The 70,993-nt window shown below is 39.5% G+C and overlaps 9 protein-coding genes across 9 annotated transcripts in view; 6 read left to right on the top strand and 3 right to left on the bottom strand.

Moving 5' to 3' along the window:
* LOC149584004 (uncharacterized) overlaps positions 1–211 on the top strand; it is a 3,292-nt gene extending 3,081 nt beyond the window's left edge. The window contains exon 6 of the mRNA XM_089863980.1: positions 1–211. This exon is cut by the window's left edge and continues 273 nt beyond it. Coding sequence (XP_089720106.1) covers positions 1–211 — 211 coding nt within the window.
* A 1,127-nt stretch (positions 212–1,338) lies between these two features.
* Positions 1,339–1,800, top strand: LOC149584003 (uncharacterized). Its single transcript, XM_089863979.1, has one exon. It carries the CDS (start codon positions 1,339–1,341, stop codon positions 1,798–1,800), a length of 462 nt encoding a protein of 153 aa, XP_089720105.1.
* Positions 1,801–8,921: 7,121 nt separating this feature from the next.
* Positions 8,922–12,941, bottom strand: LOC149584002 (sentrin-specific protease 1-like). Its single transcript, XM_089863978.1, has 5 exons — positions 12,842–12,941; positions 9,532–9,587; positions 9,303–9,461; positions 9,124–9,219; positions 8,922–9,059 (listed from the first exon to the last, which is right to left on the bottom strand). The coding sequence occupies exons 1-5, from the start codon at positions 12,939–12,941 to the stop codon at positions 8,922–8,924; spliced, it is 549 nt and encodes a 182-aa protein (XP_089720104.1).
* An 11,998-nt stretch (positions 12,942–24,939) lies between these two features.
* LOC149584001 (uncharacterized) lies at positions 24,940–28,231 on the top strand. The gene is made up of 6 exons (XM_089863977.1): positions 24,940–25,077; positions 25,207–25,445; positions 25,511–26,285; positions 26,524–26,829; positions 26,879–27,459; positions 27,748–28,231. Exons 1-6 carry the CDS (start codon positions 24,940–24,942, stop codon positions 28,229–28,231), a joined length of 2,523 nt encoding a protein of 840 aa, XP_089720103.1.
* A 1,127-nt stretch (positions 28,232–29,358) lies between these two features.
* Positions 29,359–29,820, top strand: LOC149584000 (uncharacterized). The gene has a single exon (XM_089863976.1). It carries the CDS (start codon positions 29,359–29,361, stop codon positions 29,818–29,820), a length of 462 nt encoding a protein of 153 aa, XP_089720102.1.
* A 7,120-nt stretch (positions 29,821–36,940) lies between these two features.
* Positions 36,941–40,960, bottom strand: LOC149583999 (sentrin-specific protease 1-like). The gene is made up of 5 exons (XM_089863975.1): positions 40,861–40,960; positions 37,551–37,606; positions 37,322–37,480; positions 37,143–37,238; positions 36,941–37,078 (listed from the first exon to the last, which is right to left on the bottom strand). Exons 1-5 carry the CDS (start codon positions 40,958–40,960, stop codon positions 36,941–36,943), a joined length of 549 nt encoding a protein of 182 aa, XP_089720101.1.
* Positions 40,961–52,958: 11,998 nt separating this feature from the next.
* LOC149583998 (uncharacterized) lies at positions 52,959–56,250 on the top strand. The gene is made up of 6 exons (XM_089863974.1): positions 52,959–53,096; positions 53,226–53,464; positions 53,530–54,304; positions 54,543–54,848; positions 54,898–55,478; positions 55,767–56,250. Exons 1-6 carry the CDS (start codon positions 52,959–52,961, stop codon positions 56,248–56,250), a joined length of 2,523 nt encoding a protein of 840 aa, XP_089720100.1.
* A 1,127-nt stretch (positions 56,251–57,377) lies between these two features.
* LOC149583997 (uncharacterized) lies at positions 57,378–57,839 on the top strand. The gene has a single exon (XM_089863973.1). It carries the CDS (start codon positions 57,378–57,380, stop codon positions 57,837–57,839), a length of 462 nt encoding a protein of 153 aa, XP_089720099.1.
* Positions 57,840–64,960: 7,121 nt separating this feature from the next.
* LOC149583996 (sentrin-specific protease 1-like) lies at positions 64,961–68,980 on the bottom strand. The gene is made up of 5 exons (XM_089863972.1): positions 68,881–68,980; positions 65,571–65,626; positions 65,342–65,500; positions 65,163–65,258; positions 64,961–65,098 (listed from the first exon to the last, which is right to left on the bottom strand). The coding sequence occupies exons 1-5, from the start codon at positions 68,978–68,980 to the stop codon at positions 64,961–64,963; spliced, it is 549 nt and encodes a 182-aa protein (XP_089720098.1).
* Between the last annotated feature and the right edge of the window lie 2,013 nt (positions 68,981–70,993).

Genomic DNA, 70,993 nt, shown 5'->3' with positions numbered 1-70,993 from the left:
GGAACCAGTTGTCTGGAACCACGTGAAAGGGACTGAGAATCCGGCGGATCTGCCAACAAGGGGCATGAACGTCGAAGAGCTGCTAACAAGCTACATGTGGTGGCGAGGCCCAGAGTGGTTGAAACTTAAAGAAAATCAATGGCCAACCGGAAGGAATAGGGCACCAACGGTCGAAGAGATTGAAACGGAAATGAGACCAAAATATCAGTAAGTGGTTCAAGCAAGCTGCGCTGCATTACCTAAAAACGAATCCATAATAGATCTGGCTCGTTTCAGTAAATTGAGAAGGGCAAAGCGAGTAATGGTATGGATCCTGAGATGGATATGGAATGGAAAAAATCTTGGGAACAAGAAAGTTGGTCCACTTACGGCAGAGGAAATGGATAAGGCCGAAAGGGGTTTGGTTATGCAGGCGCGAGCCGAAGACTTTTCTGAAGAACTGGAAAAATTAAGGAAAGGGCAGGGCGTGGGTACAAGCTCGAAACTTTGGACTTTAAACCCCATCTTAGATATTGATGTGACTATTTGTTTAGGAGGAACACTAAACAAATCGAACTTCAGTAATAGTCAAAAGCATACTTACATTCGATCAGGAAAGAATAGACTTTCAGAACTACTGCTCATGTTTCATCATTCCCGACTAATGCACTCTGGGCTACGAGAAACAATGGGAATCACAGAGGATGCTAAGAAGAGGGCACATCTCCTGACATGTGTAGGATCCACGGTCTACACAACCTTGCGGAGCATACTGAACCCAATCAAACCATCCGCAAAAAGCTACAAGGACATCGTCGACACTCTCACCAAGTTCTATAACCCTGTTCCATTGGATATGGCCGAAAGAGTAAAGTTTTACAACCGGTCACGTCACCCTGGAGAATCAATCGCCAACTACATCGCCGAACTCCGGAAGATGAGCGAATTCTGCAAATTCACGGACCTGGAGAGCATGAACAGAGATCGCCTCATTTTCGGTATCAACAATCAACAAATTTACGATCACTTAATCACCATTAAGGACGTCACCTTGGAAACTGCTACAACCATGGCTCTCACCATGGAAACGGCAGCAAGAAACTCCAAAGAACTGAAACTCATCTCCAACGGAACCAGTTCGAACGTAATCAACGCCATACACAACGGCAAGCGTAACCACAGATCAAGGTCATCGAACAGGAAACCACATGTAGTCACGTTTTAATGACCTGTCTTGCCTGATTACACAACCTAACCAAGGCAACACACAAACATAACAACTTGCTTCCATCTGTCGTGCGACATGCTCTTGTCCCTTTATTCACTGACGACACTAAGTTATCCAATCGCATTCGTAATATGGCTGATTGTCACCTCTTACGAGACGATTTGGAAGCTGTTGCGAATTGGGCACTTGAACATGATATGCGGTTCAATGCCAATAAGTGTGCGGTTCTTCATCTTGGTCGTCATAACCCGAACAACGTATACCTCATTTATGGTACCCCGATACGTTCGCTAGCGACGGAAGAGGATCTCGGGGTTCTTTTTGACACTAAGTTGAAATTTTCAAGCCAATCCAACAAAGTCTGTAAGCGTCTCAAATCCACCACTGGATTGGTTCGGCGAAATTTTCACCATCGATCGGAGAAACCTATTCGTGGGTTGTATAACTCTCTAGTTCTACCGATAATCGACGAAGCATCGCCGATATGGGCGCCATCTCTCTTAGGTGATGCCAAGATGATGCAAAAGGCTCAAAATGCTTTTTCGAAGCTTCCGCAACGCCTATCAAGACTTCCTGCACCCGATCGTCTTTAAGACATCGCGTTAACAACATTTGCCTCTTACACGACTTTTTCCACGGCCGCCTCGATTTAGAAACTAGTGACTTTTTCACAAAATCCGCCACCATCACCCGTGGTCACGCCCTTAAATTAGTCAAGCCTCTTGTAAAATCTAATTTTCGCCTAAATCATGCCACTTTCACTGCAATTCATGACTGGAAAAATCTACCATCTAATTTAATTCAAATTGAAAATCGTCATACTGTTGAATCCGGCGATCCACAACAAGCCTGGTCGTTTAGACTTAAATAATAATTGAATTAATGGTTTTCCCAGGACCTTTTTTCCCATAGAAGCATAAGCTATGGGTTTTTTTATGGTCCGAATTTAGCTTAGTTTAGATACAGTTTAGTTAAGATTTGGTTAAGGTTTATTTATAGTGATACTTATGTTTGATATGTTTTATATGTAAAGACTTAAGAATAACATTGTACACTAAACAAAAATAAGAACTGTCGTATAGCACGGCTTGTAATTGCTAAGAAATACTGTACTATTGTAAAGGCTATAGTAATACATTTGAAGGGTTCGACGGATGGTTTTTGTTACTAGGATGTTAAAAGGCCCTCTTGCCCTGTAAAGTCATAAAACTTAGGGATGACGAATTTTGGGGAGCGCTTGGTAACAATAATAGGGGTAAAAACTTGAACTTTGTGTAAAACCTAGCAAAAAGCAAAGCATGAGTAGATCGCTTTGGAATCTTGGTGAAGAAGGAGCGATTGTTACCATCGGACAATGTAGAACGCAAACCGACTCTGCCGAGAGAGGTTGTAAAAGAAAGTCTTAGAAACTTTAGATAAACAGACGTGTTTTTAAGGAAAATTAATGTAAAGAAATGTTGATTTGAGTATGATTTAATAAGAAAATATAGTAATTAAAGAAATTATTGATGATTGCATTTGGAGCTTTATCGTTATTAAAATAATGACACACAAATAAGTTAGGGATTTAGATCGGTGTTTCAGTCCGCCGATGTGATATCAGGAGGGTATCACAAGCTCTTATGTTGGGATGGAAGTCGCAACATAAAATTCAGCCTTTTAGACATATTACACCAGTCAAATAGGATTCAATTGCAAAGTGATATCGTAAATCAGTGCAGCAGTGGCAGTAGAATAAATACATTTGTTTGCCAGTTTCCAAGGTCGAAGGAAACTGGTGATGATAGGTTACGCCTTGCAAATCTTCAGCAAACACAGTTACCAAGTTATGATGAAATAACTCAACAAGTAATGAAGGCACAAGAAGAAGCGTTAAGTGATGCATTGAATTTGACACTTTAAGCATATTTGACTGTCAGCTGCCATCGCCTAAAGGACACAATATTAGAGGACCAATTTGAGCAAGATTTGGAAGTTACAGATGATGAAGGTGATTTTGAAGAGAAAATAGAACAAGGTCTGAATGAGATACAAGCCTAGAATGACGATTGTAAAGATGATATTGAAGAAGACCTTACATTAATGTATTCTATGGGAGGTTCGAACTTAAAAGATTATTCTTATGAATATAAGTAAGCATGGGCGAATACCAGTTTTTGACTGTCGAGACGAATATCGAATAGTGAAAAATTTTCTTATCGAATACCGAGACGAATAGTTGTTTGGGAACCGAATATCGAATAATTAGGCTTAACTTAAAATTGCCCTTATCGAATAGTTATCGAATAGTCAGAAATAGAAGGATAAATTAAAATGCGATAGTTATTGATGCATTAAATCATGTTTGACACTGTTAATAGACATAATGGCTGAAGCGAGAAGAGTAGAAGGGTATGCCTTTGAACCAGAATATACTGAGGCTGAAATTCTACAACGCAGGGCTGCTGCTGCCGAAAGGAATGCTGATGTAAATCAACCGAACATCGACATTATACAGTTAACTGAAAACTGCTCCTGTGATGGAGGCTGTACAAATATTGCTTTAGAAACTGAAGATACTTTGGGAGAAGAAATACAAAAATATATATGTACCGCTGATACTCTAACACTAATTTATCTTTTAATAAGGGTCGAACCTGGTCTCATTAGTTTTTAATTTTAATTTAATCAAAAGCTTTTTAAGCACAATGCGAACGTACTATAGCTTTACCCATTTAATTTAATATTTACCCTAGACAACTTAATTAATAATCTTTAGATAAAAGTATTTAATTTTAATTTTAGTATAAAGTAGTAAAGATTAGAAATATGTTCCATATATTACTACATACTAGGTTATTAAGTAAATATATATCCTTACACCTTCATTGAAATTATAGCAATATTATATTACAAGATGATTGAGCACATATACAGGCCTGTACCCTTGGGTACTCTTTAAAAAATAAGAATTATAATGGTTACGATGCATTTTGGTACAAATATTGTGGTCGTTATTAAAATATCGCTAACATTGGGTTGACTAAAAATATAATTTTTCATAAGTGATGTACGATTATAGTTAAAATACGTTAATAATACTATAAATGATGCTTTAAATATTAATCAAAAGACTGATTCAGCTATCGAAATGTACACAAGTAACTCATGTGGAAAAAAACCAATGATGCTAATTAATATAACCGTAGGGGGTAAATTATATTCTGGTAGAATTCTAACTTTATTCTGAGAGAGCGGTTGCTCTCTTAGATAAGACCTCATACTGCGTTTAATGTATAAGGGTGGTTTTTTGATTCGATGTAACTTTTTTCCTATCATGGTTACTGCTTTGAAAAAATTCCACTGAACTAAAATTCGGACCCTTAATATGTGGTTAAAATTTCAAAGAGATCCCTCCATTAGTTTTTATTATAGAAAATAAAGTTGCTAAGGGTGGTTTTCATTTCAATAAAAACATTCAGACATTTTGGCAAAAAAAAGGGAAATTTTCCCATAGGAATAACATGGGAAATGTTTGCTGTGATAGCCAAATGGTCTCGACCATTTTTTGAAGACTGTTTATTCGATAGGTCTGAAAATGGTTTTAAATGAAAGGTTGAACATTAAACTGGTGCCTTTCGAAGTTTTTTTGAAAACAATTAATATTAAGTATTACTTTTTGTACTTTTAAGCACATACTTAAACTTACGACCTTTTATTCTGTTGGACTTACGTGGTATAATCCTAGCAAAAATCATAGAGAAACGTACTGTTGGACTTACGCTGTTTTACCGCTAATAGAGCGAAGTTTTTTGTTTACTAAATGCGTCGTCCACTCTGTTTATGGGCGAGCTTAAGGCCAATTTTTTTCACTTTTCATCTAAAAGAAGGGGTTAATTAGTCCCAATTTTATTTTATTCTCGTAAGTTAAACTTCATTATAATTTAATACAAAAGAATTTAAAGTTAAGATTTAGCCGATAATTTTTAAATTCACTGATTTCACTAAGCCTCGGTGAAAAGTTCAAGACAGGCTGATTGTACTATTGCAGACTAGAGACCAATTGGCCGTGTTGCGTTCGTTTTAAGGTGTTTCACCTGGTGCCATTGGCCAACGATAGCCGCTAATTAGGTAATTTGTTTAAATTAAATCAATTTTTGTTGTTTATAGTAGATCAATGCAAACTACGCACAAGGGTTCGTTCCCTAGTTTCTCGACTGGTGCCGTCAGGCAACGGTTACCGCTACGAAGATACGTTTTTTACTGGTAAAATAAATGATAGATTCAATAACACTATCACTAAACCCTGTCACCAAATCAACCAATATTTTTAATTCAGGTCCTTCCAATCATTTGTACTAGGTAACAATTCAATTATTAATTATTTGGGCTCATTCTAACGTTACCTAAGAAAACAATAAACAATGGCCAGATTACCAACGATAAACGCTACAGAGATTAAATCTGGTGCATGCGGTCAACGGTAACCACTGCGCAGATCATTTTGTTTGTTTAAATTAGTGGTAAAATAAATGATAGATTAAATCACACGATCACTAAACGCTGCTGACAAACCAGTTTTTTATCCCGGCTCTTGCAATCATTTTTATTAGGTAACAGTTACGTTTTTAATTACTATTTATAACCGCTATTTAGAATAAACCTTTTTGTTTAAATTAGATACATTTTTGATGTGTAAAGTAGATTAATTCAAACTACGCAGAAGGGTTCATTCCCTTGTTTCTAGACAAGGGTTACCGCTACGAAGAGACGTTTTTGCTGGCAAAATAAATGATAGATTCAATCACACTATCACTAATTCCTGTCATAAAATCAATATTTTTAATTCAGCCTCTTCCAAGCGCGAAATTACAAATTAAAGGGATGTACAGTGTGTTAATTAGTTAATATAAATTTTGGATAAATATGTTACACACTATCATTAGTAATTTCTGAAGAGAGGAAAAACGGTTGAAATTAATATTTTTTAAATTTAAAAAGCAAATTTGGCTCAGAAAAAAACCCAGCGCCAGAAGCCTGTCTTATAAAATTTTCACAAGATGATTCGTTCAAGAATGTCTAGAATTAAGTCGCATAGAAGTAATAAATATTTCACCTAAGTCAACTGACTTGGCCAGGCAGGGCATAGCACCACTCGATCCATGCTCACGGACAATGCTCTGCATCTTGCGTAGTGTTACGCGTGATCTAGTGGGCTATGGGCAGGGTAAACAAATACGGGGCTGCCAGGCTGTCTCTTACACAATAATGATACAGGGCAAATGACCAGTTTAAAAATAAAACCACGGGACCACTAAGAAAATGCTAGGGTAACCAGAGTCCAGACATTAACTCAAAAAGTTTAATTGTCCAATTCCCAAGTTTAGCAGACGACGTGGTCAAATATTATTATATAGCGCGAGCAGCTTGCGTCCATGAGCGCGGATCGAGTGGGCTATGCTTGCAGGAAGAAACTTTGTCTCAGTTACACCAAAGAGAATATAGGGGAGGAGTTGAAGATCCCCCGCTCCACAAGGCTAAATTACATTGTTGCCCCTAAATTATACTAGTGGTACGAGGGAGTTTCCGGCTCAGTCGCGCCACCTACGATACCGTTAAATGTCTCAAACGGAAATGCCTCAAAGAAAAAGAGCAACAAGATTTTCCCCTCTTTCCACTCCTTCCCTATATTCTCTTTGGTTACACCTTGTGTTGGAAACCCCCATACCTATAGCGTTGCCTGTGTACCCCCACCTACGGCACCGTAGTCCTCCCAGCATCCTCAGCGGTTAGGTAGGGTCGTACACTCGTACTGGATGAAATTGTAAAGGGCGCCCCCTCTATCTTAAAATTAGAAGCTAGCTCTCTTACAAATAAAATGGCGCTACGCGGCAGCACTTAGCAATCGCCTACCGAAGGGTGGGGGCGTGCGCGAGGTACATTGGGAGAGACACGGTGCCGTAGGTCGCCCATCATCATTTGCAATCCATCTCAATTCCCTTATCCCTGGTTACACTGCTACAACGAAAACCAAATACCAGCAACATAAGTCCAAGCCAATCATCTGAAAGACTCAAAACGATGACTCTGATTCTTCTGAATTTGAAATATCAGTAGAAATGATTCTAGATAATCCTCAGAGTTATTTTAAATATTTTAATGCTCAAAGCCAGGGGATAAGGAAAGGCCAAAATAATTTTATTATGAAAATTTGATGTTTTCAGTGATAAATTAATCTCATTGGTGATAACTGATTAACTGGTACCTGAAAGCATTAGTAACTAACTAGCAATATTAGGTCCCTTATGCTTACGCTCCCCTATATTTATGTTTGTGCTTAGTGCAGATTTTAAAAATGCAACAGTTTCTTAACAATCTTAATTAAAATGAAGACTGAAGGAACAGATATTAATAAAAAATGTCTTCGTGGACAAAGACTAGAAAAAGTAAATGATAAGAGAACAAAATGGAATGACCGAAGTAACAGATATTAAACTTTTTCTTTAAAGACATGATTATAAAACATCAGTTATTTGAAAAAAAATGCTTATCTTCGTTTTTTTCACCAAAATTACATTTGCCCAAAAATTTTGTATCATTAAATTTTCCATTCTTTTCAAAATGGTTCGTGTCAAAGATTTACTATATAACAGAAACATGCGACATCGTTTATATTTACAGCTAGATTTCCAGTGTAGACCATGATAGAAACAGTTCCTCGTTAGTGATATTTAAAAGGATTGCAGCTTTTAATTTGAACTACAATGCGTTTTAATACTGGAAACTAAGCCCAATAGTGAAATAAATACGCAGCCCACCATTTGTCGGTGTCCATTTACGTGTTTCGTGTTATACGTTTGCTCTACAATGTGTTCCTCATAGCGAGTTGAAGTCATACCAAACTAATTCAATCACAACTTTTAAAACAGTTCTCACGCACTCAATAATATACCAAAGGTTTTTTGTTAATAATGTCTTTTATCCAGATTTTAATGATTCATTTATAAAACATTTTAAATCATCGACCCAAAAAATGGGACCCAAATTGAATCGTGGTCGAATAAATGCAGGCGCAAAACCAAAGCACCCTAAAGCGACGTTTAAAATGTCAATCATGATGAAAGATAAAATTTCTTCCTTCGGTTGAATTTAGTCGTTTTAAACAACGTTTTGCCTTATAGTTCGAAAAGAGAAACCTTTAAAAATAACCTATATCCATACTCGGATATTTATTCTAATCCTTTTCATTCGAAAACTGTTAATACCACAAAGGATATATAGAATGAATAATCTGTCTTTCGAAAACAATGCAAATATAATTTTGGTGAAAAAAACGAAGATAAGTATTTTTTTTTCAAATAATTGATGTTTTATAATCATGTCTTTAAAGAAAAAGTTTCATATCTGTTGCTTCGGTCATTCCATTTTGTTTTCTTATCATTTACTTTTTCAAGTCTTTGTCCACGAAGACATTTTTTATTAATTTTAAGTGGGGCAATATCTTGGATTTCTAATTGGACTTTATTTAGGATAGTTTCAATACGGGTTTGGTTATTTTCTATTTGGTCAACTTTCTTTTGGGTATTGGATAAGTCAGTACGAATTGATTTTAGATCGCATTGCATGTCATCTAATTTGCCAGAGATGGTTTTAAGTTCATTAAAAATTACGCTTGTGTCATCATTGGGCATTTTCGGGTGTGGACTTGAGTTAGAGTTAGTTTTCTGGCGGGTTCTCATGTATGCTTATCAGAAATACTGTGCGCGGCCGGGCAGAGTTCGCTTAAACTACAGTAAGAGGAAAAAAGGTAATACAGAAGTTTTGAGATTATTATTTCATAGACCATTCGTCGTCGGATGTCTGGCATGTTGCTCTGCAAAGTAAAATATGTTATTAACTTAATATTTAAATTTGGTAGATAAAACTTTAATATTTACTTGTGTAAAAGTTATTTTAGCATTTCGGGTAATATATTCCGCAAATATGCAAGTAAACATTACGCAATCACCGTCATTGATCTGTTGTGGAATATTCTAGAAATAACAGGGAGTTGATCAACATTAATTGCAAAGTTAAATAACAATAAATATATAAAAATAATAAAATAATGTAATACTTTAACTGTTTCTAGTTTCCAATCATTCATATCAAATTCAATTTTGCGTTTATCCCTGCTTTCCTTTGCCAAATAATCCTTTAACGAGTTCAAACACGCATTATTACTTCCTCCTATAGAGTCATAGTATTGGATTTTTTGGTGACGAAAATCGATCACCTAAAATAAAAATGAAAGACAGTGCAAAGTCTATCTCGCGTGAATCCAGTGGGAGAAGAAATTCTCCCACCGCCGCGGTTTTTACTAAACCGCCGGGGAGAGGGGCAAAATCAAAGGTTGCGACACCTAAATCAAGAAATAACAACAGACCAAAGACTCCTACACAGTTTAAGCTAGAGCAAAACGACTTAAGTCGTGTAGAGTGCTATAAATGCGGACTCTTAGGGCATTATGCCACAACCTGTCCGGACAAACAAGAAGTCGCACAAAGACAGGCTTCGGAAAACGCGAAAGCGGGAAGACAAAAAGGGGATCGTCTTCCCGTCGCGCGAAGAAAGTAAAGCCCCCTATGGAAGTCGGCTCTATGGATGTGCGTCGCTGTGAGATTGATCCTCCCGTAGCCATAGAAGCCGTGTATTCGCTTGGGACTTTCGCGACTAGACTAGATTCAGGCGCTGATGCGTGTTTTATCAGCTTATATCAGTGGCGTAATTTAGTCAGAACTTTGAAACCAGACTTAGTACTTCCGGAAGAAGAAGAGACTCAATGTATAGTGTTAGGCGATGGACGTTATACCTTCACAAAGGGACGCGCGCGAATAGACTTCCGCTTAGGACAGTTGAAACTAAAGCAGGAGTTTCACGTAGTTCCCTCACTGCCAAACGATTTTATTTTGGGGGAAAATTTCCTGTATAAACATCGTGCCATTTTGGACTTTGGTATAAAAACTTGTGAGATTGACGGAACAAGGTTTCCATTCGTGCTTAATCTCCCTGGGTTAAAGACACCGACCCCTCAAATTATAGAGGATATTGAACAAGCTGTCGCGTCGCCTACACTTAGTCCCAAACAGAAGGAAGACTTAAAAACTTTATTATTACGATTTCCAAAACTATTTTCGGAAAAAGCGGGTCGACCTAACTTAGTATATCACGAGATTCACACTACCACCGATGTTCCCGTTAGTCAACGCGCGTATCGTATTAGCGACGAGAAAAAACGGATAATTGAAGATCATCTTCACGAAATGATCCGCGACGGTATCGTGAAGCCATCCGTTAGTCCTTACGCGTCGCCAGTAATACTTGTCCACCAGAAATGCGGAAAGATACGTTTCTGCGTCGACTATCGCGCGTTAAATAAAGTGACCGTGAAAGATCCATATCCGCTTCCCAGAATAGAAGAACTATTAGGAAATATTTGTGCCCAAAGTTCATCACAGCACTAGACTTAAAGAGCGGCTATTGGCAGATAGATCTCCATCCGCAAGCGAAAGCGAAGACCGCTTTTATCACGCACGCGGGGAAGTACGAGTTCGAAGTACTTCCGTTCGGTCTATGCAATGCGCCGTCGTCGTTTCAACGACTTATCGATGAAGTCTTCAGGGATGGACATCACTTTTCCATCTGTGTCTATCTGGATGACACCGTCATTCCATCCAGTACTTGGGCTGACCATTTGCAAGCCTTGGAATATGTCTTTCACCGACTGTCTGAAGCGGGACTTACGCTTCAGACGAAGAAATGTCGCTTTGCGCAAAGCGAAGCGACCGTGTTAGGGCATATAGTTAATGAACGAGAGATTCACATTGATCCCTCCAAGACTAGGGCTATAGTAGACTTTCCCGTCCCAAAGAACGTGAAAGAAATCCAAAGATTTCTGGGCATGGCGAGATTGCACTCACGATTCATCCCGCAGTATTCCAAGATCGTTGCCCCGTTAAATCACCTCAAGAAGAAAGACGTTCCGTTCCAGTGGAAGAAAGAACAGCAGGAAGCGTTCCAGGCCATCAAGGATGCGATCTGCATGGCGCCTCCTTTAGCGGCTTACAACCCTAAGTTGCCGTGTATCCTGACAACGGATGCTAGCGACGCCGGACTTGGAGCTTTCCTGTCACAAATCCAAAATGACGTTAAGGTACCTATTGCCTATGCCAGTAAACAGCTGACCGACGTCCAGAGAAGATATACCACTACGGAAAAGGAATGTCTTGCCATCTATTGGGGAGTTGGAAAGTTCCGGCCATACTTGGAGAATATCCCGTTCACCGTGATCACGGATCACAAGGCACTAAAGTGGTTATTCACCTTGAAAGAACCAAATTCTTGACTTGTTCGTTGGACAATGTACTTGCAAACGTATGACTTTAAGATCATACACAAGAAGGAAGTTGAGAACAAGGTTGCGGACGCATTATCAAGAGCGCCTGTCTCTCTATTAGCCATGTCTTTGGACGACATGACTTCACCGTCCTCGTCAGAAGATTACAGTCCAGCGGAATCCTCTTCAATGACGTCGACTACGTCCTCAACCAGCAGCGGATTAGCTCCTCTCGCCAATCACGCATTGTACCACTCTTTCTCACTAGAAGTACGAAAGGCCCAACAAGATGAACAAGCCACCCATGACATCATAGTCTAGTTATCAGGAGATAATCCTCAACGACATCGGTACTACGAACTGAAGAACGATGTCTTGTATCGAAAGGCCTATGGTAGTCAACCAGCGAAAATGTATTTGCCACAGCGGTTCCTACGGGACGCCATCCGCTTATTTCACGACCACCCTCTATCTGGACATCGAGGTCGAGATCGTACCTTCGATAAGGTTCGGGCCAGATACTGGTGGCCATCATTCCGGCAGGACGTTACCGAGTACGTCCGCGGATGTCCTTTGTGTCAAATGCACAAGGCCCGCAATAGAAAACGTCCAGCACTCATGCAGCCTACGGCCATTACAGAGCCATTTGATTTTGATGAGACCTCTACCAAGAAGCCGTCACCATCACAAATACTACCTGGTATTTACGGACTATGCCACTAAACTTGTCGAACTGTACCCGATGAAGAACATCACCGCCAGAACATGTGCGAAGAAACTCGTCTCCGTGATAGTTTGCTACGGATGTCCGAAAGCCATCGTAAGCGACAACGGGACACAATTTGTTTCTCAACTTTGGAAGGACATTCTCAAGATGTTCAAAGTCAAACCACGATACATCACTCCGTATCAATCTCAGAGAAACATCGTGGTGCGCACAAACAGAGTTCTGGGAGAAATCATTTCGACGTTCGTTGGTCGAGATCACCGAAGATGGGACGAGAACTTACCATTTATTCAATTCGCCATCAACTCGACTACACATACCCAGGGTTGGCAGGATTTTGCCAGGGGTGGAAAAAACCGCGGTTTTTATCTGGTAGAATCTGGGTGGCAAAATCTAGTTTTTTCCGCGGTTTTTTACACTTGCTAATGTTTTTTCTGTTTTAGTTAAATTATTCGTTACTATTGGTCGAAATTGAAAAGGATAGCCATCTCATAATATGTTCTATTGTCGGTTCTTTTTTTGTACTAAAATTATTCCAAGAAATGAAAAATACCACATTCCCAATAGACCCAACCAATTTTTCTAACGGCTCTGATCTCGTTCGCGGGTTTTGATTCTGGAAAGAGATAGCCCGATTGGCTTGATTTTGCCATGCGCAGAACCAGTTTTACCCCATGAGTCAGACTCTAATCCAATCAGAAAAATAAGAGATTTATTTTCGTCACTCAACGACAGATGGTACTACAGCCAACTTCGTTAGTCACGTGATCCTATCCCTAAAATTCGCTAAAAGCATAGCCAGTCTAGAGTCTACAAGGCCCCTTTTTTCCACAACCCCTTCTTTAAAATCAATGAATAGACCACCCAAAAATCCGAAATTATTGTGAAAATTATTCGAAAGGAAGCGTTAGAATCACATTTTACACCACGCGATCACACGTGTATAATCTGACTAGTTTTCAAAACCAACCAAATTGAAAAGAGGAGGAAGGAAATTGGACGCAATTTGGAATGATTTTGATAGAATCCATATTGATTGCAAAGTCAAAGCAAAATGTAAAAAATGCGGATACATTTTAAGTAATAAGGCGGACAGGATGAAAAATCATTTATCGAAGCTCTGCTCAAAAGAGTCAAAACGGAATGAACTCTAGGCTCAAGATAAACCCAATGATGACGTCGTCATGGTAAATAATGCTAGTCAAAACGGAATGAACTCTAGGCTCAAGATAAACCCAATGATGACGTCGTCATGGTAAATAATGCAAGTGAAGAAGACCAAGGCAATGCGGATTCAGCACACTTAACTGGAGAAAAACGAAAACGCGTAATTTCGTATTAGATAACTATGTGGTTACTACAAACCTTTCGCAAAAAGAACAATTGGATAAATTAGTGTCTGAATTTTTTTATTCGTCAAATATACCCTTTTCTGTTGTGGAAAATATTAACTTTGTGAAAATGGTTAACGCTTTACGTCCTGGATATGTTCCACCAAACCGAAAAGCCTTAGCTGGCAAACTGTTAGATGATTCCTATCAGAAAATGCAAGAAGAAATGAAATACGCCATTAAAGGGAAAGAAGGAACCTTGATGGTGGACGGATGGAGCAACGTTCATAATGATCCAATTACTGTGGCCTGCATTCAAGTTGAAGGTAAACCATACTTCATGGAATCTCTTGACGCCGTTTCAAAGAAAAAGGACGCAAACTACATGACTGCCTTTTCTCAAGGTGCAATTAAAAAGGTTAAAGAAGACTATAGTTGTGATATTAGAACTGTAGTAAGTGATAATGAAGCTACAATGGCTAAAATGAGAAGACAGTTGGAAATGTCGGATGATCACTAAATTACGTATGGTTGCGCTTCTCACTGGCTTAATCTACTTGGACAGGATTTAACCCCTTCAGCTTTAATGAAACATATCGTTGAGATCCACGTTCATGCTGCAAATGGATGGCTCAGAGAATGTTTAGGCCATGTGAAACCCCAGCTTCCGTGTGACACTAGATGGAATAGTCAGGTTGACACAATAGAATGCTATTTAAAAAACCACTTTCACTATTTAAGCATAGAAAATGAGCATTTTGACGTAATGGATAAGTCTGTTGTTAGAAAAATAAGAGATTTCAATTTGCAAAGGCAACTTAAAGACCTTCTAAGTCAGCTTAAACCAATAGCAATAGCATTAGACACTCTACAAGGATATGAAGCAACTATTGCAGACACCTGCCATATTTTCCTTGGACTTTTGTTAAATGAACATCTTGCTCATAAGAAGGAGACTGTGATGAAGAGGTTTCGAAATGCCATTAAAGCCCCACATATATTAGCATATCTCCTTCATCCAAAACATAATGGTGAACTATTAGATGATGATCAGAAGGACGAAGCCCGAAGATGGACCAGAAGCATTGATGAAAACTTCATACAATATGTCATACCTTACGAAGCAAAGGATCAACCTTTTCCATCTTCCTATTTCACTACAAGTACCATTCAAAATATGAAACCAAATGTCTGGTGAGAAGCCGTTTCTAAAAGTAGTTCTGTTCCCAAAGATTTCACTAATTTAATTAGCCATATTTTGACATGTCCAGCTAGCTCAGCCTCAATAGAACGAATGTTTTCTAATTTGTCTTTTATTTATGGGAAACTTCGAAATAGGCTCAAAATTGAAACAGCTTCTAAACTTTTGTTCTGCTATCAAATGCTTAATAGAAAAACGCCTTGCATATTTGAATACTAAAATTTTATTTAGAAATAAAGACCTGAAATTTAAAATAAAAAATAGCTTTGTTATTTTTCTAACGTAACATTAACAAACATCGCGGAAATGCATTTAAAACTCGCTAGTTTACCACTTTGTAACCATGAATTTAGTTTTTGCCGGCTTTTTCCACGTGTCCCGGCAAAAACTAGTTTTTGCCGGGTTTTTGCCAACCCTGACTAAGGGCTCTCTTCAGTGTACACAGAAAAAAGTTAAGAAAATAATCCTTTTGCCTTATTACGAAAATGCAAAATATTTTTTATCATGTTTTAAAATGCTCATGTTTAGGTAGGAATAGTGTTTGAGTTTCAAACACCGTATGTTTTGGTCATATCTAGTAGGAGTGTGCGAATACCACTTTTGGGTATCGAACCGGTTACGGAGTACCAAAAGATTTTCGTTATCAAAATCCGAATCGAATAGTTTATTGCAAATCGAATACCGAATATTTTTACTTCGCCAATATTTAACTCTATTCTTGCGAATACTAGGTTTAACTATTCGCGATTAATCGGGTAGTAACCCTAATAGTAGGGTCTTTGTGCCGATACCAAAACATACAGTGGAAGGCAGGGAGGAGCGAGGAGCAAGGGGTAAGATGGTGGATGAGAAAATATCTAAGATGGAGGTCTGTGTATAGTGTAACCTTAAGGTTAAGCTTCTTTGATTGACGCACCCTGCTCTCGCAGCTACAAGGGGGCGTTGATTGACAGGTCAATGAAGCGTGTTCGATTCTCGGCTGTCGTTGTTCATAAAATTCAGTACGAAGATAGAGTGAATTACGATTCAAGAAATAAACAGTATTTTGAGATGTTAGTTAGACTAAAATTCAAACCATTAATTTCACCGGTATTAATTAAATGGGTAAGGGGGATTAAACCCCAGATTGTGCTGAGGGTGAAATATACTCATCTAAAAACCCAACTAGGAAAAATTATGGTTCCCCGTAAAACCCTGGCTCTACTGATTTTTCTAGATCATTTTGGAATAATTAAAAATACCCCATAAAACCCAGGTTAAAATTATGACGTTATTACCAATAATGCACAGTCAAAGCTGGATTTCTAGAGTATTCTGGAAAAACTAAAATACCCCGTAAAACCTGTAGCCATCTTAACTCAAAAATGAAATTAAATTTTCGATTAATCATTAATTTATAACAAAATACCTTAAATTAACACTATAAAGATAATACTAGCCCTTTAAACTTAAACCTATCCCTTTAAAATAAACTGAAAAGAAATTCTTTCGTACAATAGATGAGGAACTAGCCCCTCAATGTTGACACAGTACTTTCTAGAACGATCCTATACCCCTATATCCATAGTGTAAAATGAAATACCTAGCAAGTAAAATACTTTCCAAGAACCCAGAGAAATGTCACTCTGATTTAGACCCAAGCAACAAGACCTTGAGTCACTATCCTGGTACCTGGCCCGAGAAACTTCTGGAACATTTTTTTTAACCCTTAAACTGACCAATCCGTATTGGGTCCCAGATTTAAAAGTTTTGCCCTTGATTTCAATAGTTTCTTTTCAAAGGGGCATAAAATCTAGATAAGCCTTGACAAGTTTCAATAAGCTTTTAAAACCAACTCGAAAGAATAAAGGTCAAAGTTCTTACCGCCCTCCCCTTTTCCATTGCAAAAGTGGAGGAACACAAATATACGTTACAAGACTCGTAATGAAATGGTAGATCCAGACTGTTTCAAATCCGATTCTAAGTTTCCACAAAGTTTAGATATGGCTGTAAACAATAGTTTTATGGAGCTAAATTTGATTTTATCTTAATTTGTAGAAAAAGCACCGCAATGAACATGGTAAGTTAAACAACAGTTAATTCTTCTTTGGAAAAACCTTGATTTCATATTATTTTTATGGTTTCAGTAACACGGATGTTTTAGAAATTACCCATAAAATCTTCCGTATTGTTTTACCTTCATGCAAAGCTGAGCTAATTAGCAATTAGATAAGTATTTACGAACTAATTTATTAGCCAATTAACAATTAGACATAGAAACTAATTAAATTCAATTAGAAATTAGGCATCTATTTATCAAACTAATTAGTAAGAATAACTAATTTCCAATTAATTACTTGACTAATTAAGGTAAAAAAGTAACCATAAAACTATAAAAGTGCCCATGGATTTCCTACTTTGGTAATGCAAAGTTTTATGCTTTTAGGCCCTCGAAAAACGGCTGCGGAAGCCGTAAATTATTCTCGAACAAGATTTGCCCGGCTGGGCACAGGTGATACTTTTGCACGGCAACTGTCGAATTACTATTATTACTATTGCAACGACGACCTTCACGTTCCTCCGAAGTCGTCTGCTTCATTTTTTTTTGTTTTATTTATGGTTACAATTTCTCTCACAAGTGGCGCCTTAAGCGCCACTATCTCTTTGTAAAAGATAAAAAACTAAATGTTGGCGGGGATAAAAACCCCCGCCGCCGCCTGCTAAAGGGCAGTAGTTTTTGTAACGCGAACAAGTACGGACGTGTCTTTTGTTTTGCCCAAAATAAATATTGTAATCTAGTTCTATCTCTCTGCGTTATTCTTCCTACAACAATGGACTACTTGGTAATTATAAAGTCATGGTCAATAAGACCTTTAAACGGGTAACCTGGGAATTTCTTTAATTGCTAGTTTTTATTAAATTATCTTTGTGAGCCGTGAAATTAGGCCGCCTTTTCTACGTTTAAATTTTACGGTTACATAAAGTGGCGAGCTTGCCAGGATTCGTTAAGACTATCATTACCAATTGTACTTAACGCGTACTTGTGAACATTACTTGTGCCATTGCTTAAACTAATTAACTGTCGCGTCATGAATCCTGCCGATCCGCATGCTTAACGCGATTAACGCGCAGTTACCGGGATCCTATACTCCCCCGAGGAGGAACACTCCTCCTCCAAGCCTTGGTACTAGTCCTACGCATGGTCAAGGACAAGCGGCAGGAGGAATCCCACCTCCGCCGCCGCTACCGCAAGGTGCAGCGACCAATGTTTTGATCCAAACCATTCAAACACTTGCGACTACGTTAGCAAACATAGGAACTAGACCATCCGCCAAAAATAGGCCAAAACCACCCCCTGACTTAATATTTAGTGGTGTTGAAGGTGAAAGCGCGCCGGAATTCCTTCGGACTTTGACGGAATTCGCTGAATATCACAGCATGACAGACAATGACATTATCGCGCTTCTACCCCAAATATTAAGGGGCCGTGCATTAATCTGGTTTAGAGACTTGAATAGGCCTAATCAGACACTAACGTGGCGTACAGTAAAAGGCGCGTTTAGAGACTATATCTTTTAGGTAAGAGCGGAGGAATCCCTCCGCCTTGAAATAGCGCAGTTTATACAACCCGCCGGTGTGTCTTTTGACGCGTACATCGCGAGTATTACCGCGATGAATCAGAACCTACGCGTTCCGTACACTGACTCCGAACTTGTTGGTATTTGCAAGAGAAATATCCTCCCCGAAATACGCATCCATGTCTTCAACGACAACATAAGGACAATGCGCAGTTTTATAGAGAAGGGCCGCGTAACAGAAGAAATTTTACGAGCGACCCCCTCTAGCTCATTATATCCTAGAGACAGTGCAAAGTCTACCTCGCGTGAATCCAGTGGGAGAAGAAATTCTCCCGCAGCCGCGGTTTTGACTAAACCGCCGGGAGGAGTTGCGACATCAAATGCAAGAAATACCAATAGACCAAAGACTCCTACGCAGGTTAAGCCAGAATGTTATAAGTGCGGACTCTTAGGGCATTATGCAACAACCTGTCCGGACAAACAAGAAGTCGCGCAAAGACAGGCTTCGGAAAACGCGAAAGCGGGAAGGCAAAAAGGGGAACGTCTTCCCGCCGCGCGAAGAAAATAAAGCCCCTTATGGAAATTGGCTCTATGGATGTGCGTCGCTGTGAGGTAAATCCTCCCGTAGCCATAGAAGCTGTATATTCGCATGGGACTTTCGCGACTAGACTAGATTCAGGCGCTGATGCTTGTTTTATCAGCTTATATCAGTGGCGTAATTTAGTCAGAACTTTAAAACCAGACTTAGTCCTTCCGGAAGAAGAAGAGACTCAATGTATAGTGTTAGGCGTTGGACGTTAAACCTTTACAAAGGGACGCGCGCGAATAGACTTCCGCTTTGGACAGTTGAAACTAAAGCAGGAATTTCACGTAGTTCCCTCACTACCAAACAACTTTATTTTGGGAAAAAATTCCCTTTATAAACATCGTGCCGTTTTGTATTTATGTACAAAGACTTGTCAGATTGACGGAACAACGTTTTCATTCGTGCTTAATCTCCCAGGGTTAAAGACTCCGACCCCTCAGATTATAGAGGATATTGATCAAGCTGTCGCGTCGCCTACACTGAGTCCTAAACAGAAGGAAGACTTAAAAACTTTATTATTATGATTTCCAAAACTGTTATCGGAAAAAACGGGTCGAACTAATTTAGTGTACCACGAGATACACACTACCACCGATGTTCCCGTTAGTCAACGCGCGTATCGTGTTAGCGACGAGAAAAAACGGATAATTGAAGATCATCTTCACGAAATGATCCGCGACGGAATCGTGAAACCATCCGTTAGTCCTTACGCGTCGACAGTGGTACTTGTCCACCAAAAATGCGGAAAGATACGTTTCTGCGTCGACTATCGCGCTTTAAATAAAGTTACCGTGAAAGATCCGTATCCGCTTCCGCGAATAGAAGAACTATTAGAAAAAATGGGTGCCCCAAAGTTTATCACAGCACTGGACTTAAAGAGCGGCTACTGGCAGATAGCAGGCAAAAGCAAAGACTGCTTTTATCACGCACGCGGAGAAGTACGAGTTTGAGGTACTTCCGTACGGTCTATGCAATGCGCCGTCGTCGTTTCAACGACTCATCGACGAAGTCTTCAGGGATGGACACCACTTTTCCATCTGTGTCTATCTGGATGACATCGTCATTCCATCCAGTACTTGGGCAGACCATTTACAAGCTTTGGAATATGTCTTTCACCGACTGTCTTAAGAAGGACTTACGCTTCAGACGAAGAAATGTCGCTTTGCGCAAAGCGAAGCGACCGTGTTAGGGCATATAATTAAAGAAACGAGGGATTCATACTGATCCCTCCAAGACTAAGGCGATAATAGACTTTCCCGTCCCCAAGAACGTGAAAGAAATCCAAAGATTTCTGGGCATGGCGGGATGGCACTCACGATTCATCCCGCAGTATTCCAAGATCGTTGTCCCGTTAAATCATCTGAAAAAGAAAGACGTTCCGTTCCAGTGGAAGAAAGAACAGCAGGAAGCGTTCCAGGCCATCAAGGATGCGATCTGTATGGCGCCTCCTTTAGCGGCGTACAACCCTAAGTTGCCGTGTATCCTGACAACGGATGCTAGCGACGCCGGACTTGGAGCTTTCCTGTCGCAAATCCAAGATGACGTCGAGGTACCTATTGCCTATGCCAGTAAACAGCGAAGATATACCACCACGGAAAAGGAATGTCTTGCCATCCATTGGGGAGTTGGAAAGTTCCGGCCATACTTGGAGAACATACCGTTCACTGTGATCACCGATCACAAAGCGCTCCAGTGGTTGTTCACTCTGAAAGAACCAAATTCTCGACTTGTTCGTTGGGCAATGTACTTGCAGACGTATGACTTCAAGATCATACACAAGAAGGGAGTTGAGAACAAGGTTGCGGACGCATTATCAAGAGCGCCTGTCCCTCTATTAGCCATGTCCTTGGAAGACATGACTTCACCGTCCTCGTCAGAAGATTCCAGTCCAGCGGAATCCTCGTCAATGACGGCGACCTCGTCCTCAACCAGTAGCGGATTAGCTCCTCCCGCCAATCATGCATTGTACCACTCTTTCACGCTGGAAGAAGTACGAAAAGCCCAACAAGATGAAGAAGCCACCAATGACATCATAGAGTAACGTTTCTCCCCAAAAAGGGACAGATATTATACAAGAACGAGTTTTGCTTCGCAGTCCTAAAAAAACTGCATTTATACACAATCCGCGACAATTTCAAACCCACAAAGAGCCAGAAACTAGAAATTATTAGATGTATTGCATTCCGCGACGCTTTTTCAAACCCACAAAGGGCCAGAAACTAGAAATTATAATATGTATTGCAATTTGAAATGAAGTTTACTTAGTTTAATCGTTATGAAAAGTTTGGTTGTAATTGCGTAGTTCAAACATTTGTTATGATTAGAATTTTTACATCAAAAACGAGTATAAATGCGGCGTTTCGGAACAAAGAGCTAAATCAGCTACGATAATGACTCTAGTTCGAATTGGAGTTTAAAACTTATACAAGATGTAACAACACACACATGAAAACCTTTTCTGAATGTACGATAAATGTCCGAAATACGACACTGCTTTTAAAGCCACAAATCAGAATGAGGGACCTCATTTTAGGAGTAACAAAGCCACAATTTACTCGAAATAAGTGTTCTAATCTCTTCCACCGTGAAAAATGAAAATGCTAAAAGCTCATTTTGTATTTTATCGCCTTAATTATTTGACAGCGAAATGTTTTTAACGGGAACAGATTCTATATAATTTCATACGTCAGCATCTAGGCGTCCTCCCATTGGATTCAATCCCATTCGACCGAATTCCCAATCGACAGATTTTATCTGAAATATGATTTTAAATCCCGCCGTTTGCGCGGTTTCTGCCTATTGGGATTTTTTAATTAAGAATATTATTGTTACTTATAAGGCTATATAAGTTAATTTAGCGATAGGAACTTTCGTCTCACCGTGGCGCAGTGGAAGAATATCGGACTACCGTGCTACAGTTCTTGGATCGATTCCCCGAAAGAAAAAGTAAACAACGTAATAATAGTTTCATGCAATTGATTATTAATTTCATTTGAACTTAATTGCAGTTACGTTAGACAGTGTGGGAAACTATAAAGTAATAAAAAATACTATTGCAATAATGGCCTTTGAGTATTTGAAATATTTTGCGTAAATTTTATTTAAATTACGGTAATATTTTAGAGCGTTAAGGTTAGGTTAGGTTTGGTTGGGTTAGGTTTGTTTGGGTTGGGTTGGGTTAGGTTATGTTTTGTTAGGTTTGGTTGGGTTAGGTTAGGTTATGATTTGTTAGGTTGGGTTAGGTTAGGTTATGATTTGTTAGGTTGGGTTAGGTAGGGTAAGGTTAGGTTTGGTTAGGTTTGTTTGGGTTTGGTAAGGTTAGGTTTGGTTAGGTTTGTTTGGGTTTGGTAAGTTTAGGTAAGGTTAGGTTTGGTTAGGTTTGGTTAGGTTTGGTTAGGTTAGGTTAGGTTAGGTTAGGTTAGGTTCGGTTGGGTTGTGTTAGGTTGGGTTAGGTAGGGTTAGGTTAGGTTTGGAAGTGGTAGGATAACCGATTTTCCAAAATATTTTTTTTCATTGAGGTCCTTGCATTATAAAAGCGGGCCTTTTCCATTAAATTATTTTTATAAAGATTCTGGAACACTTAACACTACATTTGTTAAGTTCCTTGAATAAAAAATATATGCCTTTTCCAAAATATTGATTGTTTGACGAGTTATTTCAGGTTGGCTTTGATTCGGCTCGGTTACAATAGAGGCATCCTTTTAAACTTGGGATTTGACCATCACAGTATAATTATTTATATAGGATAGTGTATTGATAGACGCAAGCTTAAGAACAAGGGTATTTTCTTTAAAACCAAAAGAGGTATTTTTTAATTCGGTTTTAAAATACGGCGTTAAAAATATATCGTTTAATAGCGATGAAAATTTTAAGATAATAAACCCGCACATTTTGGCTACATGCGATCCAACGGGATTCGGTTCAATGAGACATTCGGTCTAATGGGATTCGGTTCAATGGGCCAGCAGCTAAAATACGTTCAAGTTATTATCTCCAGGTGAACCAACATTTTAATCGACTTAAAACTTCTCAAGAATGTTTTTCTGACTTGGCCATTAGCATTCCAAACTTGCATCCTTCTTCTTTGCGCCCGTGAAGCTGAAGAACGGAAGTTACAAGTTTAACCACAAAGGCTATTCTAGAATATTTAACCAATTTGATTTAATATTTTAATTTCGATCCATATCTGGAATTAAACGAATCTTTGAAATGCTAATGGCCAAGTCAGAAAAACATTCTTGAGAAGTTTTAAGTCGAATAAAATGTTGGTTCACCTGGAGATAATAACTTGGCCGTATTTTAGATCTCACTTCTTTTTACGGCCAAACAACTTGGCATATTTTTACAGAGATGTTTTTGTTGGGAAATATTTACCGTAATGTAATTGCCAGGCGTTCTTCGGGTGAGATATCTTCACGATAATTTGTATCCTGTTTCCTAATTCTATTGTCGATCAGACCCAATAATTCGTCAAAAGACGTGCTACTCATTCGCAAGTAAATGTCAAAGCGCTGTTCCCCCTTCCGATGGTGTGGGATCAGCGTGTGGTATTCTCCATATTTGTGGCGCAGTTTCCACCCAGGTGTGGGGTTGTACTCTAGCCGCTTCATATGTACACTGTCGCGTCGATCGCGATTTTTCCGCCGCCGCCACCACGCTGCGACACTTTCTTCTTGGTGTGGGGGAACCTTAAACCGCTTTAACTAAAAAATCAACTCTAACAAAATTTATTATTTAGAGTTGATTGGTTTTCTAAACAGGTGTTGTTTAAGTTTCCTTCGTATAAAAGTTACGAATGAAGAACAGAACGGCAAGTAGATAGATAAAGGTAAAATATGGCCTATTCTTTTCTTTTTTAAAGAAGTTGAGCAAACCGTGATTAGAGCCGCGTTCAATAGAGCTCAGTGCTACTGATCGGATTTTTGTTTTTGGATTTTGACGCCACGCTGCTGAGCGCGGAGCCAGCGTGTTGAAACTGTTTATAAGAAATAGTGGAAAGTTTTGGAGTTAGCAAGAAACGCGCTCTTGGGTGGTCAATAAGGGAGAGTTTGTGTGTCATCGACGAGAGCGTTTGACAGCTTAGGAGTCTTGGTGGCGCAAAAGCTTACCTGGGTTAGGCCCCATTCGTGGGGGGCTTTGGAAGAGGGGTTAAAAATTAAAAACAACCCTCTCCTTTGCACCAGCGAAAAGGGGGATTTTGTTAAGAAAAAATCAGTTAGATTCTAAGGATAGGCGAAATAAGTTTTACCTTTTTACACCAGTCAAATAAACCTTATATTTTTGTTTGTTACTCTGTGCGAATGATAATTTCGGGAGTATTTGAAAATTACTTAAATACGAATGATATCCCAACAACATAATGCAACATTTAGTGCCGAAACTCGGGGAAAATAGGAACTTTATATAATTGGACAAGTTAATTTGTAAATAATAGTAAATTAACCGGGAAAAATGGCGTCGACAACGGTCAGGAAACGAGGCAGTTTAAAGGCTTCAATTAGAGGTTAATGAATAAAATGGATGATTGCCTTAATACGGAACCGGTCGACACGAAAAGATTGGAAGTTTGGCTGGAACAACTTATTCAAAAGGAATCTTTACTAACAGTTTTGAACTTAGAAGTGCAAAATGCAATCACGGACAATAATGATTTCGACGAGGACTATCGAATTTTACTTGAGTATATGGAGGAAATTAGTGAAGCTAAAACATTGGCAAAACAACGTTTACGGGAAGACGCGGCGGGAAAAAGAGGACAGCGCGAGCACATCGGGACATTCGGGCTCAAGCGGTTGCTGCAAAGGAGAAAACGAAAAAGCGGTTTTAGTGAAACTACCAACTGTGACTATTGTGAAATTCAACGGAGACCCAACGCAATGGACTAGGTTTTGGAATCAATTTGATTCAGCAGTGCACTCAAGGGAGGACATAAACAAAATAGATAAGTTCACCTATTTAAATTCATATTTAGAAGGCATGGCTAGTAGAGCAATTAAGGGCATGTCGGCCACCGCATCTAACTACGATGAGGCAATCGACCATTTGAAAAATCGATTTGGATGCCAGGACAAGATCGTAGATAAACATATGAAGAACTTTCTACAATTGGAAAAGGTGACGTCATCTAAGGACATTGTAGCTTTAATAAGAATGCATGACTCGTTATAATTAGAAATTAGAAGTTTAAAGGCGTTAGATGTAGGGCCGGAAACCTACGGAACCTTGTTACGGACAATTTTAAAGGAAAGAATTCCACAAGACATTATTTTGGAATTTGCACGTACGGCTGAAGGAAAGAAAGAGTCGTGGGAGGTGATGGAATTAGTTGAATATTTTGGAGATGATGTGGAAAACCGCGAACGAGCATTCGGGTTTAAAAAGCCTGAACAAACAGCCCTCCGCTTTCGGACAGTCGCGATAACCCTAGTAAAGGTAAGGATGGAAGAAATCACTGGAAAGGAAAAGGACAGACGCCTAGTCGGGTACCAACCGCGTTGTCTCTAGCTACGGTGGTAGAGTGAAGGAACTGTATGTTTTGCGAGGACAGCGGGCATCAGTCAAGCGCGTGCGGGGAAACAACGGTCGAACAAAAGTGTGCTATCCTTAAGAGGAAGGGGAGGTGTTACGTGTGTCTTGGAACGCGTCATAACGCGAAAAACTGTTGGGACAGGACAGAACTTGAAGTTTGTTCTAAATGTAATTTCAAACATCATCCAATTCTATGTTTGAGCAAGGAACAGTCAGCAAACGGTATCGCGACGGGACCGTCGGTAAGCGGACAACCGAATCTTGACGGTAGTAACGGAACGGAAGGCACGGTTACTTGTTCAACGGCAACAAACCCAATGAACATGAGAACTATATATCTCCAATCGGCGCAGGCAACGCTTCGTGGGCCGGAACAGCAACAAGAAAGGCTTCGCTGCCTGTTCGATAGCGCAAGTCATCGAACATTCATCAAGGAAGAAATCTCGCGTCGTTGTAACTTAACAGTTATCGGCGAAGAAATTCTGGAAGTATACAGATTTGAAAGCGATACCCCAGAGAGGGTTAAAAGAAGACTCGTTAGAATCACGCTGGAAAATATTCGAGATCCCAGGAAGAGGATCGAAATAGACGCGCTAGAGTCTCCTAATATCTGTAGCGCTCTCATTGCCATCCAAGAAGGTGACATGGCAGTGGAACTTCGAAAGAGAGGGCTGGAAGTTGCAAACGAACAAGATTCAGGCTTCACAGGCAATGGAGACCTTGGAATAATAATCGGATCAGACCACATGTGGACAATCCTGACAGGGCAGGTCGAACGGTTAGGAGAAAAACTGGTAGCGGTAGAGACTATCTTCGTATGGTCAGTACAGGGACCGAAATCGTCACATTCGTCTGCATTGTCAATTGGAGTAAACAGTGTCTCAGTAATGAAAATTGGGGTCATTGACGCTGAAACCTAACTGAACAAGCAAATTTAAGCTTTATGGGAGTTTGATTCTATTGGGATTAAGGAAGATGGAACGAAATCCCTAACAGAACTAAAGGTTTTGAAAAACTTTGAGAACTTTTAAGAATGACCGATACGAAGTGTGCCTACCATGGAACGAACAAAAGGAAAAGCATGGTGATAACTATAATGTGGCCAAAAGAAGAACTCTGAGACTAGCCAAGAGATTTAGAACAGATCCTGTATTATTTAAGGGATACAGAGACGTCATACGGGAGCAGGAAGAAAAGGGAATAATTGAAGAGGTTAAGGAAGAAGATTATTCGAATAATAACCCAAGGTATTATTTACCCCATCAAGCGGTCATCCGCGAAAACCACGATACGACCAAGTTACGAGTGGTGTACGACGCTTCGTCCCACGAGAATGGGGTGCCTTCGCTCAATGACTGCTTGTCTACTGGAATAAATCTCAATCCAGAGCTACTCGGAATTCTTATTCGGTTTCGAAAATTCAAAACGGCGTTCACGGTGGACATGGAAAAGGGACAGAGACGCGGTTCGCTTTCTGTGGTACGCAAATCCTCAAAGGTTGGATGAGATCAAAACATATCGAATAACCAAAGTACCATTTGGAGCTTCTCCTAGTCCATTCCTGCTTTCGGCTACGATACATCATCACCTTAAGAAGCATGAAGATGAACAGGGCAAACTCTGTCAACTACTGAAGGAAGGAGCGTACGTGGATGACACGATTTCCGGGGCTTCAGGAGATCAGGAAGCGTACGAGATATCAGTAAAGGCAAAAGAATTAATGAAGAAGGCAGGGATGAACCTTCGAAAATGGCGCACAAATTCAATGGCATTGCAGGCTAGGTGGGATCAGGAAGAATCAGAGCCCAAGTCGAACGTCCCGAGTCATTCATTTAAAACGGCAGAGCTCAAGGAGAACCTGAAGGTTCTAGGATTGATGTGGAATCCAGACGACACACTAGTATTCGATTTGCGGTCGCTCCTGGAATTTATTACCACCAAGGAAATAACCAAGAGAAGTGTCCTGAGGTGCGTAGCACGTATCTTCGACCCTATAGGGTTTTTGGCCCCAATCATCGTTCGAATGAAAATACTGTTTCAAGAACTTTGGCAAGGCGGGTTCAAATGGGATGAAACACTAACAGGAGAGTTAGGGAAGAGGTTCGAAGATTGGTGTGCAGAGCTTCCAAGGTTACACATACTCGAAATTCCTCGACATTATTATGGCGGTCTCACTGAAAATGAAATCTAAAGACGTCAAATTCACGTATTCTGTGACGCAAGCGAACGAGTGTATTCAACGGTAATATATCTAAGATACGAGAATTCAAACGAACTCGTGGGCGTCAAATTGCTCCTGTCAAAAACGAGGGTGGCACCCTTGAAAAGGATAACCTTGCCCAGGTTGGAGCTGATGGGCGCAGTCCTAGGAGCTCGGATGCCGAGATATGTCATGAACAATTTGCACGAGGAAATTTCAAGCGTCCACATGTGGACTTACTCGCAAATTGCGCTACATTGGATCAAGGGCAATTCTCTAAAATGGAAACCCTTTGTGGCCAACAGGGTACAGGAAGTCCAGGCAATTACGGAACCAGTTGTCTGGAACCACGTGAAAGGGACTGAGAATCCGGCGGATCTGCCAACAAGGGGCATGAACGTCGAAGAGCTGCTAACAAGCTACATGTGGTGGCGAGGCCCAGAGTGGTTGAAACTTAAAGAAAATCAATGGCCAACCGGAAGGAATAGGGCACCAACGGTCGAAGAGATTGAAACGGAAATGAGACCAAAATATCAGTAAGTGGTTCAAGCAAGCTGCGCTGCATTACCTAAAAACGAATCCATAATAGATCTGGCTCGTTTCAGTAAATTGAGAAGGGCAAAGCGAGTAATGGTATGGATCCTGAGATGGATATGGAATGGAAAAAATCTTGGGAACAAGAAAGTTGGTCCACTTACGGCAGAGGAAATGGATAAGGCCGAAAGGGGTTTGGTTATGCAGGCGCGAGCCGAAGACTTTTCTGAAGAACTGGAAAAATTAAGGAAAGGGCAGGGCGTGGGTACAAGCTCGAAACTTTGGACTTTAAACCCCATCTTAGATATTGATGTGACTATTTGTTTAGGAGGAACACTAAACAAATCGAACTTCAGTAATAGTCAAAAGCATACTTACATTCGATCAGGAAAGAATAGACTTTCAGAACTACTGCTCATGTTTCATCATTCCCGACTAATGCACTCTGGGCTACGAGAAACAATGGGAATCACAGAGGATGCTAAGAAGAGGGCACATCTCCTGACATGTGTAGGATCCACGGTCTACACAACCTTGCGGAGCATACTGAACCCAATCAAACCATCCGCAAAAAGCTACAAGGACATCGTCGACACTCTCACCAAGTTCTATAACCCTGTTCCATTGGATATGGCCGAAAGAGTAAAGTTTTACAACCGGTCACGTCACCCTGGAGAATCAATCGCCAACTACATCGCCGAACTCCGGAAGATGAGCGAATTCTGCAAATTCACGGACCTGGAGAGCATGAACAGAGATCGCCTCATTTTCGGTATCAACAATCAACAAATTTACGATCACTTAATCACCATTAAGGACGTCACCTTGGAAACTGCTACAACCATGGCTCTCACCATGGAAACGGCAGCAAGAAACTCCAAAGAACTGAAACTCATCTCCAACGGAACCAGTTCGAACGTAATCAACGCCATACACAACGGCAAGCGTAACCACAGATCAAGGTCATCGAACAGGAAACCACATGTAGTCACGTTTTAATGACCTGTCTTGCCTGATTACACAACCTAACCAAGGCAACACACAAACATAACAACTTGCTTCCATCTGTCGTGCGACATGCTCTTGTCCCTTTATTCACTGACGACACTAAGTTATCCAATCGCATTCGTAATATGGCTGATTGTCACCTCTTACGAGACGATTTGGAAGCTGTTGCGAATTGGGCACTTGAACATGATATGCGGTTCAATGCCAATAAGTGTGCGGTTCTTCATCTTGGTCGTCATAACCCGAACAACGTATACCTCATTTATGGTACCCCGATTCGTTCGCTAGCGACGGAAGAGGATCTCGGGGTTCTTTTTGACACTAAGTTGAAATTTTCAAGCCAATCCAACAAAGTCTGTAAGCGTCTCAAATCCACCACTGGATTGGTTCGGCGAAATTTTCACCATCGATCGGAGAAACCTATTCGTGGGTTGTATAACTCTCTAGTTCTACCGATAATCGACGAAGCATCGCCGATATGGGCGCCATCTCTCTTAGGTGATGCCAAGATGATGCAAAAGGCTCAAAATGCTTTTTCGAAGCTTCCGCAACGCCTATCAAGACTTCCTGCACCCGATCGTCTTTAAGACATCGCGTTAACAACATTTGCCTCTTACACGACTTTTTCCACGGCCGCCTCGATTTAGAAACTAGTGACTTTTTCACAAAATCCGCCACCATCACCCGTGGTCACGCCCTTAAATTAGTCAAGCCTCTTGTAAAATCTAATTTTCGCCTAAATCATGCCACTTTCACTGCAATTCATGACTGGAAAAATCTACCATCTAATTTAATTCAAATTGAAAATCGTCATACTGTTGAATCCGGCGATCCACAACAAGCCTGGTCGTTTAGACTTAAATAATAATTGAATTAATGGTTTTCCCAGGACCTTTTTTCCCATAGAAGCATAAGCTATGGGTTTTTTTATGGTCCGAATTTAGCTTAGTTTAGATACAGTTTAGTTAAGATTTGGTTAAGGTTTATTTATAGTGATACTTATGTTTGATATGTTTTATATGTAAAGACTTAAGAATAACATTGTACACTAAACAAAAATAAGAACTGTCGTATAGCACGGCTTGTAATTGCTAAGAAATACTGTACTATTGTAAAGGCTATAGTAATACATTTGAAGGGTTCGACGGATGGTTTTTGTTACTAGGATGTTAAAAGGCCCTCTTGCCCTGTAAAGTCATAAAACTTAGGGATGACGAATTTTGGGGAGCGCTTGGTAACAATAATAGGGGTAAAAACTTGAACTTTGTGTAAAACCTAGCAAAAAGCAAAGCATGAGTAGATCGCTTTGGAATCTTGGTGAAGAAGGAGCGATTGTTACCATCGGACAATGTAGAACGCAAACCGACTCTGCCGAGAGAGGTTGTAAAAGAAAGTCTTAGAAACTTTAGATAAACAGACGTGTTTTTAAGGAAAATTAATGTAAAGAAATGTTGATTTGAGTATGATTTAATAAGAAAATATAGTAATTAAAGAAATTATTGATGATTGCATTTGGAGCTTTATCGTTATTAAAATAATGACACACAAATAAGTTAGGGATTTAGATCGGTGTTTCAGTCCGCCGATGTGATATCAGGAGGGTATCACAAGCTCTTATGTTGGGATGGAAGTCGCAACATAAAATTCAGCCTTTTAGACATATTACACCAGTCAAATAGGATTCAATTGCAAAGTGATATCGTAAATCAGTGCAGCAGTGGCAGTAGAATAAATACATTTGTTTGCCAGTTTCCAAGGTCGAAGGAAACTGGTGATGATAGGTTACGCCTTGCAAATCTTCAGCAAACACAGTTACCAAGTTATGATGAAATAACTCAACAAGTAATGAAGGCACAAGAAGAAGCGTTAAGTGATGCATTGAATTTGACACTTTAAGCATATTTGACTGTCAGCTGCCATCGCCTAAAGGACACAATATTAGAGGACCAATTTGAGCAAGATTTGGAAGTTACAGATGATGAAGGTGATTTTGAAGAGAAAATAGAACAAGGTCTGAATGAGATACAAGCCTAGAATGACGATTGTAAAGATGATATTGAAGAAGACCTTACATTAATGTATTCTATGGGAGGTTCGAACTTAAAAGATTATTCTTATGAATATAAGTAAGCATGGGCGAATACCAGTTTTTGACTGTCGAGACGAATATCGAATAGTGAAAAATTTTCTTATCGAATACCGAGACGAATAGTTGTTTGGGAACCGAATATCGAATAATTAGGCTTAACTTAAAATTGCCCTTATCGAATAGTTATCGAATAGTCAGAAATAGAAGGATAAATTAAAATGCGATAGTTATTGATGCATTAAATCATGTTTGACACTGTTAATAGACATAATGGCTGAAGCGAGAAGAGTAGAAGGGTATGCCTTTGAACCAGAATATACTGAGGCTGAAATTCTACAACGCAGGGCTGCTGCTGCCGAAAGGAATGCTGATGTAAATCAACCGAACATCGACATTATACAGTTAACTGAAAACTGCTCCTGTGATGGAGGCTGTACAAATATTGCTTTAGAAACTGAAGATACTTTGGGAGAAGAAATACAAAAATATATATGTACCGCTGATACTCTAACACTAATTTATCTTTTAATAAGGGTCGAACCTGGTCTCATTAGTTTTTAATTTTAATTTAATCAAAAGCTTTTTAAGCACAATGCGAACGTACTATAGCTTTACCCATTTAATTTAATATTTACCCTAGACAACTTAATTAATAATCTTTAGATAAAAGTATTTAATTTTAATTTTAGTATAAAGTAGTAAAGATTAGAAATATGTTCCATATATTACTACATACTAGGTTATTAAGTAAATATATATCCTTACACCTTCATTGAAATTATAGCAATATTATATTACAAGATGATTGAGCACATATACAGGCCTGTACCCTTGGGTACTCTTTAAAAAATAAGAATTATAATGGTTACGATGCATTTTGGTACAAATATTGTGGTCGTTATTAAAATATCGCTAACATTGGGTTGACTAAAAATATAATTTTTCATAAGTGATGTACGATTATAGTTAAAATACGTTAATAATACTATAAATGATGCTTTAAATATTAATCAAAAGACTGATTCAGCTATCGAAATGTACACAAGTAACTCATGTGGAAAAAAACCAATGATGCTAATTAATATAACCGTAGGGGGTAAATTATATTCTGGTAGAATTCTAACTTTATTCTGAGAGAGCGGTTGCTCTCTTAGATAAGACCTCATACTGCGTTTAATGTATAAGGGTGGTTTTTTGATTCGATGTAACTTTTTTCCTATCATGGTTACTGCTTTGAAAAAATTCCACTGAACTAAAATTCGGACCCTTAATATGTGGTTAAAATTTCAAAGAGATCCCTCCATTAGTTTTTATTATAGAAAATAAAGTTGCTAAGGGTGGTTTTCATTTCAATAAAAACATTCAGACATTTTGGCAAAAAAAAGGGAAATTTTCCCATAGGAATAACATGGGAAATGTTTGCTGTGATAGCCAAATGGTCTCGACCATTTTTTGAAGACTGTTTATTCGATAGGTCTGAAAATGGTTTTAAATGAAAGGTTGAACATTAAACTGGTGCCTTTCGAAGTTTTTTTGAAAACAATTAATATTAAGTATTACTTTTTGTACTTTTAAGCACATACTTAAACTTACGACCTTTTATTCTGTTGGACTTACGTGGTATAATCCTAGCAAAAATCATAGAGAAACGTACTGTTGGACTTACGCTGTTTTACCGCTAATAGAGCGAAGTTTTTTGTTTACTAAATGCGTCGTCCACTCTGTTTATGGGCGAGCTTAAGGCGAATTTTTTCACTTTTCATCTAAAAGAAGGGGTTAATTAGTCCCAATTTTATTTTATTCTCGTAAGTTAAACTTCATTATAATTTAATACAAAAGAATTTAAAGTTAAGATTTAGCCGATAATTTTTAAATTCACTGATTTCACTAAGCCTCGGTGAAAAGTTCAAGACAGGCTGATTGTACTATTGCAGACTAGAGACCAATTGGCCGTGTTGCGTTCGTTTTAAGGTGTTTCACCTGGTGCCATTGGCCAACGATAGCCGCTAATTAGGTAATTTGTTTAAATTAAATCAATTTTTGTTGTTTATAGTAGATCAATGCAAACTACGCACAAGGGTTCGTTCCCTAGTTTCTCGACTGGTGCCGTCAGGCAACGGTTACCGCTACGAAGATACGTTTTTTACTGGTAAAATAAATGATAGATTCAATAACACTATCACTAAACCCTGTCACCAAATCAACCAATATTTTTAATTCAGGTCCTTCCAATCATTTGTACTAGGTAACAATTCAATTATTAATTATTTGGGCTCATTCTAACGTTACCTAAGAAAACAATAAACAATGGCCAGATTACCAACGATAAACGCTACAGAGATTAAATCTGGTGCATGCGGTCAACGGTAACCACTGCGCAGATCATTTTGTTTGTTTAAATTAGTGGTAAAATAAATGATAGATTAAATCACACGATCACTAAACGCTGCTGACAAACCAGTTTTTTATCCCGGCTCTTGCAATCATTTTTATTAGGTAACAGTTACGTTTTTAATTACTATTTATAACCGCTATTTAGAATAAACCTTTTTGTTTAAATTAGATACATTTTTGATGTGTAAAGTAGATTAATTCAAACTACGCAGAAGGGTTCATTCCCTTGTTTCTAGACAAGGGTTACCGCTACGAAGAGACGTTTTTGCTGGCAAAATAAATGATAGATTCAATCACACTATCACTAATTCCTGTCATAAAATCAATATTTTTAATTCAGCCTCTTCCAAGCGCGAAATTACAAATTAAAGGGATGTACAGTGTGTTAATTAGTTAATATAAATTTTGGATAAATATGTTACACACTATCATTAGTAATTTCTGAAGAGAGGAAAAACGGTTGAAATTAATATTTTTTAAATTTAAAAAGCAAATTTGGCTCAGAAAAAAACCCAGCGCCAGAAGCCTGTCTTATAAAATTTTCACAAGATGATTCGTTCAAGAATGTCTAGAATTAAGTCGCATAGAAGTAATAAATATTTCACCTAAGTCAACTGACTTGGCCAGGCAGGGCATAGCACCACTCGATCCATGCTCACGGACAATGCTCTGCATCTTGCGTAGTGTTACGCGTGATCTAGTGGGCTATGGGCAGGGTAAACAAATACGGGGCTGCCAGGCTGTCTCTTACACAATAATGATACAGGGCAAATGACCAGTTTAAAAATAAAACCACGGGACCACTAAGAAAATGCTAGGGTAACCAGAGTCCAGACATTAACTCAAAAAGTTTAATTGTCCAATTCCCAAGTTTAGCAGACGACGTGGTCAAATATTATTATATAGCGCGAGCAGCTTGCGTCCATGAGCGCGGATCGAGTGGGCTATGCTTGCAGGAAGAAACTTTGTCTCAGTTACACCAAAGAGAATATAGGGGAGGAGTTGAAGATCCCCCGCTCCACAAGGCTAAATTACATTGTTGCCCCTAAATTATACTAGTGGTACGAGGGAGTTTCCGGCTCAGTCGCGCCACCTACGATACCGTTAAATGTCTCAAACGGAAATGCCTCAAAGAAAAAGAGCAACAAGATTTTCCCCTCTTTCCACTCCTTCCCTATATTCTCTTTGGTTACACCTTGTGTTGGAAACCCCCATACCTATAGCGTTGCCTGTGTACCCCCACCTACGGCACCGTAGTCCTCCCAGCATCCTCAGCGGTTAGGTAGGGTCGTACACTCGTACTGGATGAAATTGTAAAGGGCGCCCCCTCTATCTTAAAATTAGAAGCTAGCTCTCTTACAAATAAAATGGCGCTACGCGGCAGCACTTAGCAATCGCCTACCGAAGGGTGGGGGCGTGCGCGAGGTACATTGGGAGAGACACGGTGCCGTAGGTCGCCCATCATCATTTGCAATCCATCTCAATTCCCTTATCCCTGGTTACACTGCTACAACGAAAACCAAATACCAGCAACATAAGTCCAAGCCAATCATCTGAAAGACTCAAAACGATGACTCTGATTCTTCTGAATTTGAAATATCAGTAGAAATGATTCTAGATAATCCTCAGAGTTATTTTAAATATTTTAATGCTCAAAGCCAGGGGATAAGGAAAGGCCAAAATAATTTTATTATGAAAATTTGATGTTTTCAGTGATAAATTAATCTCATTGGTGATAACTGATTAACTGGTACCTGAAAGCATTAGTAACTAACTAGCAATATTAGGTCCCTTATGCTTACGCTCCCCTATATTTATGTTTGTGCTTAGTGCAGATTTTAAAAATGCAACAGTTTCTTAACAATCTTAATTAAAATGAAGACTGAAGGAACAGATATTAATAAAAAATGTCTTCGTGGACAAAGACTAGAAAAAGTAAATGATAAGAGAACAAAATGGAATGACCGAAGTAACAGATATTAAACTTTTTCTTTAAAGACATGATTATAAAACATCAGTTATTTGAAAAAAAATGCTTATCTTCGTTTTTTTCACCAAAATTACATTTGCCCAAAAATTTTGTATCATTAAATTTTCCATTCTTTTCAAAATGGTTCGTGTCAAAGATTTACTATATAACAGAAACATGCGACATCGTTTATATTTACAGCTAGATTTCCAGTGTAGACCATGATAGAAACAGTTCCTCGTTAGTGATATTTAAAAGGATTGCAGCTTTTAATTTGAACTACAATGCGTTTTAATACTGGAAACTAAGCCCAATAGTGAAATAAATACGCAGCCCACCATTTGTCGGTGTCCATTTACGTGTTTCGTGTTATACGTTTGCTCTACAATGTGTTCCTCATAGCGAGTTGAAGTCATACCAAACTAATTCAATCACAACTTTTAAAACAGTTCTCACGCACTCAATAATATACCAAAGGTTTTTTGTTAATAATGTCTTTTATCCAGATTTTAATGATTCATTTATAAAACATTTTAAATCATCGACCCAAAAAATGGGACCCAAATTGAATCGTGGTCGAATAAATGCAGGCGCAAAACCAAAGCACCCTAAAGCGACGTTTAAAATGTCAATCATGATGAAAGATAAAATTTCTTCCTTCGGTTGAATTTAGTCGTTTTAAACAACGTTTTGCCTTATAGTTCGAAAAGAGAAACCTTTAAAAATAACCTATATCCATACTCGGATATTTATTCTAATCCTTTTCATTCGAAAACTGTTAATACCACAAAGGATATATAGAATGAATAATCTGTCTTTCGAAAACAATGCAAATATAATTTTGGTGAAAAAAACGAAGATAAGTATTTTTTTTTCAAATAATTGATGTTTTATAATCATGTCTTTAAAGAAAAAGTTTCATATCTGTTGCTTCGGTCATTCCATTTTGTTTTCTTATCATTTACTTTTTCAAGTCTTTGTCCACGAAGACATTTTTTATTAATTTTAAGTGGGGCAATATCTTGGATTTCTAATTGGACTTTATTTAGGATAGTTTCAATACGGGTTTGGTTATTTTCTATTTGGTCAACTTTCTTTTGGGTATTGGATAAGTCAGTACGAATTGATTTTAGATCGCATTGCATGTCATCTAATTTGCCAGAGATGGTTTTAAGTTCATTAAAAATTACGCTTGTGTCATCATTGGGCATTTTCGGGTGTGGACTTGAGTTAGAGTTAGTTTTCTGGCGGGTTCTCATGTATGCTTATCAGAAATACTGTGCGCGGCCGGGCAGAGTTCGCTTAAACTACAGTAAGAGGAAAAAAGGTAATACAGAAGTTTTGAGATTATTATTTCATAGACCATTCGTCGTCGGATGTCTGGCATGTTGCTCTGCAAAGTAAAATATGTTATTAACTTAATATTTAAATTTGGTAGATAAAACTTTAATATTTACTTGTGTAAAAGTTATTTTAGCATTTCGGGTAATATATTCCGCAAATATGCAAGTAAACATTACGCAATCACCGTCATTGATCTGTTGTGGAATATTCTAGAAATAACAGGGAGTTGATCAACATTAATTGCAAAGTTAAATAACAATAAATATATAAAAATAATAAAATAATGTAATACTTTAACTGTTTCTAGTTTCCAATCATTCATATCAAATTCAATTTTGCGTTTATCCCTGCTTTCCTTTGCCAAATAATCCTTTAACGAGTTCAAACACGCATTATTACTTCCTCCTATAGAGTCATAGTATTGGATTTTTTGGTGACGAAAATCGATCACCTAAAATAAAAATGAAAGACAGTGCAAAGTCTATCTCGCGTGAATCCAGTGGGAGAAGAAATTCTCCCACCGCCGCGGTTTTTACTAAACCGCCGGGGAGAGGGGCAAAATCAAAGGTTGCGACACCTAAATCAAGAAATAACAACAGACCAAAGACTCCTACACAGTTTAAGCTAGAGCAAAACGACTTAAGTCGTGTAGAGTGCTATAAATGCGGACTCTTAGGGCATTATGCCACAACCTGTCCGGACAAACAAGAAGTCGCACAAAGACAGGCTTCGGAAAACGCGAAAGCGGGAAGACAAAAAGGGGATCGTCTTCCCGTCGCGCGAAGAAAGTAAAGCCCCCTATGGAAGTCGGCTCTATGGATGTGCGTCGCTGTGAGATTGATCCTCCCGTAGCCATAGAAGCCGTGTATTCGCTTGGGACTTTCGCGACTAGACTAGATTCAGGCGCTGATGCGTGTTTTATCAGCTTATATCAGTGGCGTAATTTAGTCAGAACTTTGAAACCAGACTTAGTACTTCCGGAAGAAGAAGAGACTCAATGTATAGTGTTAGGCGATGGACGTTATACCTTCACAAAGGGACGCGCGCGAATAGACTTCCGCTTAGGACAGTTGAAACTAAAGCAGGAGTTTCACGTAGTTCCCTCACTGCCAAACGATTTTATTTTGGGGGAAAATTTCCTGTATAAACATCGTGCCATTTTGGACTTTGGTATAAAAACTTGTGAGATTGACGGAACAAGGTTTCCATTCGTGCTTAATCTCCCTGGGTTAAAGACACCGACCCCTCAAATTATAGAGGATATTGAACAAGCTGTCGCGTCGCCTACACTTAGTCCCAAACAGAAGGAAGACTTAAAAACTTTATTATTACGATTTCCAAAACTATTTTCGGAAAAAGCGGGTCGACCTAACTTAGTATATCACGAGATTCACACTACCACCGATGTTCCCGTTAGTCAACGCGCGTATCGTATTAGCGACGAGAAAAAACGGATAATTGAAGATCATCTTCACGAAATGATCCGCGACGGTATCGTGAAGCCATCCGTTAGTCCTTACGCGTCGCCAGTAATACTTGTCCACCAGAAATGCGGAAAGATACGTTTCTGCGTCGACTATCGCGCGTTAAATAAAGTGACCGTGAAAGATCCATATCCGCTTCCCAGAATAGAAGAACTATTAGGAAATATTTGTGCCCAAAGTTCATCACAGCACTAGACTTAAAGAGCGGCTATTGGCAGATAGATCTCCATCCGCAAGCGAAAGCGAAGACCGCTTTTATCACGCACGCGGGGAAGTACGAGTTCGAAGTACTTCCGTTCGGTCTATGCAATGCGCCGTCGTCGTTTCAACGACTTATCGATGAAGTCTTCAGGGATGGACATCACTTTTCCATCTGTGTCTATCTGGATGACACCGTCATTCCATCCAGTACTTGGGCTGACCATTTGCAAGCCTTGGAATATGTCTTTCACCGACTGTCTGAAGCGGGACTTACGCTTCAGACGAAGAAATGTCGCTTTGCGCAAAGCGAAGCGACCGTGTTAGGGCATATAGTTAATGAACGAGAGATTCACATTGATCCCTCCAAGACTAGGGCTATAGTAGACTTTCCCGTCCCAAAGAACGTGAAAGAAATCCAAAGATTTCTGGGCATGGCGAGATTGCACTCACGATTCATCCCGCAGTATTCCAAGATCGTTGCCCCGTTAAATCACCTCAAGAAGAAAGACGTTCCGTTCCAGTGGAAGAAAGAACAGCAGGAAGCGTTCCAGGCCATCAAGGATGCGATCTGCATGGCGCCTCCTTTAGCGGCTTACAACCCTAAGTTGCCGTGTATCCTGACAACGGATGCTAGCGACGCCGGACTTGGAGCTTTCCTGTCACAAATCCAAAATGACGTTAAGGTACCTATTGCCTATGCCAGTAAACAGCTGACCGACGTCCAGAGAAGATATACCACTACGGAAAAGGAATGTCTTGCCATCTATTGGGGAGTTGGAAAGTTCCGGCCATACTTGGAGAATATCCCGTTCACCGTGATCACGGATCACAAGGCACTAAAGTGGTTATTCACCTTGAAAGAACCAAATTCTTGACTTGTTCGTTGGACAATGTACTTGCAAACGTATGACTTTAAGATCATACACAAGAAGGAAGTTGAGAACAAGGTTGCGGACGCATTATCAAGAGCGCCTGTCTCTCTATTAGCCATGTCTTTGGACGACATGACTTCACCGTCCTCGTCAGAAGATTACAGTCCAGCGGAATCCTCTTCAATGACGTCGACTACGTCCTCAACCAGCAGCGGATTAGCTCCTCTCGCCAATCACGCATTGTACCACTCTTTCTCACTAGAAGTACGAAAGGCCCAACAAGATGAACAAGCCACCCATGACATCATAGTCTAGTTATCAGGAGATAATCCTCAACGACATCGGTACTACGAACTGAAGAACGATGTCTTGTATCGAAAGGCCTATGGTAGTCAACCAGCGAAAATGTATTTGCCACAGCGGTTCCTACGGGACGCCATCCGCTTATTTCACGACCACCCTCTATCTGGACATCGAGGTCGAGATCGTACCTTCGATAAGGTTCGGGCCAGATACTGGTGGCCATCATTCCGGCAGGACGTTACCGAGTACGTCCGCGGATGTCCTTTGTGTCAAATGCACAAGGCCCGCAATAGAAAACGTCCAGCACTCATGCAGCCTACGGCCATTACAGAGCCATTTGATTTTGATGAGACCTCTACCAAGAAGCCGTCACCATCACAAATACTACCTGGTATTTACGGACTATGCCACTAAACTTGTCGAACTGTACCCGATGAAGAACATCACCGCCAGAACATGTGCGAAGAAACTCGTCTCCGTGATAGTTTGCTACGGATGTCCGAAAGCCATCGTAAGCGACAACGGGACACAATTTGTTTCTCAACTTTGGAAGGACATTCTCAAGATGTTCAAAGTCAAACCACGATACATCACTCCGTATCAATCTCAGAGAAACATCGTGGTGCGCACAAACAGAGTTCTGGGAGAAATCATTTCGACGTTCGTTGGTCGAGATCACCGAAGATGGGACGAGAACTTACCATTTATTCAATTCGCCATCAACTCGACTACACATACCCAGGGTTGGCAGGATTTTGCCAGGGGTGGAAAAAACCGCGGTTTTTATCTGGTAGAATCTGGGTGGCAAAATCTAGTTTTTTCCGCGGTTTTTTACACTTGCTAATGTTTTTTCTGTTTTAGTTAAATTATTCGTTACTATTGGTCGAAATTGAAAAGGATAGCCATCTCATAATATGTTCTATTGTCGGTTCTTTTTTTGTACTAAAATTATTCCAAGAAATGAAAAATACCACATTCCCAATAGACCCAACCAATTTTTCTAACGGCTCTGATCTCGTTCGCGGGTTTTGATTCTGGAAAGAGATAGCCCGATTGGCTTGATTTTGCCATGCGCAGAACCAGTTTTACCCCATGAGTCAGACTCTAATCCAATCAGAAAAATAAGAGATTTATTTTCGTCACTCAACGACAGATGGTACTACAGCCAACTTCGTTAGTCACGTGATCCTATCCCTAAAATTCGCTAAAAGCATAGCCAGTCTAGAGTCTACAAGGCCCCTTTTTTCCACAACCCCTTCTTTAAAATCAATGAATAGACCACCCAAAAATCCGAAATTATTGTGAAAATTATTCGAAAGGAAGCGTTAGAATCACATTTTACACCACGCGATCACACGTGTATAATCTGACTAGTTTTCAAAACCAACCAAATTGAAAAGAGGAGGAAGGAAATTGGACGCAATTTGGAATGATTTTGATAGAATCCATATTGATTGCAAAGTCAAAGCAAAATGTAAAAAATGCGGATACATTTTAAGTAATAAGGCGGACAGGATGAAAAATCATTTATCGAAGCTCTGCTCAAAAGAGTCAAAACGGAATGAACTCTAGGCTCAAGATAAACCCAATGATGACGTCGTCATGGTAAATAATGCTAGTCAAAACGGAATGAACTCTAGGCTCAAGATAAACCCAATGATGACGTCGTCATGGTAAATAATGCAAGTGAAGAAGACCAAGGCAATGCGGATTCAGCACACTTAACTGGAGAAAAACGAAAACGCGTAATTTCGTATTAGATAACTATGTGGTTACTACAAACCTTTCGCAAAAAGAACAATTGGATAAATTAGTGTCTGAATTTTTTTATTCGTCAAATATACCCTTTTCTGTTGTGGAAAATATTAACTTTGTGAAAATGGTTAACGCTTTACGTCCTGGATATGTTCCACCAAACCGAAAAGCCTTAGCTGGCAAACTGTTAGATGATTCCTATCAGAAAATGCAAGAAGAAATGAAATACGCCATTAAAGGGAAAGAAGGAACCTTGATGGTGGACGGATGGAGCAACGTTCATAATGATCCAATTACTGTGGCCTGCATTCAAGTTGAAGGTAAACCATACTTCATGGAATCTCTTGACGCCGTTTCAAAGAAAAAGGACGCAAACTACATGACTGCCTTTTCTCAAGGTGCAATTAAAAAGGTTAAAGAAGACTATAGTTGTGATATTAGAACTGTAGTAAGTGATAATGAAGCTACAATGGCTAAAATGAGAAGACAGTTGGAAATGTCGGATGATCACTAAATTACGTATGGTTGCGCTTCTCACTGGCTTAATCTACTTGGACAGGATTTAACCCCTTCAGCTTTAATGAAACATATCGTTGAGATCCACGTTCATGCTGCAAATGGATGGCTCAGAGAATGTTTAGGCCATGTGAAACCCCAGCTTCCGTGTGACACTAGATGGAATAGTCAGGTTGACACAATAGAATGCTATTTAAAAAACCACTTTCACTATTTAAGCATAGAAAATGAGCATTTTGACGTAATGGATAAGTCTGTTGTTAGAAAAATAAGAGATTTCAATTTGCAAAGGCAACTTAAAGACCTTCTAAGTCAGCTTAAACCAATAGCAATAGCATTAGACACTCTACAAGGATATGAAGCAACTATTGCAGACACCTGCCATATTTTCCTTGGACTTTTGTTAAATGAACATCTTGCTCATAAGAAGGAGACTGTGATGAAGAGGTTTCGAAATGCCATTAAAGCCCCACATATATTAGCATATCTCCTTCATCCAAAACATAATGGTGAACTATTAGATGATGATCAGAAGGACGAAGCCCGAAGATGGACCAGAAGCATTGATGAAAACTTCATACAATATGTCATACCTTACGAAGCAAAGGATCAACCTTTTCCATCTTCCTATTTCACTACAAGTACCATTCAAAATATGAAACCAAATGTCTGGTGAGAAGCCGTTTCTAAAAGTAGTTCTGTTCCCAAAGATTTCACTAATTTAATTAGCCATATTTTGACATGTCCAGCTAGCTCAGCCTCAATAGAACGAATGTTTTCTAATTTGTCTTTTATTTATGGGAAACTTCGAAATAGGCTCAAAATTGAAACAGCTTCTAAACTTTTGTTCTGCTATCAAATGCTTAATAGAAAAACGCCTTGCATATTTGAATACTAAAATTTTATTTAGAAATAAAGACCTGAAATTTAAAATAAAAAATAGCTTTGTTATTTTTCTAACGTAACATTAACAAACATCGCGGAAATGCATTTAAAACTCGCTAGTTTACCACTTTGTAACCATGAATTTAGTTTTTGCCGGCTTTTTCCACGTGTCCCGGCAAAAACTAGTTTTTGCCGGGTTTTTGCCAACCCTGACTAAGGGCTCTCTTCAGTGTACACAGAAAAAAGTTAAGAAAATAATCCTTTTGCCTTATTACGAAAATGCAAAATATTTTTTATCATGTTTTAAAATGCTCATGTTTAGGTAGGAATAGTGTTTGAGTTTCAAACACCGTATGTTTTGGTCATATCTAGTAGGAGTGTGCGAATACCACTTTTGGGTATCGAACCGGTTACGGAGTACCAAAAGATTTTCGTTATCAAAATCCGAATCGAATAGTTTATTGCAAATCGAATACCGAATATTTTTACTTCGCCAATATTTAACTCTATTCTTGCGAATACTAGGTTTAACTATTCGCGATTAATCGGGTAGTAACCCTAATAGTAGGGTCTTTGTGCCGATACCAAAACATACAGTGGAAGGCAGGGAGGAGCGAGGAGCAAGGGGTAAGATGGTGGATGAGAAAATATCTAAGATGGAGGTCTGTGTATAGTGTAACCTTAAGGTTAAGCTTCTTTGATTGACGCACCCTGCTCTCGCAGCTACAAGGGGGCGTTGATTGACAGGTCAATGAAGCGTGTTCGATTCTCGGCTGTCGTTGTTCATAAAATTCAGTACGAAGATAGAGTGAATTACGATTCAAGAAATAAACAGTATTTTGAGATGTTAGTTAGACTAAAATTCAAACCATTAATTTCACCGGTATTAATTAAATGGGTAAGGGGGATTAAACCCCAGATTGTGCTGAGGGTGAAATATACTCATCTAAAAACCCAACTAGGAAAAATTATGGTTCCCCGTAAAACCCTGGCTCTACTGATTTTTCTAGATCATTTTGGAATAATTAAAAATACCCCATAAAACCCAGGTTAAAATTATGACGTTATTACCAATAATGCACAGTCAAAGCTGGATTTCTAGAGTATTCTGGAAAAACTAAAATACCCCGTAAAACCTGTAGCCATCTTAACTCAAAAATGAAATTAAATTTTCGATTAATCATTAATTTATAACAAAATACCTTAAATTAACACTATAAAGATAATACTAGCCCTTTAAACTTAAACCTATCCCTTTAAAATAAACTGAAAAGAAATTCTTTCGTACAATAGATGAGGAACTAGCCCCTCAATGTTGACACAGTACTTTCTAGAACGATCCTATACCCCTATATCCATAGTGTAAAATGAAATACCTAGCAAGTAAAATACTTTCCAAGAACCCAGAGAAATGTCACTCTGATTTAGACCCAAGCAACAAGACCTTGAGTCACTATCCTGGTACCTGGCCCGAGAAACTTCTGGAACATTTTTTTTAACCCTTAAACTGACCAATCCGTATTGGGTCCCAGATTTAAAAGTTTTGCCCTTGATTTCAATAGTTTCTTTTCAAAGGGGCATAAAATCTAGATAAGCCTTGACAAGTTTCAATAAGCTTTTAAAACCAACTCGAAAGAATAAAGGTCAAAATTCTTACCGCCCTCCCCTTTTCCATTGCAAAAGTGGAGGAACACAAATATACGTTACAAGACTCGTAATGAAATGGTAGATCCAGACTGTTTCAAATCCGATTCTAAGTTTCCACAAAGTTTAGATATGGCTGTAAACAATAGTTTTATGGAGCTAAATTTGATTTTATCTTAATTTGTAGAAAAAGCACCGCAATGAACATGGTAAGTTAAACAACAGTTAATTCTTCTTTGGAAAAACCTTGATTTCATATTATTTTTATGGTTTCAGTAACACGGATGTTTTAGAAATTACCCATAAAATCTTCCGTATTGTTTTACCTTCATGCAAAGCTGAGCTAATTAGCAATTAGATAAGTATTTACGAACTAATTTATTAGCCAATTAACAATTAGACATAGAAACTAATTAAATTCAATTAGAAATTAGGCATCTATTTATCAAACTAATTAGTAAGAATAACTAATTTCCAATTAATTACTTGACTAATTAAGGTAAAAAAGTAACCATAAAACTATAAAAGTGCCCATGGATTTCCTACTTTGGTAATGCAAAGTTTTATGCTTTTAGGCCCTCGAAAAACGGCTGCGGAAGCCGTAAATTATTCTCGAACAAGATTTGCCCGGCTGGGCACAGGTGATACTTTTGCACGGCAACTGTCGAATTACTATTATTACTATTGCAACGACGACCTTCACGTTCCTCCGAAGTCGTCTGCTTCATTTTTTTTTGTTTTATTTATGGTTACAATTTCTCTCACAAGTGGCGCCTTAAGCGCCACTATCTCTTTGTAAAAGATAAAAAACTAAATGTTGGCGGGGATAAAAACCCCCGCCGCCGCCTGCTAAAGGGCAGTAGTTTTTGTAACGCGAACAAGTACGGACGTGTCTTTTGTTTTGCCCAAAATAAATATTGTAATCTAGTTCTATCTCTCTGCGTTATTCTTCCTACAACAATGGACTACTTGGTAATTATAAAGTCATGGTCAATAAGACCTTTAAACGGGTAACCTGGGAATTTCTTTAATTGCTAGTTTTTATTAAATTATCTTTGTGAGCCGTGAAATTAGGCCGCCTTTTCTACGTTTAAATTTTACGGTTACATAAAGTGGCGAGCTTGCCAGGATTCGTTAAGACTATCATTACCAATTGTACTTAACGCGTACTTGTGAACATTACTTGTGCCATTGCTTAAACTAATTAACTGTCGCGTCATGAATCCTGCCGATCCGCATGCTTAACGCGATTAACGCGCAGTTACCGGGATCCTATACTCCCCCGAGGAGGAACACTCCTCCTCCAAGCCTTGGTACTAGTCCTACGCATGGTCAAGGACAAGCGGCAGGAGGAATCCCACCTCCGCCGCCGCTACCGCAAGGTGCAGCGACCAATGTTTTGATCCAAACCATTCAAACACTTGCGACTACGTTAGCAAACATAGGAACTAGACCATCCGCCAAAAATAGGCCAAAACCACCCCCTGACTTAATATTTAGTGGTGTTGAAGGTGAAAGCGCGCCGGAATTCCTTCGGACTTTGACGGAATTCGCTGAATATCACAGCATGACAGACAATGACATTATCGCGCTTCTACCCCAAATATTAAGGGGCCGTGCATTAATCTGGTTTAGAGACTTGAATAGGCCTAATCAGACACTAACGTGGCGTACAGTAAAAGGCGCGTTTAGAGACTATATCTTTTAGGTAAGAGCGGAGGAATCCCTCCGCCTTGAAATAGCGCAGTTTATACAACCCGCCGGTGTGTCTTTTGACGCGTACATCGCGAGTATTACCGCGATGAATCAGAACCTACGCGTTCCGTACACTGACTCCGAACTTGTTGGTATTTGCAAGAGAAATATCCTCCCCGAAATACGCATCCATGTCTTCAACGACAACATAAGGACAATGCGCAGTTTTATAGAGAAGGGCCGCGTAACAGAAGAAATTTTACGAGCGACCCCCTCTAGCTCATTATATCCTAGAGACAGTGCAAAGTCTACCTCGCGTGAATCCAGTGGGAGAAGAAATTCTCCCGCAGCCGCGGTTTTGACTAAACCGCCGGGAGGAGTTGCGACATCAAATGCAAGAAATACCAATAGACCAAAGACTCCTACGCAGGTTAAGCCAGAATGTTATAAGTGCGGACTCTTAGGGCATTATGCAACAACCTGTCCGGACAAACAAGAAGTCGCGCAAAGACAGGCTTCGGAAAACGCGAAAGCGGGAAGGCAAAAAGGGGAACGTCTTCCCGCCGCGCGAAGAAAATAAAGCCCCTTATGGAAATTGGCTCTATGGATGTGCGTCGCTGTGAGGTAAATCCTCCCGTAGCCATAGAAGCTGTATATTCGCATGGGACTTTCGCGACTAGACTAGATTCAGGCGCTGATGCTTGTTTTATCAGCTTATATCAGTGGCGTAATTTAGTCAGAACTTTAAAACCAGACTTAGTCCTTCCGGAAGAAGAAGAGACTCAATGTATAGTGTTAGGCGTTGGACGTTAAACCTTTACAAAGGGACGCGCGCGAATAGACTTCCGCTTTGGACAGTTGAAACTAAAGCAGGAATTTCACGTAGTTCCCTCACTACCAAACAACTTTATTTTGGGAAAAAATTCCCTTTATAAACATCGTGCCGTTTTGTATTTATGTACAAAGACTTGTCAGATTGACGGAACAACGTTTTCATTCGTGCTTAATCTCCCAGGGTTAAAGACTCCGACCCCTCAGATTATAGAGGATATTGATCAAGCTGTCGCGTCGCCTACACTGAGTCCTAAACAGAAGGAAGACTTAAAAACTTTATTATTATGATTTCCAAAACTGTTATCGGAAAAAACGGGTCGAACTAATTTAGTGTACCACGAGATACACACTACCACCGATGTTCCCGTTAGTCAACGCGCGTATCGTGTTAGCGACGAGAAAAAACGGATAATTGAAGATCATCTTCACGAAATGATCCGCGACGGAATCGTGAAACCATCCGTTAGTCCTTACGCGTCGACAGTGGTACTTGTCCACCAAAAATGCGGAAAGATACGTTTCTGCGTCGACTATCGCGCTTTAAATAAAGTTACCGTGAAAGATCCGTATCCGCTTCCGCGAATAGAAGAACTATTAGAAAAAATGGGTGCCCCAAAGTTTATCACAGCACTGGACTTAAAGAGCGGCTACTGGCAGATAGCAGGCAAAAGCAAAGACTGCTTTTATCACGCACGCGGAGAAGTACGAGTTTGAGGTACTTCCGTACGGTCTATGCAATGCGCCGTCGTCGTTTCAACGACTCATCGACGAAGTCTTCAGGGATGGACACCACTTTTCCATCTGTGTCTATCTGGATGACATCGTCATTCCATCCAGTACTTGGGCAGACCATTTACAAGCTTTGGAATATGTCTTTCACCGACTGTCTTAAGAAGGACTTACGCTTCAGACGAAGAAATGTCGCTTTGCGCAAAGCGAAGCGACCGTGTTAGGGCATATAATTAAAGAAACGAGGGATTCATACTGATCCCTCCAAGACTAAGGCGATAATAGACTTTCCCGTCCCCAAGAACGTGAAAGAAATCCAAAGATTTCTGGGCATGGCGGGATGGCACTCACGATTCATCCCGCAGTATTCCAAGATCGTTGTCCCGTTAAATCATCTGAAAAAGAAAGACGTTCCGTTCCAGTGGAAGAAAGAACAGCAGGAAGCGTTCCAGGCCATCAAGGATGCGATCTGTATGGCGCCTCCTTTAGCGGCGTACAACCCTAAGTTGCCGTGTATCCTGACAACGGATGCTAGCGACGCCGGACTTGGAGCTTTCCTGTCGCAAATCCAAGATGACGTCGAGGTACCTATTGCCTATGCCAGTAAACAGCGAAGATATACCACCACGGAAAAGGAATGTCTTGCCATCCATTGGGGAGTTGGAAAGTTCCGGCCATACTTGGAGAACATACCGTTCACTGTGATCACCGATCACAAAGCGCTCCAGTGGTTGTTCACTCTGAAAGAACCAAATTCTCGACTTGTTCGTTGGGCAATGTACTTGCAGACGTATGACTTCAAGATCATACACAAGAAGGGAGTTGAGAACAAGGTTGCGGACGCATTATCAAGAGCGCCTGTCCCTCTATTAGCCATGTCCTTGGAAGACATGACTTCACCGTCCTCGTCAGAAGATTCCAGTCCAGCGGAATCCTCGTCAATGACGGCGACCTCGTCCTCAACCAGTAGCGGATTAGCTCCTCCCGCCAATCATGCATTGTACCACTCTTTCACGCTGGAAGAAGTACGAAAAGCCCAACAAGATGAAGAAGCCACCAATGACATCATAGAGTAACGTTTCTCCCCAAAAAGGGACAGATATTATACAAGAACGAGTTTTGCTTCGCAGTCCTAAAAAAACTGCATTTATACACAATCCGCGACAATTTCAAACCCACAAAGAGCCAGAAACTAGAAATTATTAGATGTATTGCATTCCGCGACGCTTTTTCAAACCCACAAAGGGCCAGAAACTAGAAATTATAATATGTATTGCAATTTGAAATGAAGTTTACTTAGTTTAATCGTTATGAAAAGTTTGGTTGTAATTGCGTAGTTCAAACATTTGTTATGATTAGAATTTTTACATCAAAAACGAGTATAAATGCGGCGTTTCGGAACAAAGAGCTAAATCAGCTACGATAATGACTCTAGTTCGAATTGGAGTTTAAAACTTATACAAGATGTAACAACACACACATGAAAACCTTTTCTGAATGTACGATAAATGTCCGAAATACGACACTGCTTTTAAAGCCACAAATCAGAATGAGGGACCTCATTTTAGGAGTAACAAAGCCACAATTTACTCGAAATAAGTGTTCTAATCTCTTCCACCGTGAAAAATGAAAATGCTAAAAGCTCATTTTGTATTTTATCGCCTTAATTATTTGACAGCGAAATGTTTTTAACGGGAACAGATTCTATATAATTTCATACGTCAGCATCTAGGCGTCCTCCCATTGGATTCAATCCCATTCGACCGAATTCCCAATCGACAGATTTTATCTGAAATATGATTTTAAATCCCGCCGTTTGCGCGGTTTCTGCCTATTGGGATTTTTTAATTAAGAATATTATTGTTACTTATAAGGCTATATAAGTTAATTTAGCGATAGGAACTTTCGTCTCACCGTGGCGCAGTGGAAGAATATCGGACTACCGTGCTACAGTTCTTGGATCGATTCCCCGAAAGAAAAAGTAAACAACGTAATAATAGTTTCATGCAATTGATTATTAATTTCATTTGAACTTAATTGCAGTTACGTTAGACAGTGTGGGAAACTATAAAGTAATAAAAAATACTATTGCAATAATGGCCTTTGAGTATTTGAAATATTTTGCGTAAATTTTATTTAAATTACGGTAATATTTTAGAGCGTTAAGGTTAGGTTAGGTTTGGTTGGGTTAGGTTTGTTTGGGTTGGGTTGGGTTAGGTTATGTTTTGTTAGGTTTGGTTGGGTTAGGTTAGGTTATGATTTGTTAGGTTGGGTTAGGTTAGGTTATGATTTGTTAGGTTGGGTTAGGTAGGGTAAGGTTAGGTTTGGTTAGGTTTGTTTGGGTTTGGTAAGGTTAGGTTTGGTTAGGTTTGTTTGGGTTTGGTAAGTTTAGGTAAGGTTAGGTTTGGTTAGGTTTGGTTAGGTTTGGTTAGGTTAGGTTAGGTTAGGTTAGGTTAGGTTCGGTTGGGTTGTGTTAGGTTGGGTTAGGTAGGGTTAGGTTAGGTTTGGAAGTGGTAGGATAACCGATTTTCCAAAATATTTTTTTTCATTGAGGTCCTTGCATTATAAAAGCGGGCCTTTTCCATTAAATTATTTTTATAAAGATTCTGGAACACTTAACACTACATTTGTTAAGTTCCTTGAATAAAAAATATATGCCTTTTCCAAAATATTGATTGTTTGACGAGTTATTTCAGGTTGGCTTTGATTCGGCTCGGTTACAATAGAGGCATCCTTTTAAACTTGGGATTTGACCATCACAGTATAATTATTTATATAGGATAGTGTATTGATAGACGCAAGCTTAAGAACAAGGGTATTTTCTTTAAAACCAAAAGAGGTATTTTTTAATTCGGTTTTAAAATACGGCGTTAAAAATATATCGTTTAATAGCGATGAAAATTTTAAGATAATAAACCCGCACATTTTGGCTACATGCGATCCAACGGGATTCGGTTCAATGAGACATTCGGTCTAATGGGATTCGGTTCAATGGGCCAGCAGCTAAAATACGTTCAAGTTATTATCTCCAGGTGAACCAACATTTTAATCGACTTAAAACTTCTCAAGAATGTTTTTCTGACTTGGCCATTAGCATTCCAAACTTGCATCCTTCTTCTTTGCGCCCGTGAAGCTGAAGAACGGAAGTTACAAGTTTAACCACAAAGGCTATTCTAGAATATTTAACCAATTTGATTTAATATTTTAATTTCGATCCATATCTGGAATTAAACGAATCTTTGAAATGCTAATGGCCAAGTCAGAAAAACATTCTTGAGAAGTTTTAAGTCGAATAAAATGTTGGTTCACCTGGAGATAATAACTTGGCCGTATTTTAGATCTCACTTCTTTTTACGGCCAAACAACTTGGCATATTTTTACAGAGATGTTTTTGTTGGGAAATATTTACCGTAATGTAATTGCCAGGCGTTCTTCGGGTGAGATATCTTCACGATAATTTGTATCCTGTTTCCTAATTCTATTGTCGATCAGACCCAATAATTCGTCAAAAGACGTGCTACTCATTCGCAAGTAAATGTCAAAGCGCTGTTCCCCCTTCCGATGGTGTGGGATCAGCGTGTGGTATTCTCCATATTTGTGGCGCAGTTTCCACCCAGGTGTGGGGTTGTACTCTAGCCGCTTCATATGTACACTGTCGCGTCGATCGCGATTTTTCCGCCGCCGCCACCACGCTGCGACACTTTCTTCTTGGTGTGGGGGAACCTTAAACCGCTTTAACTAAAAAATCAACTCTAACAAAATTTATTATTTAGAGTTGATTGGTTTTCTAAACAGGTGTTGTTTAAGTTTCCTTCGTATAAAAGTTACGAATGAAGAACAGAACGGCAAGTAGATAGATAAAGGTAAAATATGGCCTATTCTTTTCTTTTTTAAAGAAGTTGAGCAAACCGTGATTAGAGCCGCGTTCAATAGAGCTCAGTGCTACTGATCGGATTTTTGTTTTTGGATTTTGACGCCACGCTGCTGAGCGCGGAGCCAGCGTGTTGAAACTGTTTATAAGAAATAGTGGAAAGTTTTGGAGTTAGCAAGAAACGCGCTCTTGGGTGGTCAATAAGGGAGAGTTTGTGTGTCATCGACGAGAGCGTTTGACAGCTTAGGAGTCTTGGTGGCGCAAAAGCTTACCTGGGTTAGGCCCCATTCGTGGGGGGCTTTGGAAGAGGGGTTAAAAATTAAAAACAACCCTCTCCTTTGCACCAGCGAAAAGGGGGATTTTGTTAAGAAAAAATCAGTTAGATTCTAAGGATAGGCGAAATAAGTTTTACCTTTTTACACCAGTCAAATAAACCTTATATTTTTGTTTGTTACTCTGTGCGAATGATAATTTCGGGAGTATTTGAAAATTACTTAAATACGAATGATATCCCAACAACATAATGCAACATTTAGTGCCGAAACTCGGGGAAAATAGGAACTTTATATAATTGGACAAGTTAATTTGTAAATAATAGTAAATTAACCGGGAAAAATGGCGTCGACAACGGTCAGGAAACGAGGCAGTTTAAAGGCTTCAATTAGAGGTTAATGAATAAAATGGATGATTGCCTTAATACGGAACCGGTCGACACGAAAAGATTGGAAGTTTGGCTGGAACAACTTATTCAAAAGGAATCTTTACTCCCAGTTTTGAACTTAGAAGTGCAAAATGCAATCACGGACAATAATGATTTCGACGAGGACTATCGAATTTTACTTGAGTATATGGAGGAAATTAGTGAAGCTAAAACATTGGCAAAACAACGTTTACGGGAAGACGCGGCGGGAAAAAGAGGACAGCGCGAGCACATCGGGACATTCGGGCTCAAGCGGTTGCTGCAAAGGAGAAAACGAAAAAGCGGTTTTAGTGAAACTACCAACTGTGACTATTGTGAAATTCAACGGAGACCCAACGCAATGGACTAGGTTTTGGAATCAATTTGATTCAGCAGTGCACTCAAGGGAGGACATAAACAAAATAGATAAGTTCACCTATTTAAATTCATATTTAGAAGGCATGGCTAGTAGAGCAATTAAGGGCATGTCGGCCACCGCATCTAACTACGATGAGGCAATCGACCATTTGAAAAATCGATTTGGATGCCAGGACAAGATCGTAGATAAACATATGAAGAACTTTCTACAATTGGAAAAGGTGACGTCATCTAAGGACATTGTAGCTTTAATAAGAATGCATGACTCGTTATAATTAGAAATTAGAAGTTTAAAGGCGTTAGATGTAGGGCCGGAAACCTACGGAACCTTGTTACGGACAATTTTAAAGGAAAGAATTCCACAAGACATTATTTTGGAATTTGCACGTACGGCTGAAGGAAAGAAAGAGTCGTGGGAGGTGATGGAATTAGTTGAATATTTTGGAGATGATGTGGAAAACCGCGAACGAGCATTCGGGTTTAAAAAGCCTGAACAAACAGCCCTCCGCTTTCGGACAGTCGCGATAACCCTAGTAAAGGTAAGGATGGAAGAAATCACTGGAAAGGAAAAGGACAGACGCCTAGTCGGGTACCAACCGCGTTGTCTCTAGCTACGGTGGTAGAGTGAAGGAACTGTATGTTTTGCGAGGACAGCGGGCATCAGTCAAGCGCGTGCGGGGAAACAACGGTCGAACAAAAGTGTGCTATCCTTAAGAGGAAGGGGAGGTGTTACGTGTGTCTTGGAACGCGTCATAACGCGAAAAACTGTTGGGACAGGACAGAACTTGAAGTTTGTTCTAAATGTAATTTCAAACATCATCCAATTCTATGTTTGAGCAAGGAACAGTCAGCAAACGGTATCGCGACGGGACCGTCGGTAAGCGGACAACCGAATCTTGACGGTAGTAACGGAACGGAAGGCACGGTTACTTGTTCAACGGCAACAAACCCAATGAACATGAGAACTATATATCTCCAATCGGCGCAGGCAACGCTTCGTGGGCCGGAACAGCAACAAGAAAGGCTTCGCTGCCTGTTCGATAGCGCAAGTCATCGAACATTCATCAAGGAAGAAATCTCGCGTCGTTGTAACTTAACAGTTATCGGCGAAGAAATTCTGGAAGTATACAGATTTGAAAGCGATACCCCAGAGAGGGTTAAAAGAAGACTCGTTAGAATCACGCTGGAAAATATTCGAGATCCCAGGAAGAGGATCGAAATAGACGCGCTAGAGTCTCCTAATATCTGTAGCGCTCTCATTGCCATCCAAGAAGGTGACATGGCAGTGGAACTTCGAAAGAGAGGGCTGGAAGTTGCAAACGAACAAGATTCAGGCTTCACAGGCAATGGAGACCTTGGAATAATAATCGGATCAGACCACATGTGGACAATCCTGACAGGGCAGGTCGAACGGTTAGGAGAAAAACTGGTAGCGGTAGAGACTATCTTCGTATGGTCAGTACAGGGACCGAAATCGTCACATTCGTCTGCATTGTCAATTGGAGTAAACAGTGTCTCAGTAATGAAAATTGGGGTCATTGACGCTGAAACCTAACTGAACAAGCAAATTTAAGCTTTATGGGAGTTTGATTCTATTGGGATTAAGGAAGATGGAACGAAATCCCTAACAGAACTAAAGGTTTTGAAAAACTTTGAGAACTTTTAAGAATGACCGATACGAAGTGTGCCTACCATGGAACGAACAAAAGGAAAAGCATGGTGATAACTATAATGTGGCCAAAAGAAGAACTCTGAGACTAGCCAAGAGATTTAGAACAGATCCTGTATTATTTAAGGGATACAGAGACGTCATACGGGAGCAGGAAGAAAAGGGAATAATTGAAGAGGTTAAGGAAGAAGATTATTCGAATAATAACCCAAGGTATTATTTACCCCATCAAGCGGTCATCCGCGAAAACCACGATACGACCAAGTTACGAGTGGTGTACGACGCTTCGTCCCACGAGAATGGGGTGCCTTCGCTCAATGACTGCTTGTCTACTGGAATAAATCTCAATCCAGAGCTACTCGGAATTCTTATTCGGTTTCGAAAATTCAAAACGGCGTTCACGGTGGACATGGAAAAGGGACAGAGACGCGGTTCGCTTTCTGTGGTACGCAAATCCTCAAAGGTTGGATGAGATCAAAACATATCGAATAACCAAAGTACCATTTGGAGCTTCTCCTAGTCCATTCCTGCTTTCGGCTACGATACATCATCACCTTAAGAAGCATGAAGATGAACAGGGCAAACTCTGTCAACTACTGAAGGAAGGAGCGTACGTGGATGACACGATTTCCGGGGCTTCAGGAGATCAGGAAGCGTACGAGATATCAGTAAAGGCAAAAGAATTAATGAAGAAGGCAGGGATGAACCTTCGAAAATGGCGCACAAATTCAATGGCATTGCAGGCTAGGTGGGATCAGGAAGAATCAGAGCCCAAGTCGAACGTCCCGAGTCATTCATTTAAAACGGCAGAGCTCAAGGAGAACCTGAAGGTTCTAGGATTGATGTGGAATCCAGACGACACACTAGTATTCGATTTGCGGTCGCTCCTGGAATTTATTACCACCAAGGAAATAACCAAGAGAAGTGTCCTGAGGTGCGTAGCACGTATCTTCGACCCTATAGGGTTTTTGGCCCCAATCATCGTTCGAATGAAAATACTGTTTCAAGAACTTTGGCAAGGCGGGTTCAAATGGGATGAAACACTAACAGGAGAGTTAGGGAAGAGGTTCGAAGATTGGTGTGCAGAGCTTCCAAGGTTACACATACTCGAAATTCCTCGACATTATTATGGCGGTCTCACTGAAAATGAAATCTAAAGACGTCAAATTCACGTATTCTGTGACGCAAGCGAACGAGTGTATTCAACGGTAATATATCTAAGATACGAGAATTCAAACGAACTCGTGGGCGTCAAATTGCTCCTGTCAAAAACGAGGGTGGCACCCTTGAAAAGGATAACCTTGCCCAGGTTGGAGCTGATGGGCGCAGTCCTAGGAGCTCGGATGCCGAGATATGTCATGAACAATTTGCACGAGGAAATTTCAAGCGTCCACATGTGGACTTACTCGCAAATTGCGCTACATTGGATCAAGGGCAATTCTCTAAAATGGAAACCCTTTGTGGCCAACAGGGTACAGGAAGTCCAGGCAATTACGGAACCAGTTGTCTGGAACCACGTGAAAGGGACTGAGAATCCGGCGGATCTGCCAACAAGGGGCATGAACGTCGAAGAGCTGCTAACAAGCTACATGTGGTGGCGAGGCCCAGAGTGGTTGAAACTTAAAGAAAATCAATGGCCAACCGGAAGGAATAGGGCACCAACGGTCGAAGAGATTGAAACGGAAATGAGACCAAAATATCAGTAAGTGGTTCAAGCAAGCTGCGCTGCATTACCTAAAAACGAATCCATAATAGATCTGGCTCGTTTCAGTAAATTGAGAAGGGCAAAGCGAGTAATGGTATGGATCCTGAGATGGATATGGAATGGAAAAAATCTTGGGAACAAGAAAGTTGGTCCACTTACGGCAGAGGAAATGGATAAGGCCGAAAGGGGTTTGGTTATGCAGGCGCGAGCCGAAGACTTTTCTGAAGAACTGGAAAAATTAAGGAAAGGGCAGGGCGTGGGTACAAGCTCGAAACTTTGGACTTTAAACCCCATCTTAGATATTGATGTGACTATTTGTTTAGGAGGAACACTAAACAAATCGAACTTCAGTAATAGTCAAAAGCATACTTACATTCGATCAGGAAAGAATAGACTTTCAGAACTACTGCTCATGTTTCATCATTCCCGACTAATGCACTCTGGGCTACGAGAAACAATGGGAATCACAGAGGATGCTAAGAAGAGGGCACATCTCCTGACATGTGTAGGATCCACGGTCTACACAACCTTGCGGAGCATACTGAACCCAATCAAACCATCCGCAAAAAGCTACAAGGACATCGTCGACACTCTCACCAAGTTCTATAACCCTGTTCCATTGGATATGGCCGAAAGAGTAAAGTTTTACAACCGGTCACGTCACCCTGGAGAATCAATCGCCAACTACATCGCCGAACTCCGGAAGATGAGCGAATTCTGCAAATTCACGGACCTGGAGAGCATGAACAGAGATCGCCTCATTTTCGGTATCAACAATCAACAAATTTACGATCACTTAATCACCATTAAGGACGTCACCTTGGAAACTGCTACAACCATGGCTCTCACCATGGAAACGGCAGCAAGAAACTCCAAAGAACTGAAACTCATCTCCAACGGAACCAGTTCGAACGTAATCAACGCCATACACAACGGCAAGCGTAACCACAGATCAAGGTCATCGAACAGGAAACCACATGTAGTCACGTTTTAATGACCTGTCTTGCCTGATTACACAACCTAACCAAGGCAACACACAAACATAACAACTTGCTTCCATCTGTCGTGCGACATGCTCTTGTCCCTTTATTCACTGACGACACTAAGTTATCCAATCGCATTCGTAATATGGCTGATTGTCACCTCTTACGAGACGATTTGGAAGCTGTTGCGAATTGGGCACTTGAACATGATATGCGGTTCAATGCCAATAAGTGTGCGGTTCTTCATCTTGGTCGTCATAACCCGAACAACGTATACCTCATTTATGGTACCCCGATACGTTCGCTAGCGACGGAAGAGGATCTCGGGGTTCTTTTTGACACTAAGTTGAAATTTTCAAGCCAATCCAACAAAGTCTGTAAGCGTCTCAAATCCACCACTGGATTGGTTCGGCGAAATTTTCACCATCGATCGGAGAAACCTATTCGTGGGTTGTATAACTCTCTAGTTCTACCGATAATCGACGAAGCATCGCCGATATGGGCGCCATCTCTCTTAGGTGATGCCAAGATGATGCAAAAGGCTCAAAATGCTTTTTCGAAGCTTCCGCAACGCCTATCAAGACTTCCTGCACCCGATCGTCTTTAAGACATCGCGTTAACAACATTTGCCTCTTACACGACTTTTTCCACGGCCGCCTCGATTTAGAAACTAGTGACTTTTTCACAAAATCCGCCACCATCACCCGTGGTCACGCCCTTAAATTAGTCAAGCCTCTTGTAAAATCTAATTTTCGCCTAAATCATGCCACTTTCACTGCAATTCATGACTGGAAAAATCTACCATCTAATTTAATTCAAATTGAAAATCGTCATACTGTTGAATCCGGCGATCCACAACAAGCCTGGTCGTTTAGACTTAAATAATAATTGAATTAATGGTTTTCCCAGGACCTTTTTTCCCATAGAAGCATAAGCTATGGGTTTTTTTATGGTCCGAATTTAGCTTAGTTTAGATACAGTTTAGTTAAGATTTGGTTAAGGTTTATTTATAGTGATACTTATGTTTGATATGTTTTATATGTAAAGACTTAAGAATAACATTGTACACTAAACAAAAATAAGAACTGTCGTATAGCACGGCTTGTAATTGCTAAGAAATACTGTACTATTGTAAAGGCTATAGTAATACATTTGAAGGGTTCGACGGATGGTTTTTGTTACTAGGATGTTAAAAGGCCCTCTTGCCCTGTAAAGTCATAAAACTTAGGGATGACGAATTTTGGGGAGCGCTTGGTAACAATAATAGGGGTAAAAACTTGAACTTTGTGTAAAACCTAGCAAAAAGCAAAGCATGAGTAGATCGCTTTGGAATCTTGGTGAAGAAGGAGCGATTGTTACCATCGGACAATGTAGAACGCAAACCGACTCTGCCGAGAGAGGTTGTAAAAGAAAGTCTTAGAAACTTTAGATAAACAGACGTGTTTTTAAGGAAAATTAATGTAAAGAAATGTTGATTTGAGTATGATTTAATAAGAAAATATAGTAATTAAAGAAATTATTGATGATTGCATTTGGAGCTTTATCGTTATTAAAATAATGACACACAAATAAGTTAGGGATTTAGATCGGTGTTTCAGTCCGCCGATGTGATATCAGGAGGGTATCACAAGCTCTTATGTTGGGATGGAAGTCGCAACATAAAATTCAGCCTTTTAGACATATTACACCAGTCAAATAGGATTCAATTGCAAAGTGATATCGTAAATCAGTGCAGCAGTGGCAGTAGAATAAATACATTTGTTTGCCAGTTTCCAAGGTCGAAGGAAACTGGTGATGATAGGTTACGCCTTGCAAATCTTCAGCAAACACAGTTACCAAGTTATGATGAAATAACTCAACAAGTAATGAAGGCACAAGAAGAAGCGTTAAGTGATGCATTGAATTTGACACTTTAAGCATATTTGACTGTCAGCTGCCATCGCCTAAAGGACACAATATTAGAGGACCAATTTGAGCAAGATTTGGAAGTTACAGATGATGAAGGTGATTTTGAAGAGAAAATAGAACAAGGTCTGAATGAGATACAAGCCTAGAATGACGATTGTAAAGATGATATTGAAGAAGACCTTACATTAATGTATTCTATGGGAGGTTCGAACTTAAAAGATTATTCTTATGAATATAAGTAAGCATGGGCGAATACCAGTTTTTGACTGTCGAGACGAATATCGAATAGTGAAAAATTTTCTTATCGAATACCGAGACGAATAGTTGTTTGGGAACCGAATATCGAATAATTAGGCTTAACTTAAAATTGCCCTTATCGAATAGTTATCGAATAGTCAGAAATAGAAGGATAAATTAAAATGCGATAGTTATTGATGCATTAAATCATGTTTGACACTGTTAATAGACATAATGGCTGAAGCGAGAAGAGTAGAAGGGTATGCCTTTGAACCAGAATATACTGAGGCTGAAATTCTACAACGCAGGGCTGCTGCTGCCGAAAGGAATGCTGATGTAAATCAACCGAACATCGACATTATACAGTTAACTGAAAACTGCTCCTGTGATGGAGGCTGTACAAATATTGCTTTAGAAACTGAAGATACTTTGGGAGAAGAAATACAAAAATATATATGTACCGCTGATACTCTAACACTAATTTATCTTTTAATAAGGGTCGAACCTGGTCTCATTAGTTTTTAATTTTAATTTAATCAAAAGCTTTTTAAGCACAATGCGAACGTACTATAGCTTTACCCATTTAATTTAATATTTACCCTAGACAACTTAATTAATAATCTTTAGATAAAAGTATTTAATTTTAATTTTAGTATAAAGTAGTAAAGATTAGAAATATGTTCCATATATTACTACATACTAGGTTATTAAGTAAATATATATCCTTACACCTTCATTGAAATTATAGCAATATTATATTACAAGATGATTGAGCACATATACAGGCCTGTACCCTTGGGTACTCTTTAAAAAATAAGAATTATAATGGTTACGATGCATTTTGGTACAAATATTGTGGTCGTTATTAAAATATCGCTAACATTGGGTTGACTAAAAATATAATTTTTCATAAGTGATGTACGATTATAGTTAAAATACGTTAATAATACTATAAATGATGCTTTAAATATTAATCAAAAGACTGATTCAGCTATCGAAATGTACACAAGTAACTCATGTGGAAAAAAACCAATGATGCTAATTAATATAACCGTAGGGGGTAAATTATATTCTGGTAGAATTCTAACTTTATTCTGAGAGAGCGGTTGCTCTCTTAGATAAGACCTCATACTGCGTTTAATGTATAAGGGTGGTTTTTTGATTCGATGTAACTTTTTTCCTATCATGGTTACTGCTTTGAAAAAATTCCACTGAACTAAAATTCGGACCCTTAATATGTGGTTAAAATTTCAAAGAGATCCCTCCATTAGTTTTTATTATAGAAAATAAAGTTGCTAAGGGTGGTTTTCATTTCAATAAAAACATTCAGACATTTTGGCAAAAAAAAGGGAAATTTTCCCATAGGAATAACATGGGAAATGTTTGCTGTGATAGCCAAATGGTCTCGACCATTTTTTGAAGACTGTTTATTCGATAGGTCTGAAAATGGTTTTAAATGAAAGGTTGAACATTAAACTGGTGCCTTTCGAAGTTTTTTTGAAAACAATTAATATTAAGTATTACTTTTTGTACTTTTAAGCACATACTTAAACTTACGACCTTTTATTCTGTTGGACTTACGTGGTATAATCCTAGCAAAAATCATAGAGAAACGTACTGTTGGACTTACGCTGTTTTACCGCTAATAGAGCGAAGTTTTTTGTTTACTAAATGCGTCGTCCACTCTGTTTATGGGCGAGCTTAAGGCCAATTTTTTTCACTTTTCATCTAAAAGAAGGGGTTAATTAGTCCCAATTTTATTTTATTCTCGTAAGTTAAACTTCATTATAATTTAATACAAAAGAATTTAAAGTTAAGATTTAGCCGATAATTTTTAAATTCACTGATTTCACTAAGCCTCGGTGAAAAGTTCAAGACAGGCTGATTGTACTATTGCAGACTAGAGACCAATTGGCCGTGTTGCGTTCGTTTTAAGGTGTTTCACCTGGTGCCATTGGCCAACGATAGCCGCTAATTAGGTAATTTGTTTAAATTAAATCAATTTTTGTTGTTTATAGTAGATCAATGCAAACTACGCACAAGGGTTCGTTCCCTAGTTTCTCGACTGGTGCCGTCAGGCAACGGTTACCGCTACGAAGATACGTTTTTTACTGGTAAAATAAATGATAGATTCAATAACACTATCACTAAACCCTGTCACCAAATCAACCAATATTTTTAATTCAGGTCCTTCCAATCATTTGTACTAGGTAACAATTCAATTATTAATTATTTGGGCTCATTCTAACGTTACCTAAGAAAACAATAAACAATGGCCAGATTACCAACGATAAACGCTACAGAGATTAAATCTGGTGCATGCGGTCAACGGTAACCACTGCGCAGATCATTTTGTTTGTTTAAATTAGTGGTAAAATAAATGATAGATTAAATCACACGATCACTAAACGCTGCTGACAAACCAGTTTTTTATCCCGGCTCTTGCAATCATTTTTATTAGGTAACAGTTACGTTTTTAATTACTATTTATAACCGCTATTTAGAATAAACCTTTTTGTTTAAATTAGATACATTTTTGATGTGTAAAGTAGATTAATTCAAACTACGCAGAAGGGTTCATTCCCTTGTTTCTAGACAAGGGTTACCGCTACGAAGAGACGTTTTTGCTGGCAAAATAAATGATAGATTCAATCACACTATCACTAATTCCTGTCATAAAATCAATATTTTTAATTCAGCCTCTTCCAAGCGCGAAATTACAAATTAAAGGGATGTACAGTGTGTTAATTAGTTAATATAAATTTTGGATAAATATGTTACACACTATCATTAGTAATTTCTGAAGAGAGGAAAAACGGTTGAAATTAATATTTTTTAAATTTAAAAAGCAAATTTGGCTCAGAAAAAAACCCAGCGCCAGAAGCCTGTCTTATAAAATTTTCACAAGATGATTCGTTCAAGAATGTCTAGAATTAAGTCGCATAGAAGTAATAAATATTTCACCTAAGTCAACTGACTTGGCCAGGCAGGGCATAGCACCACTCGATCCATGCTCACGGACAATGCTCTGCATCTTGCGTAGTGTTACGCGTGATCTAGTGGGCTATGGGCAGGGTAAACAAATACGGGGCTGCCAGGCTGTCTCTTACACAATAATGATACAGGGCAAATGACCAGTTTAAAAATAAAACCACGGGACCACTAAGAAAATGCTAGGGTAACCAGAGTCCAGACATTAACTCAAAAAGTTTAATTGTCCAATTCCCAAGTTTAGCAGACGACGTGGTCAAATATTATTATATAGCGCGAGCAGCTTGCGTCCATGAGCGCGGATCGAGTGGGCTATGCTTGCAGGAAGAAACTTTGTCTCAGTTACACCAAAGAGAATATAGGGGAGGAGTTGAAGATCCCCCGCTCCACAAGGCTAAATTACATTGTTGCCCCTAAATTATACTAGTGGTACGAGGGAGTTTCCGGCTCAGTCGCGCCACCTACGATACCGTTAAATGTCTCAAACGGAAATGCCTCAAAGAAAAAGAGCAACAAGATTTTCCCCTCTTTCCACTCCTTCCCTATATTCTCTTTGGTTACACCTTGTGTTGGAAACCCCCATACCTATAGCGTTGCCTGTGTACCCCCACCTACGGCACCGTAGTCCTCCCAGCATCCTCAGCGGTTAGGTAGGGTCGTACACTCGTACTGGATGAAATTGTAAAGGGCGCCCCCTCTATCTTAAAATTAGAAGCTAGCTCTCTTACAAATAAAATGGCGCTACGCGGCAGCACTTAGCAATCGCCTACCGAAGGGTGGGGGCGTGCGCGAGGTACATTGGGAGAGACACGGTGCCGTAGGTCGCCCATCATCATTTGCAATCCATCTCAATTCCCTTATCCCTGGTTACACTGCTACAACGAAAACCAAATACCAGCAACATAAGTCCAAGCCAATCATCTGAAAGACTCAAAACGATGACTCTGATTCTTCTGAATTTGAAATATCAGTAGAAATGATTCTAGATAATCCTCAGAGTTATTTTAAATATTTTAATGCTCAAAGCCAGGGGATAAGGAAAGGCCAAAATAATTTTATTATGAAAATTTGATGTTTTCAGTGATAAATTAATCTCATTGGTGATAACTGATTAACTGGTACCTGAAAGCATTAGTAACTAACTAGCAATATTAGGTCCCTTATGCTTACGCTCCCCTATATTTATGTTTGTGCTTAGTGCAGATTTTAAAAATGCAACAGTTTCTTAACAATCTTAATTAAAATGAAGACTGAAGGAACAGATATTAATAAAAAATGTCTTCGTGGACAAAGACTAGAAAAAGTAAATGATAAGAGAACAAAATGGAATGACCGAAGTAACAGATATTAAACTTTTTCTTTAAAGACATGATTATAAAACATCAGTTATTTGAAAAAAAATGCTTATCTTCGTTTTTTTCACCAAAATTACATTTGCCCAAAAATTTTGTATCATTAAATTTTCCATTCTTTTCAAAATGGTTCGTGTCAAAGATTTACTATATAACAGAAACATGCGACATCGTTTATATTTACAGCTAGATTTCCAGTGTAGACCATGATAGAAACAGTTCCTCGTTAGTGATATTTAAAAGGATTGCAGCTTTTAATTTGAACTACAATGCGTTTTAATACTGGAAACTAAGCCCAATAGTGAAATAAATACGCAGCCCACCATTTGTCGGTGTCCATTTACGTGTTTCGTGTTATACGTTTGCTCTACAATGTGTTCCTCATAGCGAGTTGAAGTCATACCAAACTAATTCAATCACAACTTTTAAAACAGTTCTCACGCACTCAATAATATACCAAAGGTTTTTTGTTAATAATGTCTTTTATCCAGATTTTAATGATTCATTTATAAAACATTTTAAATCATCGACCCAAAAAATGGGACCCAAATTGAATCGTGGTCGAATAAATGCAGGCGCAAAACCAAAGCACCCTAAAGCGACGTTTAAAATGTCAATCATGATGAAAGATAAAATTTCTTCCTTCGGTTGAATTTAGTCGTTTTAAACAACGTTTTGCCTTATAGTTCGAAAAGAGAAACCTTTAAAAATAACCTATATCCATACTCGGATATTTATTCTAATCCTTTTCATTCGAAAACTGTTAATACCACAAAGGATATATAGAATGAATAATCTGTCTTTCGAAAACAATGCAAATATAATTTTGGTGAAAAAAACGAAGATAAGTATTTTTTTTTCAAATAATTGATGTTTTATAATCATGTCTTTAAAGAAAAAGTTTCATATCTGTTGCTTCGGTCATTCCATTTTGTTTTCTTATCATTTACTTTTTCAAGTCTTTGTCCACGAAGACATTTTTTATTAATTTTAAGTGGGGCAATATCTTGGATTTCTAATTGGACTTTATTTAGGATAGTTTCAATACGGGTTTGGTTATTTTCTATTTGGTCAACTTTCTTTTGGGTATTGGATAAGTCAGTACGAATTGATTTTAGATCGCATTGCATGTCATCTAATTTGCCAGAGATGGTTTTAAGTTCATTAAAAATTACGCTTGTGTCATCATTGGGCATTTTCGGGTGTGGACTTGAGTTAGAGTTAGTTTTCTGGCGGGTTCTCATGTATGCTTATCAGAAATACTGTGCGCGGCCGGGCAGAGTTCGCTTAAACTACAGTAAGAGGAAAAAAGGTAATACAGAAGTTTTGAGATTATTATTTCATAGACCATTCGTCGTCGGATGTCTGGCATGTTGCTCTGCAAAGTAAAATATGTTATTAACTTAATATTTAAATTTGGTAGATAAAACTTTAATATTTACTTGTGTAAAAGTTATTTTAGCATTTCGGGTAATATATTCCGCAAATATGCAAGTAAACATTACGCAATCACCGTCATTGATCTGTTGTGGAATATTCTAGAAATAACAGGGAGTTGATCAACATTAATTGCAAAGTTAAATAACAATAAATATATAAAAATAATAAAATAATGTAATACTTTAACTGTTTCTAGTTTCCAATCATTCATATCAAATTCAATTTTGCGTTTATCCCTGCTTTCCTTTGCCAAATAATCCTTTAACGAGTTCAAACACGCATTATTACTTCCTCCTATAGAGTCATAGTATTGGATTTTTTGGTGACGAAAATCGATCACCTAAAATAAAAATGAAAGACAGTGCAAAGTCTATCTCGCGTGAATCCAGTGGGAGAAGAAATTCTCCCACCGCCGCGGTTTTTACTAAACCGCCGGGGAGAGGGGCAAAATCAAAGGTTGCGACACCTAAATCAAGAAATAACAACAGACCAAAGACTCCTACACAGTTTAAGCTAGAGCAAAACGACTTAAGTCGTGTAGAGTGCTATAAATGCGGACTCTTAGGGCATTATGCCACAACCTGTCCGGACAAACAAGAAGTCGCACAAAGACAGGCTTCGGAAAACGCGAAAGCGGGAAGACAAAAAGGGGATCGTCTTCCCGTCGCGCGAAGAAAGTAAAGCCCCCTATGGAAGTCGGCTCTATGGATGTGCGTCGCTGTGAGATTGATCCTCCCGTAGCCATAGAAGCCGTGTATTCGCTTGGGACTTTCGCGACTAGACTAGATTCAGGCGCTGATGCGTGTTTTATCAGCTTATATCAGTGGCGTAATTTAGTCAGAACTTTGAAACCAGACTTAGTACTTCCGGAAGAAGAAGAGACTCAATGTATAGTGTTAGGCGATGGACGTTATACCTTCACAAAGGGACGCGCGCGAATAGACTTCCGCTTAGGACAGTTGAAACTAAAGCAGGAGTTTCACGTAGTTCCCTCACTGCCAAACGATTTTATTTTGGGGGAAAATTTCCTGTATAAACATCGTGCCATTTTGGACTTTGGTATAAAAACTTGTGAGATTGACGGAACAAGGTTTCCATTCGTGCTTAATCTCCCTGGGTTAAAGACACCGACCCCTCAAATTATAGAGGATATTGAACAAGCTGTCGCGTCGCCTACACTTAGTCCCAAACAGAAGGAAGACTTAAAAACTTTATTATTACGATTTCCAAAACTATTTTCGGAAAAAGCGGGTCGACCTAACTTAGTATATCACGAGATTCACACTACCACCGATGTTCCCGTTAGTCAACGCGCGTATCGTATTAGCGACGAGAAAAAACGGATAATTGAAGATCATCTTCACGAAATGATCCGCGACGGTATCGTGAAGCCATCCGTTAGTCCTTACGCGTCGCCAGTAATACTTGTCCACCAGAAATGCGGAAAGATACGTTTCTGCGTCGACTATCGCGCGTTAAATAAAGTGACCGTGAAAGATCCATATCCGCTTCCCAGAATAGAAGAACTATTAGGAAATATTTGTGCCCAAAGTTCATCACAGCACTAGACTTAAAGAGCGGCTATTGGCAGATAGATCTCCATCCGCAAGCGAAAGCGAAGACCGCTTTTATCACGCACGCGGGGAAGTACGAGTTCGAAGTACTTCCGTTCGGTCTATGCAATGCGCCGTCGTCGTTTCAACGACTTATCGATGAAGTCTTCAGGGATGGACATCACTTTTCCATCTGTGTCTATCTGGATGACACCGTCATTCCATCCAGTACTTGGGCTGACCATTTGCAAGCCTTGGAATATGTCTTTCACCGACTGTCTGAAGCGGGACTTACGCTTCAGACGAAGAAATGTCGCTTTGCGCAAAGCGAAGCGACCGTGTTAGGGCATATAGTTAATGAACGAGAGATTCACATTGATCCCTCCAAGACTAGGGCTATAGTAGACTTTCCCGTCCCAAAGAACGTGAAAGAAATCCAAAGATTTCTGGGCATGGCGAGATTGCACTCACGATTCATCCCGCAGTATTCCAAGATCGTTGCCCCGTTAAATCACCTCAAGAAGAAAGACGTTCCGTTCCAGTGGAAGAAAGAACAGCAGGAAGCGTTCCAGGCCATCAAGGATGCGATCTGCATGGCGCCTCCTTTAGCGGCTTACAACCCTAAGTTGCCGTGTATCCTGACAACGGATGCTAGCGACGCCGGACTTGGAGCTTTCCTGTCACAAATCCAAAATGACGTTAAGGTACCTATTGCCTATGCCAGTAAACAGCTGACCGACGTCCAGAGAAGATATACCACTACGGAAAAGGAATGTCTTGCCATCTATTGGGGAGTTGGAAAGTTCCGGCCATACTTGGAGAATATCCCGTTCACCGTGATCACGGATCACAAGGCACTAAAGTGGTTATTCACCTTGAAAGAACCAAATTCTTGACTTGTTCGTTGGACAATGTACTTGCAAACGTATGACTTTAAGATCATACACAAGAAGGAAGTTGAGAACAAGGTTGCGGACGCATTATCAAGAGCGCCTGTCTCTCTATTAGCCATGTCTTTGGACGACATGACTTCACCGTCCTCGTCAGAAGATTACAGTCCAGCGGAATCCTCTTCAATGACGTCGACTACGTCCTCAACCAGCAGCGGATTAGCTCCTCTCGCCAATCACGCATTGTACCACTCTTTCTCACTAGAAGTACGAAAGGCCCAACAAGATGAACAAGCCACCCATGACATCATAGTCTAGTTATCAGGAGATAATCCTCAACGACATCGGTACTACGAACTGAAGAACGATGTCTTGTATCGAAAGGCCTATGGTAGTCAACCAGCGAAAATGTATTTGCCACAGCGGTTCCTACGGGACGCCATCCGCTTATTTCACGACCACCCTCTATCTGGACATCGAGGTCGAGATCGTACCTTCGATAAGGTTCGGGCCAGATACTGGTGGCCATCATTCCGGCAGGACGTTACCGAGTACGTCCGCGGATGTCCTTTGTGTCAAATGCACAAGGCCCGCAATAGAAAACGTCCAGCACTCATGCAGCCTACGGCCATTACAGAGCCATTTGATTTTGATGAGACCTCTACCAAGAAGCCGTCACCATCACAAATACTACCTGGTATTTACGGACTATGCCACTAAACTTGTCGAACTGTACCCGATGAAGAACATCACCGCCAGAACATGTGCGAAGAAACTCGTCTCCGTGATAGTTTGCTACGGATGTCCGAAAGCCATCGTAAGCGACAACGGGACACAATTTGTTTCTCAACTTTGGAAGGACATTCTCAAGATGTTCAAAGTCAAACCACGATACATCACTCCGTATCAATCTCAGAGAAACATCGTGGTGCGCACAAACAGAGTTCTGGGAGAAATCATTTCGACGTTCGTTGGTCGAGATCACCGAAGATGGGACGAGAACTTACCATTTATTCAATTCGCCATCAACTCGACTACACATACCCAGGGTTGGCAGGATTTTGCCAGGGGTGGAAAAAACCGCGGTTTTTATCTGGTAGAATCTGGGTGGCAAAATCTAGTTTTTTCCGCGGTTTTTTACACTTGCTAATGTTTTTTCTGTTTTAGTTAAATTATTCGTTACTATTGGTCGAAATTGAAAAGGATAGCCATCTCATAATATGTTCTATTGTCGGTTCTTTTTTTGTACTAAAATTATTCCAAGAAATGAAAAATACCACATTCCCAATAGACCCAACCAATTTTTCTAACGGCTCTGATCTCGTTCGCGGGTTTTGATTCTGGAAAGAGATAGCCCGATTGGCTTGATTTTGCCATGCGCAGAACCAGTTTTACCCCATGAGTCAGACTCTAATCCAATCAGAAAAATAAGAGATTTATTTTCGTCACTCAACGACAGATGGTACTACAGCCAACTTCGTTAGTCACGTGATCCTATCCCTAAAATTCGCTAAAAGCATAGCCAGTCTAGAGTCTACAAGGCCCCTTTTTTCCACAACCCCTTCTTTAAAATCAATGAATAGACCACCCAAAAATCCGAAATTATTGTGAAAATTATTCGAAAGGAAGCGTTAGAATCACATTTTACACCACGCGATCACACGTGTATAATCTGACTAGTTTTCAAAACCAACCAAATTGAAAAGAGGAGGAAGGAAATTGGACGCAATTTGGAATGATTTTGATAGAATCCATATTGATTGCAAAGTCAAAGCAAAATGTAAAAAATGCGGATACATTTTAAGTAATAAGGCGGACAGGATGAAAAATCATTTATCGAAGCTCTGCTCAAAAGAGTCAAAACGGAATGAACTCTAGGCTCAAGATAAACCCAATGATGACGTCGTCATGGTAAATAATGCTAGTCAAAACGGAATGAACTCTAGGCTCAAGATAAACCCAATGATGACGTCGTCATGGTAAATAATGCAAGTGAAGAAGACCAAGGCAATGCGGATTCAGCACACTTAACTGGAGAAAAACGAAAACGCGTAATTTCGTATTAGATAACTATGTGGTTACTACAAACCTTTCGCAAAAAGAACAATTGGATAAATTAGTGTCTGAATTTTTTTATTCGTCAAATATACCCTTTTCTGTTGTGGAAAATATTAACTTTGTGAAAATGGTTAACGCTTTACGTCCTGGATATGTTCCACCAAACCGAAAAGCCTTAGCTGGCAAACTGTTAGATGATTCCTATCAGAAAATGCAAGAAGAAATGAAATACGCCATTAAAGGGAAAGAAGGAACCTTGATGGTGGACGGATGGAGCAACGTTCATAATGATCCAATTACTGTGGCCTGCATTCAAGTTGAAGGTAAACCATACTTCATGGAATATCTTGACGCCGTTTCAAAGAAAAAGGACGCAAACTACATGACTGCCTTTTCTCAAGGTGCAATTAAAAAGGTTAAAGAAGACTATAGTTGTGATATTAGAACTGTAGTAAGTGATAATGAAGCTACAATGGCTAAAATGAGAAGACAGTTGGAAATGTCGGATGATCACTAAATTACGTATGGTTGCGCTTCTCACTGGCTTAATCTACTTGGACAGGATTTAACCCCTTCAGCTTTAATGAAACATATCGTTGAGATCCACGTTCATGCTGCAAATGGATGGCTCAGAGAATGTTTAGGCCATGTGAAACCCCAGCTTCCGTGTGACACTAGATGGAATAGTCAGGTTGACACAATAGAATGCTATTTAAAAAACCACTTTCACTATTTAAGCATAGAAAATGAGCATTTTGACGTAATGGATAAGTCTGTTGTTAGAAAAATAAGAGATTTCAATTTGCAAAGGCAACTTAAAGACCTTCTAAGTCAGCTTAAACCAATAGCAATAGCATTAGACACTCTACAAGGATATGAAGCAACTATTGCAGACACCTGCCATATTTTCCTTGGACTTTTGTTAAATGAACATCTTGCTCATAAGAAGGAGACTGTGATGAAGAGGTTTCGAAATGCCATTAAAGCCCCACATATATTAGCATATCTCCTTCATCCAAAACATAATGGTGAACTATTAGATGATGATCAGAAGGACGAAGCCCGAAGATGGACCAGAAGCATTGATGAAAACTTCATACAATATGTCATACCTTACGAAGCAAAGGATCAACCTTTTCCATCTTCCTATTTCACTACAAGTACCATTCAAAATATGAAACCAAATGTCTGGTGAGAAGCCGTTTCTAAAAGTAGTTCTGTTCCCAAAGATTTCACTAATTTAATTAGCCATATTTTGACATGTCCAGCTAGCTCAGCCTCAATAGAACGAATGTTTTCTAATTTGTCTTTTATTTATGGGAAACTTCGAAA

The sequence above is a fragment of the Phalangium opilio genome, unplaced genomic scaffold, assembly GCF_054372755.1.
Source record: "Phalangium opilio isolate 3A_F unplaced genomic scaffold, DU_Popi_V2 ptg001304l_1, whole genome shotgun sequence".
Classification (NCBI taxonomy): Eukaryota; Metazoa; Arthropoda; class Arachnida; order Opiliones; family Phalangiidae; genus Phalangium; species Phalangium opilio.
This window is presented reverse-complemented; position numbering and strand designations above follow the sequence as displayed.

Coding starts and splice junctions, on each gene's coding strand:
- LOC149583999 (XM_089863975.1), bottom strand. CDS start 40,960: ATGGCAAAATCAAGCCAATCGGGCTATCTCTTTCCAGAATCAAAACCC. Junction 37,239..37,321: donor GGAAACTAGAAACAGTTAAA/GTATTACATTAT, acceptor TGTTATTTCTAG/AATATTCCACAACAGATCAA. Junction 37,079..37,142: donor CTAAAATAACTTTTACACAA/GTAAATATTAAA, acceptor TTTACTTTGCAG/AGCAACATGCCAGACATCCG.
- LOC149584002 (XM_089863978.1), bottom strand. CDS start 12,941: ATGGCAAAATCAAGCCAATCGGGCTATCTCTTTCCAGAATCAAAACCC. Junction 9,220..9,302: donor GGAAACTAGAAACAGTTAAA/GTATTACATTAT, acceptor TGTTATTTCTAG/AATATTCCACAACAGATCAA. Junction 9,060..9,123: donor CTAAAATAACTTTTACACAA/GTAAATATTAAA, acceptor TTTACTTTGCAG/AGCAACATGCCAGACATCCG.
- LOC149584001 (XM_089863977.1), top strand. CDS start 24,940: ATGGCTAGTAGAGCAATTAAGGGCATGTCGGCCACCGCATCTAACTAC. Junction 25,078..25,206: donor ACTTTCTACAATTGGAAAAG/GTGACGTCATCT, acceptor ACAATTTTAAAG/GAAAGAATTCCACAAGACAT. Junction 26,286..26,523: donor AACGGTTAGGAGAAAAACTG/GTAGCGGTAGAG, acceptor AGAACTTTTAAG/AATGACCGATACGAAGTGTG.
- LOC149584000 (XM_089863976.1), top strand. CDS start 29,359: ATGGCTGATTGTCACCTCTTACGAGACGATTTGGAAGCTGTTGCGAAT.
- LOC149584003 (XM_089863979.1), top strand. CDS start 1,339: ATGGCTGATTGTCACCTCTTACGAGACGATTTGGAAGCTGTTGCGAAT.
- LOC149583997 (XM_089863973.1), top strand. CDS start 57,378: ATGGCTGATTGTCACCTCTTACGAGACGATTTGGAAGCTGTTGCGAAT.
- LOC149583998 (XM_089863974.1), top strand. CDS start 52,959: ATGGCTAGTAGAGCAATTAAGGGCATGTCGGCCACCGCATCTAACTAC. Junction 54,849..54,897: donor CTTCGTCCCACGAGAATGGG/GTGCCTTCGCTC, acceptor ATCTCAATCCAG/AGCTACTCGGAATTCTTATT. Junction 55,479..55,766: donor ACCAAGAGAAGTGTCCTGAG/GTGCGTAGCACG, acceptor AATATATCTAAG/ATACGAGAATTCAAACGAAC.
- LOC149583996 (XM_089863972.1), bottom strand. CDS start 68,980: ATGGCAAAATCAAGCCAATCGGGCTATCTCTTTCCAGAATCAAAACCC. Junction 65,627..68,880: donor TTGGGTCTATTGGGAATGTG/GTATTTTTCATT, acceptor TTCTTGATTTAG/GTGTCGCAACCTTTGATTTT. Junction 65,099..65,162: donor CTAAAATAACTTTTACACAA/GTAAATATTAAA, acceptor TTTACTTTGCAG/AGCAACATGCCAGACATCCG.